This window comes from Coregonus clupeaformis, chromosome 14 (assembly GCF_020615455.1).
Source record: "Coregonus clupeaformis isolate EN_2021a chromosome 14, ASM2061545v1, whole genome shotgun sequence".
NCBI classification, from domain to species: domain Eukaryota; kingdom Metazoa; phylum Chordata; class Actinopteri; order Salmoniformes; family Salmonidae; genus Coregonus; species Coregonus clupeaformis.
In genome coordinates this window covers 10,004,600-10,061,527 of record NC_059205.1, presented here as the reverse complement: position 1 = coordinate 10,061,527, position 56,928 = coordinate 10,004,600, and the positions used below count along the sequence as shown (strand labels likewise).

The 56,928-nt window shown below is 44.6% G+C and overlaps 4 protein-coding genes and 1 pseudogene across 5 annotated transcripts; 3 read left to right on the top strand and 2 right to left on the bottom strand.

The window, feature by feature from the left end:
- The first annotated feature begins 17,308 nt into the window (after positions 1–17,308).
- LOC121581681 lies at positions 17,309–21,560 on the top strand (annotated as a pseudogene).
- A 172-nt stretch (positions 21,561–21,732) lies between these two features.
- LOC121580706 (vesicle-trafficking protein SEC22b-B-like) lies at positions 21,733–31,058 on the bottom strand. Its single transcript, XM_045224666.1, has 5 exons — positions 30,865–31,058; positions 26,096–26,205; positions 23,680–23,840; positions 23,190–23,336; positions 21,733–22,488 (listed from the first exon to the last, which is right to left on the bottom strand). Exons 1-5 carry the CDS (start codon positions 30,937–30,939, stop codon positions 22,334–22,336), a joined length of 648 nt encoding a protein of 215 aa, XP_045080601.1. The 5' UTR covers positions 30,940–31,058; the 3' UTR covers positions 21,733–22,333.
- Positions 31,059–31,291: 233 nt separating this feature from the next.
- On the top strand, positions 31,292–40,720 carry LOC121580707 (uncharacterized protein C1orf21 homolog). Of its 2 annotated transcripts, XM_041895702.2 has the most exons (7): positions 31,292–31,537; positions 35,090–35,202; positions 35,312–35,431; positions 38,984–39,066; positions 39,261–39,325; positions 39,444–39,504; positions 39,636–40,720. In XM_041895702.2, exons 3-7 carry the CDS (start codon positions 35,323–35,325, stop codon positions 39,672–39,674), a joined length of 357 nt encoding a protein of 118 aa, XP_041751636.1. In that variant the 5' UTR covers positions 31,292–31,537; positions 35,090–35,202; positions 35,312–35,322; the 3' UTR covers positions 39,675–40,720. The 2 variants fall into 2 exon arrangements, with proteins under 2 accessions (XP_041751636.1, XP_041751635.1); XM_041895701.2 differs by lacking the exon at positions 35,090–35,202.
- A 1,688-nt stretch (positions 40,721–42,408) lies between these two features.
- Positions 42,409–45,723, bottom strand: tsen15 (TSEN15 tRNA splicing endonuclease subunit). Its single transcript, XM_041896941.1, has 4 exons — positions 45,528–45,723; positions 45,330–45,411; positions 44,068–44,203; positions 42,409–43,323 (listed from the first exon to the last, which is right to left on the bottom strand). Exons 1-4 carry the CDS (start codon positions 45,606–45,608, stop codon positions 43,155–43,157), a joined length of 468 nt encoding a protein of 155 aa, XP_041752875.1. The 5' UTR covers positions 45,609–45,723; the 3' UTR covers positions 42,409–43,154.
- Positions 45,724–48,516: 2,793 nt separating this feature from the next.
- LOC121580704 (procollagen galactosyltransferase 2-like) lies at positions 48,517–56,476 on the top strand. Its single transcript, XM_041895698.1, has 12 exons — positions 48,517–48,822; positions 49,629–49,739; positions 49,953–50,070; positions 50,333–50,467; positions 52,175–52,379; positions 52,641–52,760; positions 53,505–53,578; positions 53,747–53,853; positions 54,196–54,328; positions 54,938–55,065; positions 55,463–55,669; positions 55,963–56,476. The coding sequence occupies exons 1-12, from the start codon at positions 48,584–48,586 to the stop codon at positions 56,246–56,248; spliced, it is 1,863 nt and encodes a 620-aa protein (XP_041751632.1). The 5' UTR covers positions 48,517–48,583; the 3' UTR covers positions 56,249–56,476.
- Positions 56,477–56,928: the final 452 nt, after the last annotated feature.

Below are 56,928 nucleotides of genomic sequence, written 5' to 3'. Positions count from 1 at the left end.
GCAAAAATCTCTGAAGCTGGAGACTCTTATCTCCCTCACTAACTTTAAGCATCAGTTGTCAGAGCACCTTACCGATCACTGCACCTGTACACAGCCCATTTGAAATTAGCCCACCCAACTACCTCATCCCCATATTGTTATTTATTTTGCTCATTTGCACCCCGTATCTTTATTTGCACATCATCTCTTGCACATCTTATCTTTCCAGTGTTAATACTAATTGTAATTATTTTGCACTATAGCCTATTTATTGCCTTACCTCCATAACTTGCTACATTTGCACACACTGTATATATATTTTCTGTAGTATTTTTGACTTTATGTTTTGTTTTACCCCATATGTAACTCTGTGTTGTTGTTTTTATCGCACTGCTTTGTTTTATCTTGGCCAGGTCGCAGTCGTAAATGAGAACTTGTTCTCAACTGATTTACCTGGTTAAATAAAGGTGAAAAAAATAAATAAAAATTGTTATATTGTCTAATCGCAGTTGTCTCTGTCTGGGTAACGGAAGCCCCCTTGTTAGTCTAGTTTGAAAATATAATTCATATGAACATGTAAAAGGTTGCTTCAGTTTGACAGGGTTTTCATCCTCCCTATAAGGCCAGGGGCTTCATTTATAACCATTTACATTTACATTTACATTTACGTCATTTAGCAGACGCTCTTATCCAGAGCGACTTACAAAGTTGAATCAGGTGTGTTTGTCCGGGGCTACAACACAAATGTGTGCTGTTGGGTGGACTGTAGGACTGGCGTTGGGAAACACTGTCTAGGCTACTATAGGCCGATGTCACGCCTTGACTCTGGGGACTCTTGTTTGTTGAGTCAGGGTGTGATTTCCTATGTTGTATTTTCTATGTTTTGATCTAATATGTGTATTTCTATGTTGGCCGGTGTGGTTCCCAATCAGAGGCAGCTGTAGCTCATTGTCTCTGATTGGGGATCATACTTAGGCAGCCTATTGGCACTCGTTAAGTTGTGGGATCTTGTTCCGTGTGAGGTATGTTGTTTGTTGTACCTTGGACTTCACGTTTGGTTTGGTTTGTTGTTTTGTCGGTTGTTTATTCATTTAAATAAACATGTATGTAGATCACGCTGCGCCTTGGTCCGTCCCGTCAGTGAACGAACGTGACAGAAGATCCAAACGAGGACCAAGCAGCGTGTCCAGGCGGAGCGGATGGCCATGTCACAGGTGGCCAATTTGTGGTCATGGGAGGAGTTATTTGCGGGGAAAGGACCATGGGCTAAGTTAGATGCCCAGGCAGGAGAGGAGCAACGGCAACACGGAGGAGGCCGGTCGAGGAGGAAGCCCGAGAGACAGCCCCAATAAAAAATGTTGGGGGGGCTAAAAGGGTGGTTGGCGGAGCCTAGTGTTAGAGCAGAGCCAACTCCCCGTACTCACGTGAGGAAGCGTGTGACTGGGCAGGCTCCGTGTTATGCGGAGCTACGTACTGTGTCGCCAGTGCGCGTGCACAGTCCTGTACGTCCTGTGCTTGCACCACGCACGTGCCGTGCGAAGATGGGCATCCAGCCAGGACGGGGTGTGCCAGCTCTCCGCTCCAGCCCTCCAGTCCGCCTTCGCAGTCAGGTCCGGCCCGTTCCTGCTCCTCGCACCAAGCCAGTGGTGTGCGTCGCCAGCCCGGCCCGGACCGTTACTGCTCCTCACACCAAGCCAGTGGTGCGCGTCGCCAGCCCGGCCCGGCCTGTTCCTGCTCCTCGCACCAAGCCAGTGGTGCGCGTCGCCAGCCTGGCCCGGCCTGTTCCTGCCCCTCGCACCAAGCCAGTGGTGCGCGTCGCCAGTCTGGCCCGGCCTGTTCCTGCCCCTCGCATCAAGCCAGTGGTGCGAGTCGCCAGTCCGGCCCGGCCTGTTCCTGCTCCTCGCATCAAGCCAGTGGTGCGTGTTCCTAGTCCGGTCCGGCCCGTGCCTGCTCCTCGCACCAGACCAGTGGTGTGTGTGTCCAGTCCGGCACGGCCCGTGCCTGTTCCACCGGTGCCTGATCCAGCTCCGGTCAGCTGCTCCAGTCCGGAGCCAGAGCAGTCCGCTCCACCGGTGCCTGATCCAGCTCCGGTCAGCTGCTCCAGTCCGGAGCCAGAGCAGTCCACTCCACCGGGGTCTAGTCCAGCTCCGGTCAGTGGCTCCACTCCGGAGCCAGAGCAGTCCGCTCCACCGGTGCCTGATCCAGCTCCGGTCAGCGGCTCCACTTCGGAGCCAGAGTAGTCCGCTCCACCGGGGTCCAGTCCAGATCCGGTCAGCGGCTCCACTCCGGAGCCAGAGCAGTCCACTCCACCGGTGCCTAGTCCAGCTCCGGTCAGCGGCTCAAGTCCGGAACCTGAGCAGTCCGCTCCACCGGTGCCTGGTCCAGCTTCGGTCAGCGGTTCCATGTATTATTAAAATCCACTGAAAGTCTTATTGGTAATTCCTCCCATACACAGACGCAAACGGGTTGATTTCTTGTCAGTGTCTCCCTCGGAGCATCCCAAACATAGATCTCACTCAATTACTGGGGTGACAGTGACAGACAGACAGACAGTCACGCCCATACACATGTACTGTATGTGTGCACACACACACACACTCACACACACGTGAAAGGAAGACCACCTGACACATAGGCACTACAAGTAGCATGGCAGAGGAAGTGGAAGATGTTTTTCTGGATTTTTTAGTCATTTGTATGTGTTTGCCAGGAACTATACTATGACTGTACAAAAACTGGTCAAACAATTTTGTTGATTCAAAAATAAGCTCTTGACTATGCCACGAGTACAGAGCTACTGCTAGCTACCCACGCAGGCCTGCCACATACCTGTATATTCAGGGCAGAAGAAAAACCCAAGTCCAAATGCTGATGTGGATACTTTTCTAAGAGCAATGGGGAGGATACATATCAACTGCGTACCTATTGACTTTGATGGGAGTTTGTTTGAAAAACAAATATTTATCTTGCCACAAAATGTTATCAGAGAACAAATCTGCTTGAGTAAGAGGTTTGACTTGAGAAAATGAGCCTGATAGTGTTGTGGAAAATAACCACTATACTTTATTAAAAATTAAAGGTCTTACAGAGTTTTTGTTGCATCAAGAATGGCTTTATTTTTAATTCAACAAAGCCAGGTCAATCTGCAGATTGGAACCCCCTCTTACTCTCTCCCTCCATTTTATATAGTCCCCACTTCAGTTTCCCGCTCTTTTATTGCTCCGCCCATTTCCTTTGTCTCTGAGGGCGGCTAAATTCGACTTTCATTAAGTTCAGAGTACTACAATCAATTAATCCTTATCTTGCAAAAACACTCATGTTTAGTTTAAACTCTGTTCAACCCCGGCTCTTTTCACTGTGTTTGAAGATAGAAACAATAGACCGAAGCCAGTTTCAGTCTTTGATATGATAAGACAACCATGGATCTAAGTAAGAGCAAGCAATTTGACCCTGGGTCAGCTTCCCTCTTTACCACCACACACACAGTGAAATGACCCAATTAAATTCCTGGCCCAGTAACAAATAATTCTAACTCTATGTTCGTGATTAACCCAGTTTTATCTGATAATCCATTAAAAATACACATCATATCCCTCCTAATGGGATTACTAATCCCATAAATTTACAAAACTATATTATGTTTATGCTATCAATCACAATCTTTGCATTCAAGGTTATACTCATAATACAAATATCACTATTCCTACTCAAAATAATTCCAATATAAGTATTAGTATCCTAACACATTAAAACTAACGTAGCATTGTTTTAACCATACTACCTAGGACATGTTTAAGAATAGTGTCAACATCTTTAACTCACATATCTTCATTCAGTTCAATCATTCATCTTACAATTCATAATCGTAATCAAATTACCCAAAACAAATTTAAAATGACAATTCTTAGTTAGTCACCTTGGTTCCATAATTCAAAGTTAAAACTCTCACCTTGGCACATACTGACACTGGCAGAATGTACCTTTATATTATCCATAATTTTAGCATTATCTTCCTCATAAAGAGAATTACAACAGATCAGTATCTCAATGCATTCCTAGTCTAAATTACCATAAATTTAGCAGTGTATAATACCTCCTTAATCAACCTACTACCTCCAATAATAATCCCTTCCTCCCCCGGCACTTAATCTTCTGGCCTCTTCATTTTGTTCTTCAGATAGCTTCATAGTTCATCTTGGATTGCCCATGGCAATGTCCCAATTCCAATGTCACACCTGAGCTGCCCCACCTCTACCTCCATTCTGTTTTGTCCATTTTGCTAATCAGTATACCCAAACTATGAGAAATGTTGTATTTGAATAGGTCTCTCTTCCTGCTCACTCCACATGGACTCCTGTCACATTCTTGAGAGAAAAGGCATAAAAGATAAGGCAATGTATTGCTTTGATTTGATGCTGGTTCTGATTCAGGTCTCCTGGTAGAGGTGGTGCTGGACAGGAACGTCTTCAACGCCTTTGTTGCTCCTCTTCAGCCAGGTAGAGGGTTTTTTGTTTTTATTGAGGTTCACACCGTTCTGGATCGAATTATCTCTGTTTTGCATTAAGACACCATCCACAGCAACCTCAAGAAAGGACAAATCATAACAGTTTAGTTGAGTTAATTTCCAATCCAAAACATCCCTATTAACATTGACTATATGACAAATCATTTATGTTTCACCACTCATTCTTAATACCAATTTCTAATACATGATCCTGCTGCCTGATAGATTTTTCCTTAAGGGGTCCCTGCATTCTAAAGGCTATCTGTATAAATGCCACATAATTTCACATTCTCCCTTGAATTCTTCCAACTTCTATAACCCAATTGTTTTATTGTACCACTCCTATATAATTTGCTCATGGTCTATTTGACATTACTCTGGCGTTTCCCTTTTCCTTGTTCCTATTCTAACAACTAATTGCTTACCCTTCTCTCCCCATCCTGGGTGATTATAAAATTGTTTATATTTAGGGTTTCCTAAATATGCCAAAAGTTGTGATTGAATCATAGCACAGTCCTGGTAACTGTAAATATTTTGAACTACTGCTAATTCTTTAAACGGAGATGTGGTGCATATTAGACTATTTTCCTTATTTAATTTTAATGTAATACATTGTACTCATCTATACCAATCATTGTTTAACTGCTCCTTCCATTCCCTTAATTCTGCATTTGGTATAGCTCTAACATACAGTGAGGGAAAAAAGTATTTGATCCCCTGCTGATTTTGTACGTTTGCCCACTGACAAAGAAATGATCAGTCTATAATTTTAATGGTAGGTTTATTTGAACAGTGAGAGACAGAATAACGACAAAAAAATCTAGAAAAACGCATGTCAAAAATGTTATAAATTGATTTGCATTTTAATGAGGGAAATAAGTATTTCTGGCTCCCAAGTGTCTTTTATACAGGTAACGAGCTGAGATTAGGAGCACACTCTTAAAGGGAGTGCTCCTAATCTCAGCTTGTTACCTGTATAAAAGACACCTGTCCACAGAAGCAATCAATCAATCAGATTCCAAACTCTCCACCATGGCCAAGACCAAAGAGCTCTCCAAGGATGTCAGGGACAAGATTGTAGACATACACAAGGCTGGAATGGGCTACAAGACCATCGCCAAGCAGCTTGGTGAGAAGGTGACAACAGTTGGTGCGATTATTCACAAATGGAAGAAACACAAAAGACCAGTCAATCTCCTTCGGCCTGGGGCTCCATGCAAGATCTCACCTCGTGGAGTTGCAATGATCATGAGAACGGTGAGGAATCAGCCCAGAACTACACGGGAAGATCTTGTCAATGATCTCAAGGCAGTTGGGACCATAGTCACCAAGAAAACAATTGGTAACACACTATGCCGTGAATGACTGAAATCGTGCAGCGCCCGCAAGGTCCCCCTGCTCAAGAAAGCACATATACAGGCCCGTCTGAAGTTTGCCAATGAACATCTGAATGATTCAGAGGAGAACTGGGTGAAAGTGTTGTGGTCAGATGAGACCAATATCGAGCTCTTTGGCATCAACTCAACTCGCTGTGTTTGGAGGAGGAGGAATGCTGCCTATGACCCCAAGAACACCATCCCCACCGTCAAACATGGAGGTGGAAACATCATGGGGGTGTTTTTCTGCTAAGGGGACAGGACAACTTCATCGCATCAAAGGGACGATGGACGGGGCCATGTACCGTCAAATCTTGGGTGAGAACCTGCTTCCCTCAGCCAGGGCATTGAAAATGGGTCGTGGATGGGTATTCCAGCATGACAATGACCCAAAACACACGGCCAAGGCAACAAAGGAGTGGCTCAAGAAGAAGCACATTAAGGTCCTGGAGTGGCCTAGCCAGTCTCCAGACCTTAATCCCATAGAAAATCTGTGGAGGGAGCTGAAGGTTCGAGTTGCCAAACGTCAGTCTCGAAACCTTAATGACTTGGAGAAGATCTGCAAAGAGGAGTGGGACAAAATCCCTCCTGAGATGTGTGCAAACCTGGTGGCCAACTACAAGAAACGTCTGACCTCTGTGATTGCCAACAAGGGTTTTGCCACCAAGTACTAAGTAATGTTTTGCAGAGGGGTCAAATACTTATTTCCCTCATTAAAATGCAAATCAATTTATAACATTTTTGACGTGCGTTTTTCTGGATTTTTGTTTTGTTATTCTGTCTCTCACTGTTCAAATAAACCTATCATTAAAATTATAGACTGATCATGTCTTTGTCAATGGGCAAACGTACAAAATCAGCAGGGGATCAAATACTTTTTTCCCTCACTGTATACATGATTTAGTGCACTTTCCCAAGGAATAACTACTCCAACAACACTTCCCCCTGGAACTCTAACACTAAGTACTACATAAAATTGTTTATCTAAGTCTTGAACTGTTATCCTTATGTCTATGATCCATCTGTCTTTTTCTTTTATTATTTTAAGGTCACCGTTACCCCATGTGATTTCCCCATAATCCTTGTGCTGGTTCCTCCCACACCAATAACCAGTTAACCCTTGTATTTTAGTTATGGTTCCTGCCTGTGCAGGAATATAAATTTTAATCCTGTCTATATCCCTTCTATGTCTTGTTCTTCTGCTCTTGACTATTATCAGTACCCCATTCCCCTTATTCTCAGGGATCTAGTCAAGTGCAGAGAAATCAATGATGGGGATATCTGGTGCGTCTTGAATGTCTGGAATATCTCGAAGATTTAGAAGGTCTTGAAAGTCTCGAAGGTCTCGAAAGTCTCAAAGGTCTCGAAGGTCTTGAATGTCTCGAAGATCTGCCCCTCCGCCGAGGGATTCAGCAAGAACACGTAGCTCATCAGTAATTGCCATCCTCCCCCATCTGATTCTCGCCAGCATCCTCAACTCTCTCATCTCTCAGTCATCGGTTCCCTCACTCTGGTACAATGGTTTAGATGATACCAGGTCACGCTCCCCTCTATCCGTACCGCCGTTGGTGTAACCTGGACGATGATGTATGGTCACTTTAGCTGTTGTCACGCCCTGACCTTTAAATGCCTGTTGTTTCTCGTTGGTTTGGTCAGGGTGTGAATTTCTATGTATAGATTCTATGTTATTATATTTCTATGTTGGCCGGGTGTGGTTCCCAATCAGAGGCAGCTGTCGATCGTTGTCTCTGATTGGGGATCATACTTAGGTAGCCATTTTGCCTACCTATGTTGTGGGATCTTGACTCTTGTTTGGCTTGTTTGTGTGTAGCCATTGTGAGCTTCACGTTACGTTATGTCGCTTTTGTTGTTTTGTCATGTGTGAACTGAGTTAATAAACATGTATGCATTCCACGCTGCACCTTGGTCCAATCCTGTATTCAACGAGCGTGACAGAAGATCCCACCACCAACGGACCAAGCAGCGTGGCCAGGAAAAGCAAAAAGCCTGGACAAGCGCCCCACACGTGCCGTGCGAAAGTGGGCATCCAGCCAGGACGGGTTGTGCCAGCTTTACACTCCAGACCTCCAGTACGCCTCCACGGTCCAGTATATCCTGCTCTGGTTCTACGCACTGTGTTACCAGTGCGCCTCCCCAGCCTGGTACGACCCGTACCTGCTCCCCGCACCAAACCAGTGGTGCGTGTATCCAGTCCGGTACGGCCCGTACCTGCTCCCCGCACCAAACCAGTGGTGCGTGTCGCCATCCCGGTACGCCCCGTACCTGCTCCCCGCACCAAACCAGTGGTGCATGTATCCAGCCCGGCACGGCCTGTGCCTGCTCCTCGCACCAGACCAGTGGTGCGTGTTCCCAGTCCGGCACAGCCCGTGCGTGCTCCTCGCACCAAACCAGTGGTGCGTGTCTCCAGTCCAGCATGGCCCGTGCCTGCTCCTCGCACCAAACCAGTGGTGTGTGTCTCCAGACCGGCACGGCCCGTACCTGCTCCCCGCACCAAACCAGTGGTGCGTGTCTCCAGCCTGGTACTGCCCATACCTGCTCCCCGCACCAAACTAGTGGTGCGTGTATCCAGTCCGGTACGGCCCGTACCTGCTCCTCGCACCAAACCAGTGGTGCGTGTTGCCAGCCCGGTACGCCCTGTGCCTGCTCCTCGCACCAAACCAGTGGTGCGCGTCTCCAGTCCAGCTCCGGTCAGCTGCTCCACTCCAGTGCCAGAGCAGTCCGCTCCACCGGTGCCCAGTCTAGCTCCGGTCAGCTGCTCCACTCCAGTGCCAGAGCAGTCCGCTCCACCGGTGCCCAGTCCAGCTCTGGTCAGCTGCTCCAGTCCAGAGCCAGAGCAGTCCGCTCCACCGGGGTCCAGTTCAGCTCCGGTCAGTGGCTTCACTCCAGAACCAGACGTCAACCCCTCTCCAGGGTCGGGGCCTCCCACACCAGGGTCCAGACAGGGCTTGGTGCATCGCGGAGGGATTGCCGGTCCAGGCACTTACGTCAGCCCCTCTCCAGGGTCGGGGCCAGACAGGGCTTGGTGCATCGTGGGAGGACTGAGAGGGGAAGCATCGCGCCAAGGTCCAGACCGGACCAGGGATGCAACGGGGAGGCAGTAAGGGAGAGGACGTCATGCCCGGAGCCGGAGCCGCCACTGAGGCTAGATGCCCACCCGGACCCTCCCCTGTTAAGTTAGGTTTTGCGGCCGGAGTCCGCACCTTTGGGGGGGGGTACTGTCACGCCCTGACCTTTAAATGCCTGTTGTTTCTCGTTGGTTTGGTCAGGGTGTGAATTTCTATGTATAGATTCTATCTTATTGTATTTCTATGTTGGCCGGGTGTGGTTCCCAATCAGAGGCAGCTGTCGATCGTTGTCTCTGATTGGGGACCATACTTAGGTAGCCATTTTGCCTACCTATGTTGTGGGATCTTGACTCTTGTTTGGCTTGTTTGTGTGTAGCCATTGTGAGCTTCACGTTACGTTGCTTTTGTTGTTTTGTCGTGTGTGAACTGAGTTAATAAACATGTATGCATTCCACACTGCACCTTGGTCCAATCCTGTATTCAACGAGGGTGACAGCTGTTAACCTTCTTCCGTCACTAGGGTCTCTGGATCAGCCAGAGTCCCTCTCAATCTATCGACATTGGTCTGCGAAGAGTGTCCTTCTATCAGCCCACCCATAGGGCAGCTCGGAGTTACTGCTGCAAGGACACACAAGCACAGACACACACAAAAGACAACAATGCTACCCAATGGCGGGGCCGTCTTCCTCTCCTGGGGTTGGAACACTCCTATAGTGGGAAAACATGGATCTAAGTATCTATCTCTCCCACTTTTACCATCACATAGTCTCCAGGGCGCAGAAAATGCTCAGATTCTCCTACTCAGTTGGGCAGAGTTATCTTCACCCATGAAAAGAAAATCTTAAGAACATTGTTAGGTTAGGTGAGACACAGTATGCTACTTATGTCCTCTCATCCGTCAGGAGAAGCCTTGAGATTATGAAGCGCACCTGCTTCCAGCTCGTTGTAGTCCACTCATTTCATAGACAGACCGCCTCTACACCCTGCCTCCTATCACAAAAACAAAAAAGATTTAACCTAACCCATAACACATTATTACTACTGCTCATATCCTTAATACAATTTGCATATTTTACCACAAAAACATACAAAAACATTAAAACCATTAAAAACCCCTGTAAAACCCAAAAACATTAAAAACATTAAAACCCCTGTAAAACCAACTTCCCCCCTTTGGACACGTGCATCACATCGTGATTCATGTGTTCAAAAACCAAAACAACAACAATATTGCCTGTTAAACCAAAAATAATAACTGAACTTAAAATGACAACCTTTGATAATATCTTAACCTACTTGCATTCCATAACATTATTCAAGGAATATCTCTCCTTCCGGACTAACTCTCTCACTTCATCCTTGTCCTGTTTGGAATGATATATAGGATTAATGCCAAATTATATACTTCCTCACAATTCCTTATTATAACCAACCCCCAATTCAGCATGCCTCTAGGATTTACAGTGCGGGTGATCAAGTCACACTATAAAGCCAGGAAAGATTGCAGAGGTCATTGAAATCATTCAATGAATTGTTCCATCCAATAGTATACTAAACATTACTAACATTCAAAACATCTCATAAATGTTGTGTATACCAAGTATACATTAAGTCCTTAGTACAGCTCTTTTCAAAAGAAATCACACGTAGTTAATTATCATTCAGTAAATAAAAGCCCAAAATACATGTGTTTTCCCCCTTAAGACATACCACTTCTACCCCGTGAAACGAAAGCCCAAAATAAAAAATCCTATACAGCTAACATTTTATACTAAGTAGGTTGTTTGTGGTTATTTGAACACCATATAGTAAAACAATAAACAAACAAAAAATGTCCAGGCCTTATTTATAGTCTATGAAAATATTTCAAAGATAAGAGAAAATCACTCCCCACTTTTACCTGGAAGAAAAGGTACACATTTAGTTAGCTTCCATTTTGATACCTCTTAATCAGTCCAAACAATTTAAATTCGAAATTCTCACTCTCTATTGAGTATAGTATAGTATAGTATAGTATAGTATAGTATAGTCCACATCTCCTGATCCCCCCCACTCAGAAAACCCTCAAGAACATAACTCGTGACTGCTCCCTTCCCCGTTGAATTCCACAATCCAGTGCACATAAAACGAAATAAAATCCAATAAGATTTAAACCCCTAGGCTTTTCCCTAGTCGCACTGCTACCACTCGATCACGCCCAACATGCTTCGTGACGACGAAAACTCAAATCCCCAAATATGCTATCTCTTGCCTCGTTGGTTGGACTTTCCCACATTTTTATTTATTTTTTATTTCACCTTTATTTAACCAGGTAAGCCAGTTGAGAACAAGTTCTCATTTACAACTGCGACCTGGCCAAGATAAAGCAAAGCAGTGCGATAAAAACAACAACACAGAGTTACATATGGGGTAAAACAAAACAAAGTCAAAAATACAACAGAAATAAATATATATACAGTGTGTGCAAATGTAGCAAGTTATGGAGGTAAGGCAATAAATAGGCTATAGTGCAAAATAATTACAATTAGTATTAACACTGGAATGATAGATGTGCAAGAGATGATGTGCAAATAGAGATACTGGGTACAAATGAGCAAAATAAATAACAATATAGGGATGAGGTAGTTGGGCGGGCTAATTTCAGATGGGCTGTGTACAGGTGCAGTGATCGGTAAGGTGCTCTGACAACTGATGCTTAAAGTTAGTGAGGGAGATAAGTGTCTCCAGCTTCAGAGATTTTTGCAATTTGTTCCAGTCATTGGCAGCAGAGAACTGGAAGGAATGGCGGCCAAAGGAGGTGTTGGCTTTGGGGATGACCAGTGAGATATACCTGCTGGAGCGCATACTACGGGTGGGTGTTGCTATGGTGACCAATGAGCTAAGATAAGGCGGGGATTTGCCTAGCAGTGATTTATAGATGGCCTGGAGCCAGTGGGTTTGGCGACGAATATGTAGTGAGGACCAGCCAACAAGAGCGTACAGGTCACAGTGGTGGGTAGTATATGGGGCTTTGGAGACAAAACGGATGGCACTGTGATAGACTACATCCAATTTGCTGAGTAGAGTGTTGGAGGCTATTTTGTAAATGACATCGCCGAAGCCCTGTGGCTTCTCTTCTACCAAAATAGTTTACTAATGTGATGAGGGTTTTGCCCATTAGTGTCCTCGTCATTCGACGCCCATACCACTTTACTACATTCCACAACACTCAAATTCAACCCTTCCAGCGATTGTTTAAATGCAGCATGATACACCATTTGACTATTTGTAACCCTCATTCGCGCTGTCACCCATACAGTGAGGGAAAAAAGTATTTGATCCCCTGCTGATTTTGTACGTTTGCCCACTGAAAAAGACATGATCAGTCTATAATTTTAATGGTAGGTTTATTTGAACAGTGAGAGACAGAATAACAACAAAAAAAATCTAGAAAAACGCATGTCAAAAATGTTATAAATTGATTTGCATTTTAATGAGGGAAATAAGTATTTCATCCCTCTGCAAAACATGACTTAGTACTTGGTGGCAAAACCCTTGTTGGCAGTCACAGAGGTCAGACGTTTCTTGTAGTTGGCCACCAGGTTTGCACACATCTCAGGAGGGATTTTGTCCCATTCCTCTTTCCAGATCTTCTCCAAGTCATTAAGGTTTCGAGCCTGACGTTTGGCAACTCGAACCTTCAGCTCCCTCCACAGATTTTCTATGGGATTAAGGTCTGGAGACTGGCTAGGCCACTCCAGGACCTTAATGTGCTTCTTCTTGAGCCACTCCTTTGTTGCCTTGGCCGTGTGTTTTGGGTCATTGTAATGCTGGAATACCCATCCACGACCCATTTTCAATGCCCTGGCTGAGGGAAGGAGGTTCTCACCCAAGATTTGATGGTGCATGGCGCCATCCATCGTCCCTTTGATGCGGTGAAGTTCTCCTGTCCCCTTAGCAGAAAAACACCCCCAAAGCATAATGTTTCCACCTCCATGTTTGACGGTGGGGATGGTGTTCTTGGGGTCATAGGCAGCATTCCTCCTCCTCCAAACATGGCGAGTTGAGTTGATGCCAAAGAGCTCGATTTTGGTCTCATCTGACCACAACACTTTCACCCAGTTCTCCTCTGAATCATTCAGATGTTCATTGGCAAACTTCAGACGGGCATGTATATGTGCTTTCTTGAGCAGGGGGACCTTGCGGGCGCAGCACGATTTCAGTCCTTCATGGCGTAGTGTGTTACCAATTGTTTTCTTGGTGACTATGGTCCCAGCTGCCTTGAGATCATTGACAAGATCCTCCCGTGTAGTTCTGGGCTGATTCCTCACCGTTCTCATGATCATTGCAACTCCACGAGGTGAGATCTTGCATGGAGCCCCAGGCCGAGGGAGATTGACTGGTCTTTTGTGTTTCTTCCATTTGTGAATAATCGCACCAACTGTTGTCACCTTCTCACCAAGCTGCTTGGCGATGGTCTTGTAGCCCATTCCAGCCTTGTGTATGTCTACAATCTTGTCCCTGACATCCTTGGAGAGCTCTTTGGTCTTGGCCATGGTGGAGAGTTTGGAATCTGATTGATTGATTGCTTCTGTGGACAGGTGTCTTTTATACAGGTAACAAACTGAGATTAGGAGCACTCCCTTTAAGAGTGTGCTCCTAATCTCAGCTCGTTACCTGTATAAAAGACACCTGGGAGCCAGAAATCTTTCTGATTGAGAGGGGGTCAAATACTTATTTCCCTCATTAAAATGCAAATCAATTTATAACATTTTTGACATGCATTTTTCTGGATTTTTTTGTTGTTATTCTGTCTCTCACTATTCAAATAAACCTACCATTAAAATTATAGACTGATCATTTCTTTGTCAGTGGGCAAATGTACAAAATCAGCAGGGGATCAAATACTTTTTTCCTTCACTGTACATACTGTCAATTTACATTTCACCTTTCAGAATCCATTATCTTTGACCCTCGGAAGGATTCTTTAACTCCACTGAATTTAATACTTTTCCCTGTCACCAATATAGTCCATTTCTCAGTGTAAGGAATCAGTGATATTTGATCCCAAGTTTCTATTAAAATGTTGTTTGAGATGTGTGTCTTCTACATCTCCCTCATCATTCATACTGTAGGGGATTCCTGTAGGGGATTTCCATCAATCCCAGAAAAAAGACTCCCAATCAAGACACATCAGACATCATCCTGTTCCATTAAGTAGAATATACACCTATAACATAAAACCCATAACCACTTTCCAGTATTCTAATCATTTCAACCTGCTGCATTGATTTTAGTAAAAATATAAATTGTTGTGCAATCAATCCAGAACCTACAAAAAGTTAGTCCTGTCCCCTAGTCCAAAATAAATGCTCCTCTAGCTACCCTGATGTGGTCCTTCCCATGAGTTCTAAGACTGCTGCCATTCATCTTAGCTGGTGCCATTTCTTTGCCAATTACCCTGTTGTGGTTGCCTAGGCCACCACGGCTTGGTAGGACAATCCCTTCTCATATGTCCTGATTGATTGCACCTCCAGCAGACACCTGGTCTTCTTGGTCCACCACTCTGGTGTGTCTGATGCTGTGGTTGGTACTATTGATTCTTGGGTCTCTTTTCATTATTCTTGTTTTGCCACTCTCCAGGGGATAGTTGTAAGGCAGGAGCTCTTTGGTCTTGCTGCTGAGGCGTTATCTGTTGACCTCCTTGGAGAACAGGTGTAGCTTGTGTTTTAATTTTTGTCCTTTCTTGTCAGTTCTTCCAGCTGCAACTGTCCCAGTTTTCTCATAATCTCTCTCCACTGCTTGGCCAATTTCCATTAATCCCTCCTGTATTTCTGACGTGATTCTGACGTTAGTCCTTCTGTCTCAGTCTGTCCTTAATCAGAGTTAGCATACTGTCTAAGTTCTTCACCTTCCTCATCACTTGTATTCCCCCCATCTCTTTGCCCAGCATACTCTTGTTCATCTATCCCATAATTTTCCAGTTCCGTTAACATGCCCCTCAGTCCTCCATAATAGTCTATATCTAAATGTGATTGTTCTCCTCTTCCTGGTGTGGAAACCTGCTGCTTCCTTTTTTACCTCTTCTATCTCTACATTCCCTGTTATTGAGACTAGACCTGTGACCTGAGAATACTGCCCCCCTTCTGTGTATGGTGGTGGTGTAGTTAAGCCAGCCTTTTTTGGTTCACTCTCCCTCTCCATCATTATCCTTCTAGCCTTTGCTATGCTGTCCCTCCAACTCTTTCCTTCCTCACAGAATATTTTCAAGATTTCTCTCTCTCTCTCTCTCTCTCTCTCTCTCTCTCTCTCTTCTTCTTCTTTCCAAAAAATGAAATGTTATCCCTATCCTTTCTTTTAATATTCTTCTTATCCTTTGTTCCCTTGTCTCATCTCCCATTAAAATAAGACACTCGCTCCCCTGTGCTTCCGAACTATACTCTTATTTTCCTTTGTTCCCTTATCTTATCCCAAACCTATAAAATAGCCCTAGAGACTTTTCCTGTCTCTAGGTATTTTCCCAATACCCTATTGGTTCTAGGTCACTAGACCACACCCTACTTTCCCCGATCAATATCCTCGTTACTCTACTTTTCTAAAACCCTCCCATTGTACTAACGTACTCTATTTTCCCCGTATCTGAACTTTTGTATCTGTTTTCCCGTGGTTCTCTTTCTAATCTTCGTCTCGGCATTTATTCACAAACCTTGGCTTTCAACTCTCCCTTTCCTTGTTTATATCTGGACTGCTAATCCCTATCCTAAATTCTCCTATCTAGATTTCTATTATTAATCTCCTTTTCAGCTCGATTCGTACTCGCTAGTCTGTCTCTCTTTTACCCGCGAACTAAAACATGGCATTAGTAAAGTCTATTCCCAAACCACCAATAACTAATAGTATATTTGCATTCATATTATTAAAATACATTACTTTCCTCTGTCTACCCATACAATTCACCGTTGCAATTCTAACTTCCCTACTAAATTACTTTCCTTTGTTATCAATTCAAATCCTGGCCCCAGCTCTATCGCAATTGCCAGTCCACTATTCAATTTATGTGACTGTCCTTTCTGATTACGCTCTAATTAATAAAACAAATACTTGCAAGCATACATTTAATTCACACCCATGTTCAATTCAATATTCCAAATTACAGGGAATGGCCGGCAGGGATGTAGCTCAGTTGGTAGAGCATGGCATTTGCAACGCCAGGGTTGTGGGTTCGATTCCCATGAAAAATGAAAAAATTATGTATGCACTCACTAACTGTAAGTCGCTCTGGATAAGAGCTTCTGCTAAAATGTAAATAACCAGAACACCTAGTTTTTAGTCAGTAATGCAGGACTATGCTTTATTGGAATGACAAATAAATCCTCCTTTATCCTAATTAAAATGGTCTGTAGTTCTTATTTCTTGCACATACCATACTTATAATTTAGCAGTCAACGAGTCAACTCTACATTCATTAATTTGGTAACAGATCTAACGAATTTAATCAAATGGATTATGCTTTTCCCCCCTAATTTACTACAATTCCTTTACTATATCACCTCTGCTCCCGAAATGATAGATAGTTATTATACTGCTTAACATTTTCTACCACACGCTCTATGTACTGTCTCCCACCCCCCACGTACGTCTACGTGTTTGGGCGCACAAGCCAGCACTCATATATTATTTCACTTTTACCCACTCTCTAATAATCACTTATCCGCACATAACATCATCAACGTTTGGGAGGGCGCAGGTGGACCTGTTTACCTCTCTGGGCAATGCACACTGCCCCCTGTGGTACTCCATGTTGGAGCCACCAGGGCCTCTGGGCTTGGATGCTCTGGCTCACGATTGACACCTTGGCAACTGCCCCTGAGACCCGACCTGCTGTCTCAGGCCGGGGGAACTCTGTGGCATGCGAGACCGCACCGCCTCAGTCTGTGGGCTTGGCCACTGAACGGCACCAATGGTCCATGTTAGGACTACAGGCACCGGCTACAACCGCGGCATACCAGTTGTGCTGGCGGTTGTTCTGCTCTTGGTGCACTGGTATTGAGGTTGTGCCCGAGTCATGCGGGGTGCAGTATGTCCTCCAATACCTGCAGTCTCGCTTGGATGAGGGCTTGGCAGCCTCTACACTGAGAGGGTATTTGGCCGCTATATCTGCCTGCCATGTGGGGTGGATGGACAGGCCAGTGGGGCGCCATCCCTTGGTCTCCAGGTTTATGAAGGGGGTTTGTCGCCTGATTCCAGCTAGGACCCGCTCAATGGCGAGCTGGGATCTGGATGTGGTCTTGGCAGCTTTAGCAAAGCCGCCTTTCGAACCATTGGAGTCTGCCTCCCTGAAACACCTCTCTATGAAGGTGGTTTTCTTGGTGGCGATTACTTCCATGAAGAGGGTGGGTGAGCTCCATGCTTTTCGGTAAGTTCTGAGTGCTACCGGATGGTATATCTCTCCGCCCCAACCCTTCATTCCTCCCGAAGGTTCTGTCAGACAGGCATGTGAACATCCCTTTTATCCTGTCTGCTTACGACCCCCCGGCAGTGGCGGGGGAGTCTGGGCCTCCCTCCGGCATGCTGTGCCCTGTGCGGGCACTGGCTGACTATGTGGAGCGGACACGGTCAGTGAGAACAACAGACCAGCTCTTTGTTTCACTGGATCATGGACACGATTACGACAGCATACCGCCTGGCTGGCAGGCCAATGCTGGGATCTGTGGTGGCACATTTAACACGAGGTGATATCTGTGCCGCGACCAGCTGGGCTTCCTCTTGTACCTTTACTAGGTACTATCGGGTAAATGTGGCACCTCCCTCTGTGGTTGGTTCAGCTGTCCTGGGCGTCGCCTCCCCTTCCGGGGACTGTGCCGGGACCCCCATTCCACATTGACGGCCCCTGCGTCTCGGTTCCGCGCTGGGACTTCGCCGCTGGCTGGCCAGGTCCCTCTAGCACCGACTAAATCAGGTACGGGTATGATCCAATATAGTGAAACATAACGAAGGTTATGTATGTAACCACGGTTATGTGAGCTATATGGATCACTCCAATCCTCTACGGTGCTAGATGCGCCTCAAAAATGATGTAGAGAACGTGTGGTCTATGGGGTCTATATATAGGGGCGGACCCCAGCCGTGACACAGGTGTACAGGAGTAAATCTGTAAATCCTCACCTTGGATGTATCCCTCCACCGCGGAGTGATACCAATATATTGATGGGATCCATATAGCTCACATAAAAGTGGTTACATACGTAACCTTAATTTACTAGACTGTGATACCAACTTTCTGTTTACACAGCCTGAAACTAAGCACTGCAAAATCTTGGAACGTTTCCTTACAAACCAGAATGTTTAATAAAATTAAATTTGAACTTAGTCTACCGGTTGTCTGTGCTGTTGGTCTTTCAGATGGTCAAAATTTGAGATAAAATATCCACAGGAAAGTATTATTTACCTGACTTTTTAGAGCACCGGTACTGCCATTTGAGATTTCTATCAGCTGCCACATGCACAAAACCATGTAAACACCTGCACGACTTGAATTAGTATGCATGCATCGGGTGTATGTACTCCTGTCTTGTGCATGTGCCTTAGGTCAGTTTTTCCCAACTCCAGTCCTTGAGTACCACCAACAGCACACAATATTGTTGTCACCCCGGACAAGCACACGGATTCAACTTGTAAACTAATCATCAAGCCCTCAATGAGTTGAATCAGGTAAGTTTCCCCAGGGCAACAAGAGTTGAAGAGCTGGGAAACACTGCCTTAGGTGATGAGCAAACATATCTTGATTGCCAGACAGAGAGACCTGCGTTTTAGTCGGTTTGTTTATAATAATACTTTCCTGTTGATATTTTGTCTCAAATTTCGACCCGAATGCATCGCAGTGCCTGAGGCGTCACTACAGACCCGGGTTCAATCCTGGGCTGTGTTGCAGCCGGCTGGGACCGGGAGACTTATGAGGCAGCGTACAATTGGCCCAGAGTCGTCCGGGTTAAGGGAGGGTTTGGCCGGCCGGGGGATGTCCTTGTCCCATCGTGCTCAAGTGACTCCGGTGGCGGGCCAGGCGCATGCACGCTGACACCGTCGCCAGTTGTACGGTGTTTCCTCTGACACATTGGTGCGTCTGGCTTCCGGGTTAAGCGAGCAGTGTGTCAAGAAGCAGTGCGACTTGGCAGGGTCGTGTTTCGGAGGATGCACGGCTCTCGACCTTCGCCTCTCCCGAGTCCGTAGGGGAGTTGCAGCGATGGGACCAGACTGTAACTACCAACTGGATATTACGAAATTGGGGAGGAAAAAAGGTAAAAAGCCATTTACAAAAAATAACAAATAAAATAAATTATACCCGAATAAGAACCAACCCCACGGATAATTGGCAGAATAAGTTCAAATAAAATTGTATTCAACATTCGTGACAGACAAGGGATGTTTAGGGGTTTTTTCTATATAAAAATGTGTGACTATGCTGTACATGCAATGGAAAGCATAGTCCCATTACCTGCAGTCTACCATCTCCACAGGTACAATAAGCTGAGCCGTAACATCAGAGAGCTCAGAAGATCTGTGATCTGGACGAGAAGGATGGCTTCAGAGCTCACAGCACAGGTCAACTGCTTGAGAAACTGTGAGTATCACTGTGACCTGCTGAATTCAAACTCGGGTCCCTTGTGCCCATAGGAAACTGTCATCTAAAATGAAGTGTGGGTAACAGATTTACTACAGAGTGATGATGGTGTCTAACATTTCCATCTCGTCTTAAAGGTACGGCACTGGGCTGATCCCTACCAAACAGAACTTGGCTCTCACAGAGAAAGTCAAAGCCTCTTTGACCTCCATCTCTCAATAACATTAGTATAAGTAAAAGTAGATAAATATCACTTTATTCGTCAATTGTACACAAGGTCCAACTGAAATTTGATTTCTGCTTTATCCCAACCCTTCCAAAAGACACGCATTCTTATACAGGTTGGAGCAGGTGGCTGCCACATTGGGCACCCCTGAAACAGTTGTTGTTGTGGGGGTGGGGGTGGGGGATGGGGGGTTAAGTGCCTTGCTCAAGGGCATCTAGGATTTGATAGCAGTGCCAGCTCACTTCCCGCCAGATTTTCCCATCAGACCCAGGATTCGGAACTGGAAACCCTCCAGTTGCTAGCTCGCCTCTCTAACTGCTAGGCTACCCGCCTCCCCTAGATGATAATGCCTCCCCTAGATGATAATGCCTCCCCTAGATGATAATGCCTCCCCTAGATGATAATGCCTCCCCTAGATGATAATGCCTCCCCTAGATGTTAGTGCCTCCCCTAGATGATAATGCCTCCCCTAGATGATAATGCCGCCCCTAAATGTTAGTGCCTCCCCTAGATGATAATGCCTCCCCTAGATGATAGTGCCTCCCCTAGATGATAATGCCTCCCCTAGATGATAATGCCTCCCCTAGATGTTAATGCCTCCCCTAGATGATAGTGCCTCCCCTAGATGATAATGCCTCCCCTAGATGTTAGTGCCTCCCCTAGATGATAATGCCTCCCCTAGATGATAATGCCTCCCCTAGATGTTAGTGCCTCCCCTAGATGTTAATGCCTCCCCTAGATGATAGTGCCTCCCCTAGATGATAATGCCTCACCTAGATGATAATGCCTCCCCTAGATGATAGTGCCTCCCCTAGATGATAGTGCCTCCCCTAGATGATAATGCCTCCCCTAGATGATAATGCCTCCCCTAGATGATAGTGCCTCCCCTAGATGATAGTGCCTCCCCTAGATGATAATGCCTCCCCTAGATGTTAGTGCCTCCCCTTGATGATAATGCCTCCCCTAGATGATAATGCCTCCCCTTGATGATAATGCCTCCCCTAGATGTTAGTGCCTCCCCTAGATGATAATGCCTCCCCTAGATGATAATGCCTCCCCTAGATGATAATGCCTCCCCTAGATGTTAGTGCCTCCCCTAGATGATAATGCCTCCCCTAGATGATAATGCCTCCCCTAGATGTTAGTGCCTCCCCTAGATGATAATGCCTCCCCTTGATGATAATGCCTCCCCTAGATGTTAGTGCCTCCCCTTGATGATAATGCCTCCAGCCTATCTTGCCCACCATAATGATTAGCTTACAAATGGCTCAGAACCTGATGACAGCCATCACCTCAATTAGATTGTGCTTCTGTGATTATCTACAGTATTTAGTGCTTTGTGGTCTTGACTGTACCTTAGATGTATATGTGGGACCAGAGATTGTAACAGACCCAGCTTTCCTTGTCACGAGGTGAGTGTTGGGTTTTGATTTTGTCTGATTACTTTTTTTCTTTCTTTCTAACATCTTGTCAGTGTTCAAACCAGCTGCTCTGTCCCCAAATCCTAAATTATTTATTTCATCAGAAATATGGAAGACTTTGTAACCTGGGTTGACTCTTCAAAGATCAAACTGCATGTCATGACCTACAATGATGAGGTGAGACTACTATCAAACATAAACTGCACTTTGTCACTCATCTTGACTATGTTTGAGAGCTCAAAAGTTATGGGCATATGTTTGGTTGAAGATGGTCTAGTCTATGATGGTAAATAGTGTTGTACAAATGGGGATTCTGATCGTCTTGTTGTCTTTTTTTTTCTCAGAGGGATGACTTTGATCTTGTGGTATAGACCTATTGACCGACGGGGTCATTGAAGTGGCTTGCATGCTTGTGTGTGCATTTCAAGTATGAGCATGTGTATGTGTGTGTGTGTGTATTTTGACCGTGCAAGTGTGTGGGACAATTTTTTTGGAGTGTTTTCTCTCATTTCAACATGGTGTTTAAAAATAAATAATCAAATAAACATTGAGAAGATGGTAAATATACTTTTCAACAAATAATTACTTACAGTTATGTATGTTTTGTAAACAAACTCACGGTAACGAGTCCTTTCACACTTTAGGCAATTTGCATATAGAATTTTCCTTCTGAGACATCGTAAAGGACCCCCACCTCGTAATGTAAACATGGATAATGCATTTTCAATGCCTTTTATACTCCAGCAAATCGGATTATACCAACACTATGGATGCACAGAAAGCTCCACTACGCTCACATTAGCAACCACAGGTCAGTATGCATCCATACAGGTATGCGACATGACACGCAGCTGAAACAGGCACAAGTCCATCCACTCATGCAATACACAGACTAAATCCCACCCTCCCCTAAGGCACCCATGTACAAGGTCCCACCCATGTACAAGGTCCCACCCATGTACAAGGTCGCACCCATGTAGGAACTTTGCTGTTAACAGAATCCATTAATATATTATAACTAAGTGACAGTTTTAATATTTGGTTACAGCTGTTAACAGAAACCATAAATGTATTATAATTGACAGTTTTAATATTTGGTTACAAAGGGAACCCAGACCATCTCCTCTTTCACAGTCCTTACGCATCAGATCCACCAGAAACGCACATAGACGATAAGTGTAATGAAGAAGACTGCCCCAGCTGCTATCTTGGCATAGGTGGATCGGGTGTTGAGGTACTTGGCATCGCTGCGGTACTTCTTTGAAAGGCTGGACAGATTGCTGGCTTTGGTGTCGAGAGCTGGAGGGAAAAAATGAGAGATGAATATTTAGGACCGTAATGTAACCAATAGCTGCATTATATCTAACCGTGTATGTATGCATGCTTCAATCGTAAATTAATGGGAAAGATGGAAAAAGGGCAATTCTGCTACTTTTCAACCACCATCTCCTGCTCAAAACCTGTGTATACATGTGTGAAAACAGCACGGTTCTATTATGTGGTTAAAAAGATAAGGTCCTAAAAAAAATGCTTCTCTGTGACATCAGAGTAGGATTAAAAGTAAATAACTGATTTTCTAAATGTGCAACAAGTTTCAAATACAAGGTAGCGTATTTTCTTGCTCACCACGTAACTGCGAATCTCAGTGTTTGGAAAATCACTGTTTTAACTTCTGATGATGTCATCGGGTAGAACTTTAACTAAACATTTTTTCTACAAAACTTAGAAATGTGCACTTTTCACATGCTGAAACTGTTATTGTGCTGGAGATAACTGATGTATAAATGTGGTGGTTGCCCTTTAATATATATTGTGGTTCAACTGATGTCACGGAATATGGACCCAGCTCCATTTTAGATAACGTTATGTATGAAAACATCTGACAAACTTTGATTTTGGGGTGAACTATCCCTTTTAAATTATTTCTGTGTATTTTATGTCTGTATGGCAGGTCTGATGCCAGGGCTGTGTACTGTACGAGGTATGATTATTATAATTACCCGATAGGGCCTCTCCTCGTTGCAGGACCTCTTCAATGTTTGCCACCATGATCCGCTGGACATCCTGCAGTTCTGTGTTGATGCTGCCCAGGTTCCTCCGTGCCCTGCTGTCAATGTAGTTTTTTTTTGTCTTCTGGATGTACGTGTCTGAGGACAGAGGGAAGGATGACATGTAATTACACACTAAGTGTTGGTTTATGGTGCATCTCAATTCCATTAAGTCATTTAGCAGACGCTCTTATCCAGAGCAATTTACAGGAGCAATTAGGGTTAGTTACCTTGCTCAACGGCACATTGAAAAACATGGGATGGGGGAACGCAATATAGCGAGGAATTTGCTTTTGCCAGACTTTAACTGTTAGTTGTTGGTATTTACATCAGTGTGGATTAAGGAAAGGAATTATGATGCACCCCTTGCTTCTCAAATTATTTTTGTTTGCCTGGGATGACTTAATGGGACGATTATGGGTGAAAAAAGAAAACCTCTCACCAAACTCAATGAAAGAGTACGGCCTGGAGACTGTGGGAACTTTCTTTCCATGCTGCTCATGGAATTCTGTCTGGAGGTCTTCCAGGTACCCAAAGACCAGCTTCTTGGGAAACACAGCTTCACACAAGGCCAAGTAGCACACGCCATGTTCTATTACATAGCTGGGGAGACAGACAAATAGCACATGCCATGTTCTATTACATAGCTGGGGAAACAGACAAGTAGGACACGCCCTGTTCTATTACATAGCTGGGGAGACAGACAAGTAGGACACGCCATGTTCTACTACATAGCTGGGGAGACAGACAAGTAGGACACGCCATGTTCTATTACATAGCTGGGGAGACAGACAAGTAGGACACGCCATGTTCTATTACATAGCTGGGGAGACAGACAAGTAGGACACGCCATGTTCTATTACATAGCTGGGGAGACAGACAAGTAGCACACGCCATGTTCTATTACACAGCTGGGGAGACAGACAAGTAGGACACGCCATGTTCTATTACACAGCTGGGGAGACAGACAAGTAGCACACGCCAGGTTCTATTACATAGCTGGGGAGACAGACAAGTAGCACACGCCAGGTTCTATTACATAGCTGGGGAGACAGACAAGTAGGACACGCCATGTTCTATTACACAGCTGGGGAGACAAGTAGCACACGCCATGTTCTATTACATAGCTGGGGAGACAGACAAGTAGGACACGCCATGTTCTATTACATAGCTGGGGAGACAGACAAGTAGCACACGCCAGGTTCTATTACATAGCTGGGGAGACAGACATTAGTATGTTAGTGGAAAGTAACAGAGTTAAAGTGAAGCTTGATTGAGATTTTCACACGGACCCACATCATCCGTCCAGTGACAGTCTAGGGAGTTATCGTAAAAAGGGCAAGTCTCCAGAGTTAGTCCTTACCACGTTACCAGTCTTGCCTAGTTTACAAAGGAAAAACTCTGGGCCCTGAATGACACAGCAGACAAACTGCAGAGTGCATACTAAAAGAAGGGCGAGGTCACAATCGGAACATCACTAACTTCTTTAACACCACAAAAATACACAATGATGATGACGACAGTATTATAAACACAGATTCAGGAGGAGGTCCTAGAGAGTTCCTCCTTTGATTGTCACACAAGACCGCTACTTGATTGGTAAATATAGAACGGTGGGTAGGCCGTTTGCAAAATATTAATGACATTTGTACATAGAAGATTAATCATGTCTGGAAAATGTCAGCAGACGTGTTGCTTTGTTACTAAGTGTTAGTGTTTTTAGTATTATGCTGGTTATTAATGTTTAAACAAGGATGTGTTCTTAAGGCCTCATCAGCCCGGTTATTAGTTGGTTAGTTATCATGGGTTACAATCAATAGTTACTCAATTAATAAGCACAATTTTGCATGTTCAGCCTAGGAGAGCCTGTAGAGTGTGTGTGTGTGTGTGTCTAGTCCATCCAACCTTGATACAATTGGTTGTGAGTGTGAAAGAGAAATTCATCTTCATTAGCTTATTTTACTGAACAAAAATATAAACAACCATTTCAAAGATTTTACTGGAGTTACAGTTCATATAAGGAAATCAGTCAATTGAAATAAATTCATTAGGCCCTAATCTATGGATTTCACATGACTGGGCAGGGGCACAGCCATGGGTGTGCCTGGGAGGGCAAAGGCCCACCCACTTGGCAGCCAGGCCCATCCACTGGGGAGCCAGGTCCAGCCAATCAGAATATATTTTTCTCAACAAAAGGGCTTTATTACAGACAGAAATACTCCTCAGCAACCCCCCTCAGACGATCCCGCAGGTGAAGAAGCCGGATGTGGAGGTCCTGGGCTGGCGTGGTTACGCGTGCGTGGTCTGCGGTTGTGAAGCCGGTTGGACGTACTGCCAAATTCTCCAAAACGTTAGAGGCAGTTTATGGTAGAGAAATGAACATTCAATTCTCTGGCAACAGCTCTGGTGGACATTCCTGCAGTCAGCATGCCAATTGCACGCACCCTCAAAACTTGAGACATCTGTGGCATTGTGTTGTGTGACAAAACTGCACATTTTCAAGTGGCCTTTTATTGTCCCCAGCACACTGTATAATGATCATGCTGTTTAATCAGCTTCTTCATATGCCACACCTGTCAGGTGGATGGATTATCTTGGCGAAGGAGAAATGCTCACTAACTGGGATGTAAACAAATTTGTGCACAAAATTTGAGAAAAATAAGCTTTTTGTGCGGGATTTTTTTATTTGAGCTCATGAAACCAACACTTCACATGTTGCGTTTATATTTTTGATCAATGTAGTAACCTTCCGCAACAATATCACTCTGGATGCAGTAGGGACTGATATTATTTCAGATCAATGTAAAAGATATATAAAACGTAATATATTAAGAAAATCCACTTCTAACAATACTTACTGGAAGGACATGACCCCAGCCTCCAGAGTACATCTGTTGGGGCTCTGGGCATTGAGTTTACGACACAGCTGCTTAGCCTGGCTCTGGTAGTGTTGCAAGTCTCTTCCTGACTAAACATAGCCGAGATAAAAAGGGTATAAAATCACACATTTTTGCAGTTATAACAAACAGCAACACTTTATCTGATAGAATGCAAATGGTAAATATAAATGTTAGCTAGTAGTATTCAGCAGAATGATGTAACAGCCTTGCTAACTTGACAAACATGATTAAGTTAGTTAGCTAGGAAGTATGCTACATGACCAAAGGTATGAGGACACCTGCTCGTCGAACATCTGCACACACTTCAGGTCTCTAATTCACAATTTGACAACAACTTGATAATATTCTCAGACTATTCTCAATTTAATCTGATCTTTACGTATAGCCTACTAAAATACACCACATGACCAAAAGTATGTGGACACCTGCTTGTCGAACACCTCATTCCAAAATCATGGGCATTAATATGGAGTTGTTCCCCCCTTTGCTGCTATAACAGCCGCCACTCTTCTGGGAAGGGTTTCCACTAGATGTTGGAACATTGCTGCGGGGACTTGCTTCCATTCAGCCACAATAGCATTAGTGAGGTCGGGCACTGATGTTGGGCGAATAGGCCTATCTCGCAGTCGGCGTTCCAATTCATCCCAAAGGTGTTAGATGGTGTTGAGGTCAGGGCTCTGTACAGGCCAGTCAAGTTCTTCCGCACTGATAGACAAACCATTTCTGTATGGACCTCGCTTTGTGCATGGGGGCATTGTCATGCTGAAACAAGAAAAGGCCTTCCCCAAACTGTTGACACAAAATTGGGAGCACAGAATTGTCTAGAATGTCATTTTATGCTGTAGCATTAAGATTTCCCTTCACTGGAACTAAGGGGCCTAGCCCGAACCATGAAAAACAGCCCCAGACCATTATTCCTCCTCCAAACTTTACAGTTGGCGCTATGCATTGGGGCAGGTAGTGTTCTCCTGGCATCCACCAAAACCAGATTCGTCCTGTCGGACTGCCAGATGGTGAAGCATGAATCATCACTCCAGAGAATGCGTTTCCCCCTGCTCCAGAGTCCAATGGTGGCGAGCTTTACACCACTCCAGCCGACGCTTGGCATTGCGTATTGTGATCTTAGGCTTGTGTGCGGCTGCTCGGCCATGGAAACCCATTTTATGAAGTTCCCGACGAACAGTTCTTGTACTGACGTTGCTTCCAGAGGCAGATTGGAACTCTGTAGTGAGTGTTGCAAACGACGACAGATGGTTTGTATGCGCTACGCGCTTCAGCACTCACCGGTCCCGTTCTGTGAGCTTGTGTGGCTTACCACCTCGTGGCTGAGCCGTTGTCGCTCCTAGACATTTCCACTTCACAATAACAGCACTTACAATTGACCGGGGCAGCTCTAGCAGGGCAGAAATTTCACTAACTGACTTGTTGGAAATGTGGCATCCTACGACTGTGCCACGTTGAAAGTCATGGAGCTCTTCAGTAAGGCCATTCTACTGCCAATGTTTGTCTATGGAGAATGCATGGCTGTGTGCTCAATTTTACACCTGTCAGCAACGGATGTGTCTGAAATAACCGAATCCACTCATTTGAAGGGGTGTCCACATACTTGTGGTATGTACAGTGCATTCAGAAAGTATTCAGACCCCTTCACCTTTTCGTTACCTTACAGCCTTATGCTAAAATTGATTAAATTGTCCCCCCCCCTCCCCTCAGTCTACATACAATACCCCATAATGACAAAGCAAAAACAGGTTAATACATTTTTGCATATTTATGTTTTTAAAAAACTGAAACATCACATTTACTTAAGTATTCAGACCCTTTACTCAGTACTTTGTTGAAGCGTCTTAAGTATGACGATACAAGCTTGGCACACCTGTATTTGGGGAGTTTCTCCCATTCTTCTCTGCAGATCCTCTCAACCTCTGTCAGGTTGGATGGGGACGTCGCTGCACAGCTATTTTTAGGTCTCTCCAGAGATGTTCGATCGGGTTCAAGTCCGGGCTCTGGCTGGGCCACTGAAGGACATTCAGAGACTTGTCCCGAAGCCACTCCTGTGTTGTCTTGGCTGTGTGCTTAGGGTCGTTGTCCTGGCTGTGTGCTTAGGGTCGTTGTCCTGTTGGAAGGTGAACCTTCGCCCCAGTCTGAGGACCTGAGCTCTCTGGAGCAGGTTTTCATCAAGGATCTTTCTGTACTTTTCTCTGTTCATCTTTCCCTCGATCCTGACTGGTCTTCCAGTCCCTGCCGCTGAAAAACATCCCCACAGCATGATGCTGCCTCCACCATGCTTCACCGTAGGGATGGTATTGGCCAGGTGATGAGCAGTACCTGGTTTCCTCTGGACATGATGCTTGGCATTCAGGCCAAAGAGTTCAATCTTGGTTTCATCATTTCATCAGACCAGAGAATCTTGTTTCTCATGGTCTGAGAGTTCTTTAGGTGCCTTTTGGCAAACTCCAAGCGGGCTGTCATGTGCCTTTAACGGAGGAGTGGCTTCCTTCCGTCTGGCCACTCTACCATAAAGGCCTGATTGGTGGAGTGCTGCAGAGATGGTTTCCTTTTGGAAGGTTCTCCCATCGCCACAGAGGAACTCTGGAGCTCTGTCAGAGTGACCATTGGGTTCTTGGTCACTTCCCTGACCAAGGCCCTTCTCCCCCGATTGCTCAGTTTGGCCGGGCGACCAGCTCCAGGAAGAGTCTTGGTGGTTCCAAACTTCTTCCATTTAAGAATGATGAGGCCACTGTTCTTGGGGATCTTCAATGCTGCAGACATTTTTTGGTACCCTTCCCCAGATCTGTGCCTCGACACAATCCTGTCTCGGAGCTCTACGGACAATTACGTCGACTTCATGTCTTGGTTTGTGCTCTGAGGGTATACTTATGTAAATAAGTGATTTTTAATTTTAATACATTTGCAATAAAAAAAAAACATTCTGCTTTGTCAAAATCAAATCAAATCACATTTATTGGTCACATACACATGGTTAGCGGATGTTATTGCGAGTGTAGTGAAATGCTTGTGCTTCTAGTTCTGACAGTGCAGCAATAACTAGCAAGTAATATCTAACAGCTCCACAACAAATACCTAATACACACAAATCTAAGTAAAGGAATGGAATAAGAATATATAAATATATGGATGAGCAATGTCATCGTCAGAGCGGCATAGTCTAAGATGCAATAGATAGTATAGAATACAGTATATACATATGAAATGGGTAATGCAAGATATGTCAACATTATTAAAGTGACTAGTGTTCCATTTATTAAAGTGGCCAGTGATTTTCAAGTCTGTATGTAGGCAGCAGCCTCTCTGTGCTAGTGATGGCTGTTTAACAGTCTGATGGCCTTGAGATAGAAACTGTTTTTCAGTCTCTCGGTCCCAGCTTTGATGCACCTGTACTGACCTCGCCTTCTGGATGATAGCGAGGTGAACAGGCAGTGGCTCGGGTGGTAGTTGTCCTTGATTATCTTTTTGCCTTCCTGTGATATCGGGTGCTGGAAGTGTCCTGGAGGGCAGGTAGTTTGCCCCCGGTGATGCGTTGTGCAGCCAACACCACCCTCTGGAGAGCCCTGCGGTTGTGGGCGGTGCAGTTGCCGTACCAGGCGGTGATACAGCCGACAAGATGCTCTCAATTGTGCATGTGTAAAAGTTTCTGAGGGTTTTAGGTGACAGGTCAAATTTCTTCAGCCTCCTGAGGTTGAAGATACGCTGTTGCGCCTTCTTCACCACACTGTCTGTGTGGGTGGACCATTTCAGTTTGTCAGTGATATGTACGCCGAGGAACTTAAAACTTTCCACCTTCTCCACTGCTGTCCCGTCGATGTGGATAGGGGGGTAATCCCTCTGCTGTTTCCTGAAGTCCACGATCATCTCCTTTGTTTTGTTGACATTGAGTGAGAGGTTATTTTCCTGAAACCAAACTCAGAGAGCCCTCATTATGGGATATTGTGTGTAGATTGAGGGGGGAAAAAATTGGGATCCATTTTAGAATAAGGCTGTAACTTAACAACATTTTGAAAAACTGAAGGGGTCTGAATACTTTCCAAATAAACTGTATAGTATAGCTCTCAAACTCTAGGTAGCATTCTGCCTTCTCACTAGAGTTCTCAGCCATTAGCTTCACCGACGACTGGTTCAGGTTAACTACAATCCCAACACTGTGTTTTAACGTTTAGAAACGTCAATAATCATTGCTTGCAATATTGCTTTCGAAACATATGGCCCTTATCTTTCATCAGCAACAAAGAATCATTCAAATAAAAAAGATACACTTACTGTAGCAGTTTAGTAGAGATCCATACAGCTTCCTACACTTCCACTACACGTCCCGAGTTACATTTACACACAGGTGTTCAGAGCATGCTAGATAACTAGCTAACTTTAATTAGCTAGTTATCTAATACAGTATGTTTTCAGTAAACAAGTGCTGTACCATGGACATGTGGGAACACTAACCCTATCAAGGTGTGTATCAATTTAACCTTTTATTATTATTATTATTATTATTATTATTATTTCTAGCTGATATGAAAGACAAGGTCCTTATGCTTCCAAAACCGTACCGCAAACGACGTGTGTTAATGTTCAGATTGAGCGACCGGGCTCTTAAAAATACACCCCCATACAGAAGATGCCTTCGTCCAATGACTTACGTGTAGTATAATGACACTGAGTCATGATCGAGGGCTAACGTTAACTAGGAAACACATTTTGTTCATTCAAACCTGCTCGTCTTCTTGCATCGATGCAGCAAGCGGCAGTCCATCTGCTACCCGAGCGATCATTGTCAGCAAAACCATCTTGATCGAAACCTCTCAAATTCACACCACAGATTGAGTTGTAGGTGTTCGCTGGCTGTGCAAAAACTTCCAATAAACTTGGCTGCGTAGCTTCTGCTGTCAAATCTGACGCACTGGAGGGAAGCTCGATGTGTGAGCTGGCCGGAAGTCCTTGTTGTTGCGCCCTGGAATTGGGTCCGACTGCAAATACTTTTTTCTTACCAACTTTCTTACAAATAGCCATAACTGTATCTTTTGTAAATTATACAATAACAAACGCAACATAATTTGTTGCAAAAAAAAAACGACAATATGTTGTATTATAATTTTTTTGTCTCTTGCAGTTCGATTATATTTATATATTTATATAGTTGTAGTTATTCCTTTGTTCTGTGTAATATCTGAAGATCTTCACCAAAGAACAATTTGTGCCATCACTTACACAAATTATTCCAGACCGGACCAGACAGTGCGCCAGACGGATAGCATCTCGATTGCTAATGTCTGAAGGTGTATTGAGCGATGCAGATGTCTCCGATGCCGGCGGCTGTCGTTTGAAGCTGTTCGGAACCCCAAGAACCAATACAGGCAGAACCATGGACAGATCCTGTAAAAAATGGTAAATTGCTCATGTTTGCCCTTGTGATAACATTTGATATTTGTATTTCGTCTTGTCCAGTCGTTTTGTTTGTGTTGAGGTTGGTTGGCTCTTTGTATAGGAAACCGTTGTGCAATGGAACCGTGTTCTTACTGTATTTTCTTTTGTTGTTATATTCAAAAGCTGATATTCAGCTTTCTTCAGTTATTCATTTACATTCGATTCAATTTTGGTCCCGTTTTTTCAGCTCTCGCTTATTAAATAAAATAATAATGGTTGCTATAGCCTGCCTATAAATAAAGCTCTATTGATAGCATCCTCGATGCACTGAAATAGCCTGATGATAGCATAGCCTACATAACCATATAGATTTCCTAATATAGCCTATTGCATGTATGCACTACAAACAATACGTCTGTCCAATAATCAGGTCAGACCCGTCTCCATTCGAGGGCTCATGTTATAAAAAATGTATCCGTGCCCTTGACCATCAACAACAATGCCTCAATATCACACACAACCAGCCATTATTTATATATTCTCTCGTCTACCATTCACAAGATTTGGCAGGTAAATTGATTGGGTCACGAACGCCCAATCCGTCCCGCAGGAGACTATCCCGCGCGTTGAATGGGCCATGGTGTGAGGTGGAGCTGGCACACCATGTGTTGTGATTGGAGCTCACGACTGCGCATCGCTAAACCATGTGTTGTGATTGGACAATTCAAAACCAAGGCCTCTTCATATATTCATTTAGACTTAGTGAAGACCTTGGCCAGTGGGTTATTCTTGGATATACAGTACCAGTCAAAGTTTGAACACACCTACTCATGCAAGGGTTTTTCTTTATTTTTACTATTTTTTTTACACTGTAGAATAATAGTGAAGACATCAAAACTATGAAATAACACATATGGAATCATGTAGTAACCAAAAAAGTGTTTAAAAAATCAAAATATATTTTATATTTGAGATTCTACAAATAGCCATCCTTTGCCTTGATGACAGCTTTGCACACTCTTGATAGTCTATCAACCAGCTTCACCAGGAAAGCTTTTCCAATCGTCTTGAAGGGGTTCCCACATATGCTGAGCACTTGTTGGCTGCTTATCCTTCACTCTGCCATCTGACTCATCCCAAATCATCTCAATTGGGTTGAGGTCGGGGGATTGTGGAGGCCAGGTCATCTGATACAGCACTCCATCACTCTCCTTCTTGGTAAAATAGCCCTTACGTAGCCTGGTGGTGTGTTGGGTCATTGTCCTGTTGAAAAACAAATGATAGTCCCTCTAAGCCCAAACCAGATGGGATGGCGTATCGCTGCAGAATGCTGTGGTAGCCATGCTGGTTAAGTGTGCCTTGAATTCTAAATAAATCACAAACAGTGTCACCAGCAAAGCACCCCCACACCAAAACACCTCCTCCTCCATGCTTTACGGTGGGAACTACACATGTGGAGATCATCCGTTCACCCACACCGCGTCTCACAAAGACACGGCGGTTTGAACCAAAAATGTCCATTGCTCGTGTTTCTTGGCCCAAGCGGGTCTCTTCTTCTTATTGGTGTCCTTTAGTTGTGGTTTCTTTGCAGCAATTCCACCATGAAGGCCTGATTCACACAGTCCCCTCTGAAAAGTTGATGTTGAGATTTGTCTGTGACTTGAACTCTGTGAACCATTTATTTGGGCTGCAATTTCTGAGGCTGGTAACTCTAATAAACTTATCCTCTGCAGCAGAGGTAACTCTGGGTCTTCCATTCCTGTGGCAGTCCTCATGAGAGCCAGTTTCATCATAGCGCTTGATGGTTTTTGCAACTGCACTTGAAGAAATTTTCAAAGTTCTTGACATTTTCAGTATTGACTGACCTTCATGTCTTAAAGTAATGATGGACTGTCATTTCTCTGTTTATTTGAGCTGTTCTTGACATAATATGGACTTCTGTATACCCCCTACTGTGATGAGGTGATTTTTAAGGAGTCAGGCGCAAGAGGGTAAATCACAGAATAACAGGATTTATTCTGAACGACAGAGTTACGCAGTAATGCGTAAAAACACTCCAGTGCGCAAAACAGGCGCACTGGAAAATACAAGGCACGCTGGGAAATATCCCGGCGATACAAAATACACGGAGCTCCACCAAGCTTCTCTCTCCTCCACAGTAAACAATCACACACAAAGACAAGGGGGCATAGGGAACACTTATACAGGTACTGATGAGGGGATATGAACCAGGTGTGTGTAATAAACAAGACAAAACAAATGGAATGATGAGATGAGGAGCGTTAGTGGCTAGAAGGCGAACGCCGAAGAGGCAGCCTCGGAGGAAGTCGTGACACCTACCTTGTCACAACACAACTGATTGGCTCAAATGCATTAAGAAGGAAAGAAATTCCACAAATTAACTTTTAAGAAGGCACACCTGTTAATTGAAATGCATTCCAGGTGACTACCTCATGAAGCTGGTTGAGAGAATGCCAAGAGTGTGCAAAGCTGTCATCAAGGAAAAGGGTGGCTATTTGAAGAATCTCAAATATAAAATAATTCTGATTTGTTTAACACTTTTTTTGGTTACTACATGATTCCATATGTGTTATTTCATAGTTTTGATGTCTTCACTATTATTCTACAATGTCAAAAATTGTAAATATAAAGAAAAACCCTTCAATGAGTAGGTGTGTCCAAACTTTTGACTGGTAATGTATATGTTTACTTAATCATGGTGGAGTGTTCATTTGCGTGGACTGCTAATAGGCAACTTAATTGCCTAGCCACTGACACAAGGTCAGATATTCTCCCATCCTCCTAATGGTTATGTTCTGATCTGTGGATATGGGCCAATTCTATCTGGAATTTATACTCTTCCCCACCACCCTTCCAGCAGCATACCACCCAGGCCTGCATCCCACTTCTGGCTTGCCTTTGACCTACACACTGAAGAAGGCTGTAAAGCCGAAACGTCTGTGTACGCTATCCCTGATGCTGTAAAAAAAAATACAAATAAACACTGAATAATGAAGTAAGCTTTATGTGACATACTTTTGAGTGCGAACCCATTACGCCTCTTTGTTTGCCTCTGAAGCTAAGCAGGGTCGGTCCTGGTCAGTCCCAAATGCCGCTGAGGTGGTGTTACAGGGCCAGTAGGGGGAAAGTCTTCTCTCTGGTCTAAAGATCAAATCCCAATGCCCCAGGGCAGTGATGGGGACATCGCCCTGCGTAGGGTGCTGTCAAAGATGGTGGATAAATGAAGATAGTTCAACTCAGGGGTTTACCATTGGAAAAAAAGTGTCAGTTCCTGTCTACTTAAGGGGGTGGCTCTCCCATAGACACCCATGCGATAGCAGCTGGGTCTGGTCTACTTAGTTCATTGACTTCCATTGAAACAGCTCCCTCTTCTGTCTCTGGTGCCGTCTTTCGGATGGGACGTTAAACGGGTGTCCTGCCTCTCTGTGGTCGCAAAAAATCCTATGGTACTTATCGTAAGAGTAGGGGTGTTAACCCCAGTGTCCTGGCTAAATTCCCAACCTGGCCATATTTCCATAATGGGCACCTAATCATCACCCTCATTCCTAATAGGCATATGTCACTCCTCACCTTTCCAACTGATAGCTGATGTGTGATGAGCGTCCTGGTGCAAATTGGTTGCCGTCCATCACCCAAGTGGGTGCTACACATTGGTGGTGGATGAGGTGAGCTTCCTCCTTACTATAGTATGTGAAGCACTTTGGGTGTCTAGAAAAGCGCTATATGAAGTCCAATCAACGAATTATTCATATCTTGGTCTCCTTCTCCCCCTAGGTCAGCCTGTGATGTGTGTGGGTGAGGAGATGGGCTGCACCTCGGCCAAGCAGGTGTTGGCCGTGGCCAGTGGTGAGGAGGGCCGCAGTAAAGCCTACAGCAATGGGGATGTTCTCTCTGGTCAGTGCTGGAAACACATTCACCTGGGTTGCGTTCAGGAGGCTTAGACAATGCATTCATATTCGGAACATGCTGTAAAACAAATATGCGTGTCAGTAGAATATGGAATTGTATGTTAGTTTCATTTGTTACAATTCTCTCTGCAACGTTAGGAACGTTTCGCCTCACTGAATACACCCCTGATTTACAGACAGCATACTGTGCCAACGTGCTTTACCGCTCCGAGGTGAAGTTTCGCCTAGGTTCAGATATAGGATCAGCTTCCCCTCCCCCAATCGTAACCTAACCATTAGTGGGTAAAATGAAAAACTGACCCAAGATCAGCGTCCAGGAGCAACTTCACCCTGCTCCTACTTTAACCAAATTGTTTCTATTGGTGCTGCAGCAACCTCAGGGAGTAGTCTGAGGAGAGTCAAACCTTCAACCATTCGGTCCCAAGCACGCTATCCACACAGTCCCAATAGGGTTCACTTGGCTTGGGTCATTACAATGTAACAGCAGTTCAAGTAAATTATTCAAACCAGGAGGAGTTCCTAACAGGGGTTGGAACTGGTTCCGGGAACAGAAACCCGGAAAATAAAGAACATTTTCAAGGAACGGAACCGGGAACGAAAGTGATCCATACTGTTCTGGAACAGAACCGTTATTTTAAAAGCATGGGAACTGGTTAATAACGTTCTAGGCATTTTTTTCTGCAACAAAGCGCCTATGCAAAGCCCTCACTCTGTCACTCGGAAACGTATTCCATTGTCTGCCTGCAAGCTGAAAATCTTTGCCAGTGTGTGTGCATGTTTAGGCTACCTGCCCTTTCCCCCTCCGAAGCATAGGCTACTGTACTGACGTTACAAGCGTGATTCAGAAGATAGGGAGAGAGATTCTTTATTAGCTAGAGAAGAATGGATTCACTTTTTCAATGCTAGTTAAGGATAATATAGGCCTAGTTATCAGGTTTCACATTGGATTTATTAACTACAAAAAGGTATGACGTGTTTAGCTAGCTAGCTAGCTCAAAGTACATTAAAAGTTCCCCCATAGAAGCAGCTCCTCTGTGTATAATTATGTGGGCCTAATTCAGGTAATTCATGTCATAACAAGATGCCCAGCGCTTCACGCCTCCTCCTCGACCCTCTCTCACTCTCTCCCCACCTGCAACATTTTCTTTCACCATAGGCTACACTTGTCTGTCCATCACACATGTAACAACTAGCTTGCCTGCTCTATCCCCACTGATTGGTGAAGTCATTTAGTTTCAGGTTTTAATGTCACATGCAGAAGTACAGTGAAATGCCTTTCTTGCAAACTCAAAACCCAACATTGCAATAATAAAAAGAAACACGAGAAAGAAGAAATATTAAGAACATAATAAGTAAATAAGCATACTATATACAGTGCATTCGGAAAGTATTCAGACCCTTTCCCTTTTTCCACATATTGTTACGTTACAGCCTTATTCTAAAATGGATAAAATATTTTTTTCCCCTCATCAATCTACACACAATACCCCATAATGACAAAGCGAAAACAGGTTTTTAGAAACTTTTGCAAAGTCATTACAAATAAAAAACCGAAATACCTTATTTACATAAGTATTCAGACCCTTTGCTATGAGACTCAAAATGTAGATCAGGTGCATCCTGTTTCCATTGATCATCCTTGATTGGAGTCCACCTGTGGTAAATTCAATTGATTGGACATGATTTGGAAAGGCACACACCTGTCTATATAAGGTACCACAGTTGACAGTGCATGTCAGAGCAAAAACCAAGCCACGAGGTCGAAGGAATTGTCCGTTGAGCCCTGAGACAGGATTGTGTCCGGGCACAGATCTGGGTAAGGGTACCAAAATGTCTGCAGCATTGAAGGTCCCCAAGAACACAGTGGCCTCCATCATTCTTAAATGGAAGAAGTTTGGAACCACCAAGACTCTTCCTAGAGCTGGCCGCCTGGACAGAGCAATTGGGGGAGAAGGGCCTTGGCCAAGAACCCAATGGTCACTCTGACAGAGCTCCAGAGTTTCTCTGTGGAGATGGGAGAACCTTCCAGAAGGACAACCATCTCTGCAGCACTCCACCAATCAGGCCTTTATAGTAGAGTGGCCAGATGGAAGACACTCCTCAGTAAAAGGCACATGACAGCCCGCTTGGAGTTTGCCAAAAGACACTTAAAGGACTCTCAGACCATGAGAAACAACATTCTCTGGTCTGATGAAACAAAGATTGAACTCTTTGGCCTGAATGCCAAGCGTCACGTCTGGAGGAAACCTGGCACCATCCCTATTGTGAATCATGGTGGTGGCAGCATCATGCTGTGGAGATGTTTTTCAGCGGCAGGGACTGGGAGACTAGTTAGGATTGAGGGAAATATGAACGGAGCAAAGTACAGAGAGATCTTTGATGAAAGCCTGCTCCAGAGCGCTCAGGACCTCAGACTGGGGCGAAGATTCACCTTCCAACAGGACAACGACCCTAAGCACACAGCCAAGTAAACGCAGGAGTGGCTTCGGGACAAGTCTCTGAATGTCCTTGAGTGGCCCAGCCAGACCCCGGACTTGAACCCGATCGAACATCTCTGGAGAGACCTGAAAATAGCTGTGAAGCGACGCTCCCCATCCAACCTGACAGAGCTTGAGAGGATCTGCAGAGAAGAATGGGAGAAACTCCCCAAATAAAGGTGTGCCAAGCTTGTAGCGTCATAACCAAAAAATACTTGAGGCTGTAATCGCTGCCGAAGGTGCTTCAACAAAGTACTGAGTAAAGGGTCTGAATACTTATGTCCCGTCAAAATCCTTTGTCATTATGGGGTATTGTGGGTAGATTGATGAGGGAAAAAAAATAATTTTAGAATAAGGCTGTAACGTAACAAAATGTGGAAAAAGTCAAGGGGTCTGAATACTTTCCGAATGTACTGTACAGTCCCAATACCATATGTACAATGTGCAGGGATACTGGAGTGATGGAGGTAGATATGTATAGGGGTAAGGTGACTAGGCATCAGGATATAAGATAAACAGAGGAGCAGCAGCTTAATGAGCTAAATGTTTAAAAAATAAAAGAAAAAAAAGAAGAAGCAACAGAAAGGAATGATATAAACCGTTACTTTTTTGAGGTTCGAACCGGTTCAGAACTTTATTTTGCTGGTCGGAACAGTGGAAAGGACCAACATTTTTTAGGAGCTGTCCTGCTTTCCAACCATTGTGAAAAGAGGATCTTCTTTGAACTGTTAATTTGAGCATGTCATTATTTTTGTGAAGTATTGGACTGAAATAACTATTGACCTGGATTCTACCGATTATTCAGCTGATTACTGCAGCTCCTCTCCTCATATCTGGATGAACAGTCGATTCCTGATCAATCTAATTAATGGGGACTGTCATGAATGGGTTCTCTAAATCAGTCATGCTCCAATCTGAAGCGTGTAGATATCAAATAAAAATGTATCGTCACAAGCAAAAATAAATTGATGTTGCTGGTAGTGTTAACAATGGCAAAAATATAAATGCACGCATGTGTTTTTTTAACCCAAATCCCTCATATCCCCCACTATTTCTTACAGACGAGTACAAGAAAGGCGTGGAAAGTGTGAAGTATATAAATGGAGAAGAGGACAGACTAAACAACTGCCACCAGGACAGTACGGTGAGAAAGAGTGATGTTAAGAGACTCATTCATCATACAGTTTTGACACACACTTTTTCAAATCGTTTTAACAAAAATTGTCCGATAAAGGGTGGGGTAAGCTCAAAGGAGATGTGTTCCATTACAAACTTTGCATACTTGATATAAAATCGGCCAAAACGCATGTATCAGTGATAACCCTGTGTGTGCTTCAGGAGAAGACTGCCCTGCTCACCACGGTCCAACAAACAGACGACGCAGGATCAAATGGGAAGACACAGTGAGCTCAACAAAACTATTTTTGTTGTCATTGTGTCACACGCAATGCAGTGTTCTTTCCCCTTCCACCCCTGAACTAACAGAGTTGAAATGGGACTGACTTGTTTCTTTCTCCACAGGATCCGTTCTTCAGAGAGCCAGCAAGAGTTCTTCAGGATGCTGGATGAGAAGATAGAGAAGGTGAGGAGAGATAGCCTGGATCTGTGATTTTAGCTATTTTCAGAGCTGAAATCATTGTGTGTGTGGGGGGGGGTTAGATCAGTGTCTGGGGATGACTTCATTCTACTCGATCTTCTGCTTTGCTTTTTCAGGGGCAGGACTACTGCTCAGAGGAAGAGGATATGACATAGCACTGAGGTCCTCTATCTGCTCCCCTGAGAGGAAGGATTTGTCCAGTGGAGGCTGGTGTCATTCCAACCATTACAATGAGCCATTCCATCCATTAAAATCTCCCTCTACTGGATTTGTCCAATGGCATGGACGGACTGTACCACATAACCCTTACCCAAGGGCCCTCTTCCTTTTGGACTATTTCGAGGATGGAGGGGGAGACACATTGACCCAAACCAAGCACATTTGCCTAGCCCATGTCTATATCTACAACCCTGTCTCCCCGTAACAGATGTACGAGTCCAATGCGACAATGTTTTTCCCCCAAAGGAGCATGTTACAAGACATGGCCGGGACTTCTTCCAGCACCAGGCCTATAATACGGAACGGCTCTCCAAGTATGTCGCCATGGTTACCATGGACAATAAGTACAGCGGCCGCTCGACTCTGTGACTGTGGTCTATTAAAAGACACTGGCGGTCCAGTCATTTTGAACTCATGGATTGACTGAGACCAGTACCACCAGTCCATCATGGTTATTCGTAGTGGCTTAAAGGAACATTTGTCATTCCTCATCTGATTGGATGATGAACAGTGGAGGTCATTGGGGGGCAGAGGAAAATGAATCTGGGAATTATTCCTGGGTGGTATTCATTAGGCATCAAATGGAAGAAAACAGACTGAAACAGGGAAGAACTTCCAATAAGAAACGCTAGTTGACGTTTTCCGTTGTAAACATTTTGCTACGGTGTGCCTTAATGAATGCAATCCAGGTGGCTCAAACGTTCTGCGCATTGCAGATAGAAACTTTTAAGTAATAGAGCTGGGGATTCTCCCATCAATGTATTGTATCATTGATTCTCTTATCAGTTCTCTCTATGTAGCGTATTTCTATCTGCAATGTTATGAGCGTGCGTGTCACTCCAATGAACACACCCTGGACGGGAAACCGCGGTTACTTACTTCCTGCATTCCAAGACACTTTTTGAATCTTCTTTTCCACATTTTGTTACGTTACAGCCTTCTTCTAAAATTGATTAAGTAAAACATGTTCCTCATCAATCAACACACAATACCCCATAATGACAAAGCGAAAACAGGTTTTGACATTTTACCAAATTTATTGAAAATAAAAAACGGATACCTTATTTACATAAGTATTCAGACCCTTTGCTATGAGATTTGAAATTGAGCTCAGATGCATCCTGTTTCCACTGATCATCCTTGAGATGTTTCTACAACGTGGTTGGAGTCCACCTGTGGCAAATTCAATTGATTGGACATGATTTGGAAAGGCATACACCTGTCTAAATAAGGTCCCACACAGTTGACAGTGCATGTCAGAGCAAAAACCAAGCCATGAGGTCGAAAGAATTGTCCGTAGAGCTCCGAGACAGGATTGTGTCGAGGCATAGACCTGGGGAAGGTTACCGAAACATTTCTGTAGCATTGAAGGTCCCCAAGAACGCAGTGGGCTCCATCATTCTTTAAATGGAATTAGTTTGGAACCACCAAGACTCTTCCTAGAGCTGGCCGCCCGGCCAAACTGAGCAATCGGGGGAGAAGGGCCTTGGTCAGGGAGGTGACCAAGAACCCAATGGTCACTCTGACAGAGCTCCCAGAGTTCCTCTGTAGAGATGGGAGAACCTTCCAGAAGGACAACCATCTCTGCAGCACTCCACCAATCAGGCCTTTATGGTAGAGTGGCCAGACGGAAGCCACTCCTCAGTAAAAGGCACGACAGCCCGCTTGGAGTTTGCCAAAAGGCGCCTAAAGGACTCTCAGACCATGAGAAAAAATATTCTCTGATCTGATGAAACCAAGATTGAACTCTTTGGCTTGAATGCCAAGCGTCACGTCTGGAGGAAACCAGGCACCACTCATCACCTGGCCAAAGAGCCCAGACTTGAACCCGATCTAACATCTCTGGAGACCTGAAAATAGCTGTACAGCGACGCTCCCCATCCAACCTGACAGAACTTGAGAAGATCTGCAGAGAAGAATGGGAGAAACTCCCAAAATACAAGTGTGCCAAGCTTGTAGCGTCATACCTAAGAAGACTCAAGGCTGTAATCGCTGCCAAATGTGCTTCAACAAAGTACTGAGTAAAGGGTCTAAATACTTATATAAATGTGATATTTCCGTTTTTTATTTTGTATAAATTTGCAACAAATTTCTAAAAACCTGTTTTTGCTTTGTCATTATGGGGTATTGTGTCTAGATTGATGAGGGGGGGAAAACAATGTAATCAATTTTAGAATAAGGCTGTAACGTAACAAAATGTGGAAAAAGTCAAGGGGTCTGAATACTTTCCGAATGCACTGTATGTGACTCATAGTTGGCCTACGTCTCCTTACTTTACCATGTAGGGTATTCTTGTTTAATGTCAATGCTCAGGGTTGAAGTGTTCTAGTCATTGTCGTTTTGTAGTCGAGCCTACCTCTTCATTAGGCTTTGTTGTACACACACACAGCACCCTGCTGTCAGTATCTGTTCTTACCTGTTAGTAAGACCACATCAGTGTTAAATCTAAAGACAATATACTGTATAAGGAGCATAGCCAGATTATGTAGTGCTCTTCGCATTTGTTGTCATGCTCATTTTTGCTTGTTTGTTTTTCATTTTCAATTTTAGTTTTTCTAGTAAAATAATACGTGTTTTCAGGTCACTAATATAATTTGTCAAAACAAAATGGTTGCTCATACAGTCCTTGTGTTGTTACTATTACCTAACAATGCACAGGCACAGCCAACATTGTGTTTACTGTAGTCTTTATCTGTCAATGTCAAATGATGGCGTAGCAATGATATCAATGAGGCATTCATGGTAGCTTTCGTGCTGCCCTCTACAGTAAAAAAATCACAACTGCATTTAAAGTAAATGGGTATGGAGTCATCACGAAACAAAACAGTGTTACATTAACAATAACCAGCTGAACGAGTTCTGAGTGGTGCCATATGTAAGTAGCCTACTGCAGTCTGCTACATAAACATGTATTGCTTCATGGATGTACTGTATGGACATTTAATTCAATGCAACTTATGTATCCTCTCTGGCAAGTTTATGTCCAATTGCAAACCAGTGTCTGATGATCGATTGTCTGTCAATTGTCCGAGAAGCTATAACACAAACCCTCTGGCCCACAGAGACTGTAGCACCTTGTAAAGGTAGTTACAGCCATCGTAATATTTGTCATTTCTCTTTACGCAGTCTCTCAGTGTCTGTCATACTTAATGTAGGCTAGCTGTTGAGCCTTATGAAAGTCACTATGCCCAGGTTCCCAAAAACAGTTCGGGAAGGGAGCAACGAAGATAGGCACGCCCTGCCAATTTTAAGGTAGGAAGACACTGGCAAATTCTAAATAAATAGTATCCCGGGTGCACTTTGGTTCATCATTACGAGACCACAACAGCCTGCCATTCAGTCTGTGGTTGTCTCCTGGTCACTGCAGAGTTCAGACCATAGTGGTCTACTAACGTTCACTGTGGTTCTTCTGCGGTTCAATGTTGCTGGCGTCTTTTGCGGTGCTGCCGGCGGCCCTGGTCCTGGATGCCCACGGGGGGGTCAGGGGTCAGCAGGCCGTCACACATCCTCTGGTAGACCAGGCTGGAGTCAGACGCCACCACACACAGCAGCATGGGTGAGCCTCTGGCCAGCACTGACCGCACACTGGGAGAGGGAGGAGAAGAGGTCCGAGATGGACCAAATCATAGATATGTATAAAGAAATGATCTTACATTGAAGAAAATACACAGTAATCACACTCCAGTTTCAGTTCGCCTACATTCTTTGGAGCCGGCTGCGTTCATTATCCGCAAGTGTTGCAAAATGTTGATTTGTGGCGTAATCTACATTTACATTACATTTACGTCATTTAGCAGACGCTCTTATCCAGAGCGACTTACAGTTAGTGAATACATATTTTTTTATACTGGTCCCCCGTGGGAATCGAACCCACAACCCTGGCGTTGCAAACGCCATGCTCTATCAACTGAGCTACATCCCTGCCGGCCATTCCCTCCCCTACCCTGGACGACGCTGGGCCAATTGTGCGCCGCCCATGAGTCTCCCGGTCACGGCCGGCTGCGACAGAGCCTGGATTCGAACCAGGATCTAGTGGCACAGTTAGAACTGCGATGCAGTGCCTTAGACCACTGCGCCACTCAGGAGTTTAATGTTGGGTCAATTCCATTTCAATGACAGTCAATTCGGACAGTAAAACAAATTCCAAATATTCCTCATTAAAAAGTAGGGTACTTCCTGAACTGACTGGAATTTAAATGGAATTGAACGCAACCCTGTAGCATAGCATCAGTCTGTTGTCTTTTTGTACATTAAATTAATTCCTTTAAATGCATCTGGAGGTCTTATAGCGGAGTGGGTATTCAATAAGGAGACCCAGTCTTCTCTCACCTTCTGTGGCTCAGGCCTCTGTGTACAGGTAGTGGGAGCACCGTCTGAGCGGGCTCTCCCTCCTTCTCCCGTCCCTCCAGCAACACCAGTCGCAGCTCAGAGCACCCCACTCCACTCACCTCCTTCCATTGACGCACTGGAGTGGAAAGGACAGAGATTACTTTCTGGCTAGCTAATGTGGGCACAGTCAGGAGCATGATACGTAGCTAGCTATACACTTGGTACACCTGGCGAATAATAGGTTGTCATTGTAAAGAACTTAGTTGACATTTTATGTAGCCTAGGTAGGTTTATCCAACTGATGTCATCTGTAGCACTAGCCCTTATCATGACCCTGATTCCATTGCATTGGGTCATTGCATGTCCCCTTTTGCCTTGTGAGGGAAACGCCCCGACGCTACCCAAATGCTCTGACTAAACGCAAATACGCCTCGCCCACAGTATGATTTTGTAAACATGTGGAACTTAACTTTCATATGAGTGAGAAATATTTTTATTTTAATGCAAAAGATACACTTACTGCACACAGTTTAGCAAAGTTGCACCCGACTGTGCTTTGAGTAACGCCTCGATCACACTGACCGCATTATTGCATTTTGGTACACCAGAAGTACATTCATTTCCAATGGAACTTTGCGTTTACACTGCAGTGTTGCGTTGTAGAGGCAATTGCAGTGTTGCGTTGTAGAGGCAATTGCAGTGTGTTCTGTGTGGTGCATACGTTGGATTTATCGAACCTATGTCAAACTGTATGTGTAGAGTGCTTGACAGAAATGGTAGCAGAAGGTGAATGTTGAACTTTGGTTGCAAAATCGACTGTCGGTGTGATCAAGGAGTAACACCTACTTCTGGCCGGAAATGTGGAATGGAATGGTCCAATGGAAATGTGAGCGCAAGGGGAGAGGATGTGTCGTATATCGGCTGGAGGCTCTTACAGCCGGGTGTCACTTTGCTAAACTCCGTACAGTATGTGTATCTTTTGTATTTGAAAGATTATTTCTTGGTGGTATGAAAGTTAAGTTACAAATGTTTCCAAAACCGTATTGCAAGCATTTTGAAACGTTAAAACAGAGCGTCGGGATTGTAGTTCACATTGAGCCAGCTGTCCTCCATACCTTCAGCTGAGAACCCAAAAGTGGGGCCGGCTGTAAGCCCCCTTGGGTTCTCGAGAGCTACGGTAGCACTCACCTGAAAGGTCTAGTAGCTAGCTTGTGATGATGCAAAACAGAGTTGATTGTGCATCCAATTCATGGTTAACTCACCTTCAGCAAGATCCAGGTACACCAAGAAAGCTGCATGCACTTGAGCACTGTCTCCAACATCTAGGTTTATCAGATGCTGGTACTATGAGCATGAGGGTAAAAGTTTAAAACGTTAGCTAGTACTGCATCAGTTATTATTGTTGCTCATGCCTAACGTTAGCTAGGTCATTATGTTTGTTGATCGCATTTGGCACTTACCATTGGATGCTGTAAAATCCAGTTAGGGGGAAGTGGTTTCTCAATTACATCCTCGTCTGTTTTCTTCGTTAACTCCGACATATTTCCTCGTCTATATTTTGTAAATCACTTTAAATCCCACACACCCACTGTGAGTTTGACAACATGAAAATGCCTCACTGTCATTTAGGACGCTATGGTACTGCAATGTAAAGTGTCCGGGGAAATGTTTTTTTGCCGGTATTATAAGTTCCGGGGCACTTCTAACTCCCTTTCTTTAGGTAGATATGGAGATGTGTTTGAATTATGATAAACTGTGTGAAGAAAAAAGTTAAACTAACTAAAACAAATATTTGATTAGGTGTAAAACTTCAGTAAGCGGTTAGTATGGACAACCTAATCATGGCCCTGGTCTGCAGCACCAGACAGGCAGGTGCTTCTTCTCATAGATCTGAGTCTCTTTAGTACAATTTATGCCTTGGGAGTGTAACTTCTTACTGAAAACCTGCATTGCTATTCTACTTGCCAATTTATTTATTTTAGTAAGTGTGCTTTCTCTTATTAGATAGTCAATACTTATGGTTTCAGTGAAAAGCAGAACACATTTGCAAAGAAATGACACATTTAATGTTCAAAACATGCTAGAAACAATGATAAAAAGTAAATAAACTTTTGCTTGGAAGGGGTATCTGTTTTTCATCTGCCTGAGCAACTCAGTGAGCCTGAAAAAGAAAGACAAAAAAAGAAGGGGATAAAACAGTTATTCACAACTTCGTCTTTTCAACATTCTGTGTTTACAGGATGTCTTGCTACAATATTAGGGAACTGTAAAAGTGACTAGTAATACAGGCTCCTTACAGGCTCCTTCTCCTTTCCTCTGCCCCCCTCTCAGTGCTCTCCAGAGTCCCTGGAAGCAGCCGGTTCCTCCAGCCTTCTTCCTCCCACCTGTAGCAGTGGAGAGGCTGGTGGAGGACTCTACTTGAAGAAGCAAAGTGTTTCTGGTGGTCAGCACCTCATTACTGATAGGCAGCTTACTAGGGGTACCGTTGTTCACAGCCAGAAGTGTGCCATCCTGAGGGCCCACTGGCAGCTCTCCAGGGGAGATGGAGGGAACCGTTCAAATCACCTATAAGTGACTTTGTTGAGCTTCACAATCAATTGTAGATACTTTCGGATGATTTGGACATAATTAGCGAAAAAGCTAATATCGGTCCCATGACTTGAATGGGATTTGTGCCACACATGCTAAAATGTTAGCATGTGGAAACAGTTCCAGGGAAACTAAACCAAAGCATGGATTGCTGTCATACCTTGTCCATAGACTGCTTACAGGGTAAGGAAACCAATGTGCCATTTTGTAATTAATGAACTATCCCTTTAAAACATAGTAATATGCCTGTAATGGGGAATTATTTGATTAATTCCTCTCCTGTATTTGATGTACTATAACATTTTAGTCATTTAGCAGACGCTCTTATCCAGAGCAACTTACAGTTAGTGATACATTTTTTTTTTTTATACTGGCCCCCCATGGGAATCGAACCCACAACCCTGGCGTTGCAAACGCCATGCTCTATCAACTGAGCTACATCCCTGCCGGCCATTCCCTCCCCTACCCTGGGCCAATTGTGCACCGCCCATGAGTCTCCCGGTCACGGCCGGCTGCGACAGAGCCTGGATTCGAACCAGGATCTCTAGTGGCACAGTTAGCACTGCGATGCAGTGCCTTAGACCACTGCGCCACTCAGGAGTACTAACTAACTAAGTACTGATGTTGGTACCTTTGACCTGTTAAACTGTCAGTATCAAATATCAGCCAGTGTTGAATGTTATGGTTAAAGTTTGACGCCACACTGAGCCGAGGGCACACTGATAATGTGACACTGTGTGATTCTGTAGCCGCTGATGTTGTGTCTTCCTCCCAGCCTCCCGAGTTGGTGTTTACAGAACATTTGTTACTGTCTGATTAAAATATAAAGTGCCTTCTCAGAGAAGGACCGCTAGACATTTTCTCTGCTTCTGTGCTGGAGGTGTCTCCCTCTTGCAACTTGTTATTAAACGTGATTTATGATTAACAATATCCACGACTGCTCTTCTCTTTTATTCAACTGAAAATCCGCTTTACAATAGCCCACCAACATTAGACAACCCTAAAATTGCTGAAATAAGTATATATAATCAATTAGATAATAGTGAGATTAACTGATAACTGACACAGACATGGTGGTGTAGCAGGAAGATCGGAATACCGTGAACCAAGAGGTTCTGAGTTCAAATCCCAGGTGAGGACATGTTGAATAAAAATTACTGTGTACACATGCACAATGTAATCATGTATGTCAAAGTGTGTTAAATATGTAAGTTGAAAACATTGTAAATTACAAGCTGTGGGTGGATCAGTGGTTCACCAATCAGGGCCTTGATCAGCTTGGCAACAGTAACAAGGGGTGGCATGTGAAGAGATGTTTTTTTGGGGGGCAATAATGTTTCTTTGGGACCATCTGGAGACATTGTAAAAATGTATTTAGGGACGTTGCAGGAACAAGCTGGGAACTAGACAAAAACCTCCAGAGGACCATAACCGAACATCCTACTTTTTCAACATCATGAACATAGGACTGTTCTTGCAATGTTCCCATGAAACATGTCTAGAACATTAATATATTATATTCTGAGAACATGGTAACCACGTTCTAGGTAAATTCTATTTGACATTGAGGGAATGGTCTCTTGGAAATGGTCCTTGCACATCACTGGAAATGTCCTATGAAAACGTTAGGTAATGACCTAATGAGACTCTTTAGGGAACGTTCTCTAAAGTTGTGGGAACATTTGTTGTTAGCTGGAATATGCCTAATTTGATAGCCCTACCCTGCAAAGAAACCCCCCAGAAAACATAAATAATTCAAATATTTGGGTGGATGGATAGTCGGTTTACCAGCCGTTCACCGGTTGTCTTCACACTGTCTGCATCTCACCTACCAGATCAGTGCCACATACTCGACTTGCACCATTTACCCATCCTCAGCTGCAGTACGTGGAGTTCAGGAGGGAGATAGAGCACACTTAAGGAAATAATGCCGTTTGAAATTGTGGGTTTCGGATTGCTTTTCGTGATTTTGACCGGGATACTCCCATACAACACCTGTACAGAAGACTTGATAACTGAACCCCTAGAACCTGTCCTGCCTGAGTCTTCGTTGCTGAAGCCCAAAGTATTGATCAGTATCCTTGCGCGCAATGCGGAGCACAGTCTTCCCTACTTTTTGGGGTGCATCGACGGGCTGGAGTATCCTAAGGATCGTATCGCCATCTGGTAAAACACGTGCAATTTAATATTTTGTTCCACATTGTTTCTTACTTTTAGATATTTAACCCTTTGAAAACCCTTTAAATTATTTATCATATCTATGGCTAGCTCATTAAGTGATGTAAACTAAAGCAGTCACACATTGTCACATTGGTGCCCATCAGTTCCAGAAGACACCAGATGCTAAAGAGCATTAGATTTTAATTTTGAACTGAAAAATTCCTCAGTTCCACTAAGGATGTTACTGAGCTGGAGTTCGATAGATTAGTTATTACCCAGCCCTATAGGCTAATGGTAACTGCATTTTACCATAATAAATGAATAAAATATGTATCAATCCCTGAATGGAGGGCACTTTCATTTGGGCAAAACCTATTCAAAACCAGTTGCTGTCAGTGGATTAAGTGACCTGAGTTCTACCTCTCTACCGAAATATTCAGAGATGTGAGAAGAGCAAATAGTGGTCTTGGAGCAGAGAGAGAGGGTGAGATGTGAGGTGGAGTGGCACAGCACTGTGAATGACAGCGACCAGGCAGAGAGAGAGAATAAGAGAATAAAGAAGTATATGCTGATGTAATACAGTCAGAGGGTTTTATCTACATGCTATGTAGAAATCTGGTGTCCTGGACACAGAGAATCTCTGTTCGTCATGCTTAAATCTAGGTTTAATCTGTGTCCGGGAAACCGGCCCAAGGCTCATGTGGGAATCAAACTTAAAACCATGGTGTGGAAAGCACCATGCTCCAACCAACTGAGCTATCTGATCCAGCCAGTTGCTCTAGTGGGCTGATGCTCTAGCCACTTTGTTACAGTGCTGCTGCAGACCATAGTGTGGACAACACCACAGCCATGCTGCAGGAGTGGATCAGAGGGGTGCAGAGCCAGTACCACTCTGTGAAGTGGACACATGTGGAGGAACCAAGGTGAGCACACTCTGAAATACATGCTTCCATTTTCTCCACATTCACTTTACATGTTTTCTTCTCAGACGACCACCCTTTCCCTGTAAAGATGGGGTCCATAGCTATCAAGGACCCATATTGTGCACTCTTGTCATTCAATATCTATGTCAACAAAAGTCAAGAATAAAGGCCTCTCCACTCATCTCTCTCCTTCCATCTCCCCCTCTCCCCTAGCTCGCATGTGGGTGAGTTGGGGCCGAAGCACTGGCCTAACTCTCGGTTCACCCACGTGATGAAGCTAAAACAGGCTGCTCTCAGATCAGCCAGGGCTCTCTGGGCTGATTACATACTGGTGAGGTCACCCACAACTCAACCCAGTGGGATAACAACACTCAGTAGGAGGTGGTATTAGGTGCAGAGGCGTCAAATTCTGAGATGGCAAACTGTTTTGTTTAGGCACTGTTTACTGTTACAGTAACGACACCTTCATTTTCTTCACAAGCTGTAACTGGACGAAAGTACCACAAATAGCCGAATGTGAATTCACCTCACTTCACTTGAGCCAGCCCCCAGAACTACAGAATTTCCACTGAGATGATTTCTTCTTCACCCAGTTTGTGGACACTGACAACTTGCTGACCAACCGGCGGGTGCTGACTGAGATGATGGCAGAGAATCTAACGGTGGTAGCGCCCATGTTGGAGTCCCGCGTCCTCTACTCCAACTTCTGGTGTGGCGTGACCCCACAGGTACACCCTTCCTTCATCTCTATTTATTTCACACATTGTGAAACTTCTCCAACTTTATTTGGCCCACAACTGGCCCCCTTCTCAGAAGACAACTTTATTGTTTAGTTGCCATCCGAATGTTTATTCAATCTGAAGCATTGCACTTGTCTGTCTGCTTGTCTGTCTGTCTGCCAAGCTTGTCTGTCTGTCTGTCTGTCTGTCTGTCTGTCTGTCTGTCTGCCAAGCTTGTCTGTCTGTCTGCCATGCCAAGCTTGTCTGCCTGTCTGTCTGCCTGTCTGTCTGTTTGTCTGCCAAGCTTGTCTGTCTGTCTGTCTGCCAAGCTTGTCTGTCTGTCCTTCTGTCTGTCTGCCAAGCTTGTCTGTCTGTCTGCCTGCCATGCCATGCTTGTCTGCCTGTCTGTCTGCCTGTCTGTCAAGCTTGTCTGTCTGTCTGCCATGCCAAGCTTGTTTGTCTGTCTGCCTGTCTGTCAAGCTTGTCTGTCTGTCTGCCTGTCTGCCAAGCTCATCTGTCTGTCTGTCTGCCAAGCTTGTCAGTCTGTCTTCCTGTCTGCCAAGTTTGTCTGTCTGGCTGCCTGGCTCTGTCAGTGTCATGGTGAAAATGGTTTTGGTAGGGGCAGGGAAACAGATGGAGCCATTCCTCTGTGATGATTTGCCTTCTGCCATCTTGTTGCTTCGCACCACCACTCCCCTAGCCACTTTCCCTTAGTGATATATGACCGTATGATTGGCCCTTCTGTTCTTTCCCATTTTTTTCTTCTGGTTTGTCTGCCACTTCAGTGTCATTTGCATTCACATTTTTCTATGGCATTGATAGTCAATTCAATTAGCATTCACATTTTTCTATGGCATTGATAGTCAATTCAATTAGCATTCACATTTTTCTATGGCATTGATAGTCAATTCAATTAGCATTCACAGTTTTCTATGGCATTGACAGTCAATTTAATTAGCGAGTGTGTCTTTATTAGATATAGGCCAGTTTATTAGGTACACCACCCTGTTCATGAAAATTGATCGCTCCTACAGACAGTGAGTCACGTGGCCTTGGCTTGCTATATAAAGCAGGCAGAAAGGCATCGAGGCATTCAGAGACTGTTTGGTTGAACGTTAGAATGGGCAAAATGAGTGACCTAAGTGACTTTGAGCGTGGTATGATCGTTGGAGCCAGGCTAGCCAGTTCCAGTATCTCAGAAACGGCCGGCCTCCTGGGCTTTTCACGCACGACAGTGTCTAGGGTTTACCGAGAATGGTGCGAAAAACAAAAAACATCCAGTCAGTGGCAGTCCTGTGGGCAAAAACAGCTCGTTGATGAGAGGTCGAAGGAGAATGGCAAGAATCCTGCCTGGTGTCAACGGTACAGGCTGGTGGCAGTGGTGTAATGGTGTGGGAAATGTTTTCCTGCCACACGTTAGGTCCTTTGATACCAATTAAGCAATGTTTCTGACCCGCTACTAGATGGGCATACCTAATAAACTGGCCACAGAGTGTAGATGTCAAGAATCTTTGTAACCCATGATGATTTATACAATTAATGCTTATTAAATGTGTTTTCTTTTGTTCATTAATTGTATTATACCATCTTGCTTTTGTGTTCGCTCACCATTGTATTTGAAGACCTAAATAATTCAAGTCTTCCACCGCCACCAGCTGTCCCTGGGGACTCTATTTAAGTTTCCCTGATCCACTGTGTCTCTCCCTGCCCTCTTAGGGTTACTACAAGCGCACCCCTGAGTACATCCCCATCAGGAACTGGAAACGCCAGGGCTGCTTTGCTGTTCCCATGGTGCACTCTACCTTCCTGGTGGACCTGAGGCGGAGCGCCACCCGGGCGCTGGTCTTCCATCCTCCACACCACGATTACACCTTCCCCCTGGATGACATCATGGTCTTCGCCTTCTCTGCACGGCGGGCAGGTCAGACATAGAGTCATAATGAATTGTGTTTAAATGCGCAGTTTCCTTACTGTGTATTGAATGGGTGTCAGATCTGGGTTCAAATAGTATTTGTTTTCTTTCAAATACTTTAGTTGCGCTTGATTGAGCTTGCCTGGCGCAATGGAACCAGTGGAATAGCCAGGCTATGTGGCACTCCAGGCAGGTTCAATCAAACACTCAATTATTATTTATATGTATTATGTTTTATGTGTCTAATGTTAAACCTGTGACTCCATACAGATGTGCAGATGTACATATGTAACAGAGAGCATTATGGGTATCTGCCACTGCCCCTGAAGCAAGAGCAGAGTCTGGAGGAGGAGGTGGAGAGCTTTAGTCACACCATGACTGAGGCTCTGAGTGAGTACTCTGATGCACACACACACACACACCCACACACACCTACAAACACACACACCCACACACACCTACACACACACACACCCACACACACCTACAAACACACACACCTACAAACACACACACCCACACACACCTACAAACACACACCCACACACACACACACACCCACACACCCACCCACACACACCCACACACACCTACAAACACACACACACCCACACCCACACACACCTACAAACACCCACACCCACACCTACAAACACACACACCCACCCACACACACACACCCACACCCACACCCACATACACACACCCACCCACACCCACACACCCACACACACACACCCACACCCACCCACACCTACAAACACACACACACACCCACACCCACATACACACACACCCACCCACACCCACCCACCCACACACCCACCCACACCAACACACCCACACACCCTTGACTTTCTTTCCTGCTGTTCCCTCTCCTACAGACCAGTCTCTGTGATGCCGTTAGACTTTCACTTTCACAGCCTTGTCAGAATTCTCACTTCTCCGTGATAGCTCACTCGCTATCTCTTTCGCTCCTCCATCACTCCCTCTCTCTTTAGAGTATCCCCAAACTGGTCATTAATGACTGAGGAATTCCCTTACAAATCATAGATGGCAAATGTCTTAACACAGTGTGATCTGCTTTTATCTTTTATCTAGTAATAAGAGTCTAATACAGGTATTTGTCTTCAGTCGATTACCTCATGAAGCCGTCCAAATACATGCACCATACACCTAAACCTCTGGAAAAGATGGGATTTGATGAGGTACTGAGAATGCACTTACAGTAAATCTACAGTATATCTACAGTATATCTTTAGTCATCCACTGTCATTGTTTGAAAGAAATCACAGATTTCATACAAATCATGAGAAAGTTGATAATGGATGGAACAGTCTGATTTTAGTAACTTGTTCTCCCCACCTTCATTCTAGATCTTTCTGATTAATCTGAAGCGTCGCATTGACCGGCGGGATCGAATGCTGAGCACCCTTTCCGTTCTGGGAATCGATATCACACTGACAGAGGCGGTGGATGGCAAGTACGACACAACAATCCAAAAGCACTTTGCATAACGTCTGCACCTGTTATTTCAGAAGGGTATAAAATACAATGCCTGTTATCCAAACTGAATCCTCACTCCACTCCACTATTGTTCCACTTAGTGAGCATGGATTCATCAAACATGAAACTTCTATATATTATCTGTATCTTAATTTTCCTTTGATATTTTGTTCTACCGTTCTGAATTTAGTCCGAAAAAGAACAGGTTCCAACACTGCACATGTGCAAACTTGTAGTTAATCTAGCCCTAAGCACCTGGGCTGGGGTTGAACATTTAATTATGTTTTATTCATCTTTTCTTTTCTTCTCTTTTCTTCAGAGCCCTGAACTCCTCCCAGCTGCAAGCGATGGGCATAGACATGTTGCCTGGGTACAAAGACCCGTATTCGGGGCGCGTACTGACGCGAGGGGAGATCGGCTGCTTCCTCAGTCACTACAACATCTGGAAACAGGTGCACATCTAGTCTATACATGAAAATCGATTCTATACACCTGCAAAACGTTGCATAAAAATCCTAATAAATCTTGATAGCTGCCACTTTTATTGATAATGGTATATCCTTTCCTGCAGTCAAATGACCAAATCGCCCTCTAGTGGCCTCATGAGTGGAATGTTAGTAATATTTTTCATAATTTCATAATTAATAAACGTTTTTATTTTTTGGCCGAAAATCCAGTGTTTTTATGTGAAACGGTTTTGTTGCATTTAAGTCTTCTTTGATGTATATAAAGTTTAATATTGGGATATAAACTGAAAACTTAATACATTACAACTCTATATCTGACATGGTACATGTGTCTTCTTCTTTTAAAGCCCATAACCATGTGTGTGAGGTGTATACTTTTGTTTCAAAGTAGATTTGTTTAAGACTACCAAAAATCACTCTGTGTGACCCTGATTTAGCCCACTGCCGTAAAAGGTTAACGATCTGTAACAGTGCTCAAACTATTTTACTACAACTAGTTTGTTGCTTGATAGATGTAAAGATAGAAGATAGAAGGCAATGTCATTTGTTTTAATGTATCAAGTATTTGGAGATTCAAACCCTGGCTCCCCCTAGGTGGTGGAACAGGGACTGCAGCTTGTGCTGGTGCTGGAGGACGATGTGAGGTTTGAGCCACGGTTCCGCAGCAGACTGGTGACCATCATGGAGAACGTGGACCGAGTGGGACTGGACTGGGATCTGATGTGAGGGCTGATTGGCTGCACACACACACACACTTGAACATAGGCAGGCAGGCAGGCAGGCAGGCAGGCAGGCAGGCAGGCAGGCAGGCAGGCAGGCAGGCAGGCAGGCAGGCAGGCAGGCAGGCAGGCAGGCAGGCAGGCAGGCAGGCAGGCAGGCAGGCAGGCAGACAGACAGACAGACAGACAGACAGACAGACAGACAGACAGACAGACAGACAGACAGACAGACAGACAGACAGACAGACAGACAGACAGACAGACAGACAGACAGACAGGATGCCAACGTGTGTCTGATCTTAGGATGCAGCTTAATAGTCTAAAATGGCTTATTTTTCTAGGAATGCTTTATAAAACGAACGGAAAGAGGTTGATGTTTCTCTCTCCTTCTCCCTCTCAGCTACGTGGGGCGTAAACGGCTGCAGGTGAAGCAGCCGGAGCGCTGGGTGGAGGGGGTCAGTAACCTGGTACACCCTGACTATTCCTACTGGACCCTGGGTTACGCCCTCTCCCTGCAGGGGGCCAAGAGGCTCCTGGGAGCCCGGCCCCTGGGCAAGATGCTACCTGTGGATGAGTACCTGCCTGTCATGTTCAACAAGCACCCAAGGTGAGTTCCAATGGTCAAAGTGAATTTGCATACAGGCTTTTGCTCTTTTAACTGCAGTGTCCACTCTCTCACGCTATCTCTCTCCCGCAAGCACCTTATTTAGCAAGCACATGCTTGTTGAGTGACATTTGTCCCTGCAAACCCAGTGTTTGCTGATCTGAAGAGACCAGGTAGCGACCAAAACAGTGCAAACAATATGGTGATGGTTCCAGGCAGATCTAAGGGAAGGGGTTGTTTTCAGACCGGGCATGTGTTGTTGTTTCTTAACTCTCCTCAACTCTCCTTGCCCTCAGGGAGGAGTACATGGCCCAGTTTGAGCAGAGGGACCTGCTGGCGTTCTCTGTGGAGCCGCTGCTCCTCTTCCCCACCCACTATACTGGCGAGCCGGGCTACTTCAGCGACACAGAGACCTCCACCATCTGGGACGATGAGGCCACAACCACCGACTGGGACCGGCAGAACACCCAGCGAAGCAGCAAGCAGGACGGCCAGGGACGGCCTATGCCCCCAGGCATCGTCAAGGAAGGAGGAGGCGTGCCCCCACCCTCGTCTGCCAGCAAACAAAGAGATGAACTCTGATGAGTTGAGTTCACACAAACACACACGTTACTCCTATGATTATTGTATGACAACGATCATAGAAGTTGGCAATACAGCACAAACTGAACCAGGAACAGGCTAATATATTCTACATCACCCTCTCTCTGAAAGACGTAATTATTGGGCTCTATATTTCAAAAGTTTGGATTTGAAATCAAATATGATACTTGTGCGTCTAACTTTCTCACTCATCATTATTCACGATTCATTCAGGATTATCCGTAATCATGGTAGCATCCACATTAATGTAGAAGAGTTTAGAAACATATTATATTCTTATTTACAATAAAAGTGACTCCAAATTGGCACAATACATTATTTACCATTCATTTCTATTGGGCACAAAATAATCTGAAACACAACCAAAACCAACAGCAAATGCATCTAACATCCGAGTGGCGCAGTGGTCTAAGGCACTGCATCGCAGTGCTAGCTGTGCCACTAGAGATCCTGGTTCGAGTCCAGGCTCTGTCGCCGCGACCGGGAGACCCATGGGCGGCGCACAATTGGTCCAGCGTCGTCCAAGGCCCACAAAGAGGGTTTGGCCGGCAGGGATGTGGGTTCGTTTCCCACGGGGGGCCAGTATGAAAAAAAAAAAAAAAAAAACATGTATGCATTCACTAACTGTAAGTCGCTCTGGATAAGAGTGTCTACTAAAA

What these genes read in the sequence shown, in the direction of transcription:
- LOC121580706 (XM_045224666.1), bottom strand. Translation starts at nt 30,939, where the DNA reads ATGGTTTTGCTGACAATGATCGCTCGGGTAGCAGATGGACTGCCGCTT. An exon ending in CGATGCAAGAAGACGAGCAG is followed by an intron (nt 26,206 to 30,864) that starts GTTTGAATGAAC and finishes GGCTATGTTTAG; the next exon opens with TCAGGAAGAGACTTGCAACA. An exon ending in GTACTCTTTCATTGAGTTTG is followed by an intron (nt 23,337 to 23,679) that starts GTGAGAGGTTTT and finishes CTCTGTCCTCAG; the next exon opens with ACACGTACATCCAGAAGACA.
- LOC121580707 (XM_041895701.2), top strand. Translation starts at nt 35,323, where the DNA reads ATGTGTGTGGGTGAGGAGATGGGCTGCACCTCGGCCAAGCAGGTGTTG. An exon ending in CAATGGGGATGTTCTCTCTG is followed by an intron (nt 35,432 to 38,983) that starts GTCAGTGCTGGA and finishes TATTTCTTACAG; the next exon opens with ACGAGTACAAGAAAGGCGTG. An exon ending in GGATCAAATGGGAAGACACA is followed by an intron (nt 39,326 to 39,443) that starts GTGAGCTCAACA and finishes CTTTCTCCACAG; the next exon opens with GATCCGTTCTTCAGAGAGCC.
- tsen15 (XM_041896941.1), bottom strand. Translation starts at nt 45,608, where the DNA reads ATGTCGGAGTTAACGAAGAAAACAGACGAGGATGTAATTGAGAAACCA. An exon ending in GGATTTTACAGCATCCAATG is followed by an intron (nt 45,412 to 45,527) that starts GTAAGTGCCAAA and finishes TCATGCTCATAG; the next exon opens with TACCAGCATCTGATAAACCT. An exon ending in GTACCTGGATCTTGCTGAAG is followed by an intron (nt 44,204 to 45,329) that starts GTGAGTTAACCA and finishes TTTCCACTCCAG; the next exon opens with TGCGTCAATGGAAGGAGGTG.
- LOC121580704 (XM_041895698.1), top strand. Translation starts at nt 48,584, where the DNA reads ATGCCGTTTGAAATTGTGGGTTTCGGATTGCTTTTCGTGATTTTGACC. An exon ending in ACACATGTGGAGGAACCAAG is followed by an intron (nt 49,740 to 49,952) that starts GTGAGCACACTC and finishes CCTCTCCCCTAG; the next exon opens with CTCGCATGTGGGTGAGTTGG. An exon ending in CACCATGACTGAGGCTCTGA is followed by an intron (nt 52,761 to 53,504) that starts GTGAGTACTCTG and finishes ATTTGTCTTCAG; the next exon opens with TCGATTACCTCATGAAGCCG.